General features: G+C 41.6%; 1 protein-coding gene, 2 long non-coding RNA genes and 1 other non-coding gene across 4 annotated transcripts in view; all 4 read right to left on the reverse strand.

Moving 5' to 3' along the window:
* Nucleotides 1-9,875: 9,875 nt before the first annotated feature.
* On the reverse strand, nt 9,876-15,950 carry LOC129644891 (uncharacterized). The gene is made up of 4 exons (XR_008711037.1): nt 15,931-15,950; nt 14,370-14,499; nt 10,166-10,386; nt 9,876-10,083 (listed from the first exon to the last, which is right to left on the reverse strand). It is a non-coding gene; the product is annotated as an uncharacterized LOC129644891 (long non-coding RNA).
* Nucleotides 12,411-12,482, reverse strand: TRNAC-GCA (transfer RNA cysteine (anticodon GCA)). Its single transcript has one exon. It is a non-coding gene; the product is annotated as a tRNA-Cys (tRNA).
* A 15,788-nt stretch (nt 15,951-31,738) lies between the features above and the next one.
* Nucleotides 31,739-38,699, reverse strand: LOC129644890 (uncharacterized). Its single transcript, XR_008711036.1, has 3 exons — nt 38,460-38,699; nt 37,687-37,841; nt 31,739-31,775 (listed from the first exon to the last, which is right to left on the reverse strand). It is a non-coding gene; the product is annotated as an uncharacterized LOC129644890 (long non-coding RNA).
* A 28,983-nt stretch (nt 38,700-67,682) lies between these two features.
* Nucleotides 67,683-72,089, reverse strand: part of RTP4 (receptor transporter protein 4) — a 5,600-nt gene continuing 1,193 nt past the window's right edge. The window contains exon 2 of the mRNA XM_055570312.1: nt 67,683-70,444. Within this exon, the coding sequence (XP_055426287.1) occupies nt 68,650-70,444 (1,795 nt within the window). The 3' untranslated portion in view covers nt 67,683-68,649. The remainder of the gene's footprint in view (nt 70,445-72,089) is intronic.

Here is a 72,089-nt window from a genome sequence, read left to right on the forward strand (position 1 = left end):
AGTAGGCATATTAAGAATTTAAAGGTATACCTAAAGCACAACAGTAGAAGGTATATTTCCAAAGCAGTAGAGGGTAAACATGAAATTCAATAAGTCAAATAAACAATGAATACTTCATAGGACTTCCCAGGTGGCATTTGTGGTAAAGAACTTACCTGCCAATGCAGGAGACGTAAGAGATGTGGGTTCGATCCCTGGGTTGGGAGGATCCCCTGGAGGAGGAAATGGCAACCCACTCCAGTATTCTTGCCTGGAGAATCCCATGGACAGAGGAGCCTGGTGGGCTACAGTTCATGGGGTCGCAAAGAGTCAGACATGACTGAAGCAATAAGCACACACACACACATTTTTATGTAATTAAATATTAACAACAACGTAGGAATGATACACACAAGCCTCAAGATGGTAGTTATTTATGAGGATGGTCATTTGAGGATCTAAAATTGAGCTGGATTTTAATGTTATATTGATAGAAAGAAAGGAAAACAATAATATGGACATAGATTAACATTTCTATGAATTAGATAGGAATATTATGGGGGGTCTCACAATTTGATATTCTATTAATATGTACTCTACTTTAAAGGGCTTCCCTGGTGTCTCAGCTGGTGAATCTGCCTGCAACACGGAAGATCTGGGTATGATCCCTGGGTTGAGAAGATCCCCTGGAGAAGGGAAAGGCTGCCCGCTCCAGTATTCTGGCCTGGAGAATTCCGTGGACTGTATAGTCCATGAGGTCGCAGAGTCAGACACGACTGAGTGACTTTCGCTGCCACTGTCACTGTATCTACTTTAAGACTTTGATACAACCTAACGAAAAGAAGCATATGGGACCAGAGTAGGAATTAGAAAGTCTGCATTCAGGTTCAGACTCTGACTCTTTAACCTTCTATCTGACTTTGGACATGGCTAATCTTCTTTGAGTCTCTTTGTCCTCTACTGAAGAATTAATGTGTCAGGGTAGATGATCTCTTAGTCCAACTTTACATTTCTGACTCTCCAGTCATCTCGCCACTTTGATTTGCTCTCTGAGCCATAGGACTGAAAGGACATGGGGATCATCTCATCGAAACCTCTTATTTTACAGCTGGGAAACTGAGGCCCAGAGAGGAGGCATGACTTTTCCAGAGACCTGGTAAACTAAGACCCAGTTCTGGCTGTTTCCATAAACTCTGAGGCTTTATCTGCCTCTCCATGGTGGTCTGAGGACAAAGGAGAGAATGACAGTGGGGAAGTCACCAAAATAGATAAGGACAACCTATTAGCATTAAACATTGACTAAATGAGGCCTGACATTACTCTATTAAGTTGAACCGGGAAGTTGGATGCAGGGGGCATTTTATATGTCAGCACCATAGCAATTATGAATGACTGATTAATAAGTAAACAAATACTAGGAAATCGGGCCTGCTTTAATGTTTCAAATTCACAGTAACACCCTGTTAATGCAAACTTCAAGTAAAAACACTAATAACCACACTAATCACGAAGATGAAAACTCTAAATTAATTCAAATGATGCTCAATAGACCACCACTGCGTCCTCATTGCCTGTTCCTTTCCTATCTGTTCAGATCTCCATGCAGTAATTAAATCCATTAAAATGTAAAACCAGCTTTTGTTCTCAAGGGGAAAAATGAAAAACGGAGCAGAATAACATCCTTGGTGCTAAAACTCAGAACTCAGAACTTCCCTCACATACAAACTCTTGGCCCTTTTTTCCTGAAACAGCAGCTCTCCCTGGCTGGGATTCAGCTGCCAGGCTGGGTCCACAGCATTTCTCATGGAGAAAGAAGACATGACTTAAGGAAGAGGGTAAGCATAGGCCTTAGAGACAGGAGACTTTTGCTGAGGTTGTAGCTCTCGCTGCTTCCTAGAGCTCTATGATTCTAGTTTTACAAGACAGATTTTTGTTCCCCCCACCCTGCTCTGGCTTTCATTTCACTCATTGGCAAAATAGGAATGATACCTCCTCTCATGGGGCTTCCCTGCTGGCTCAGTTGGTAAAGAATCTGCCTTCAATGCAGGAGACCTGAGTTCAATGTAGGGAAGATGCCCTGGAGGAGGAAATGGCAACTCACCCCAGTATTCTTGCCTGGGGAATCTGCATGGACAGAGGAGCCTGGCAGTCTATAGTCCACGGGGCCACAAGCGTCGGACACGACTTAGCAACTAGACCGTCATTACCACCACCTTCTCTCACAGGCTGCTTGCTGAAATCAAACGAGATGATGACAATGAAAGCAACATTAAAGAACTTTACAAAATTAGCCATTATTCTCCAAGATGTTCAGAAGTCACAGGAGCTTCAATTTATTCTTTAAGGGAGGTGTGGAAACATAGTAAAGTATAGGAAAATAGGTCTAAATATTGTTTACACAGAGACATATCAAAAGATACATTGTAAAAGAGGATATAATCCTGATTCTCATACAAATATAAAATGAATACATACCAAAGATTTTTTTTAACTCATTAATCAATGAGGGAACCAGATGTTGCAGTAAATTCAAAAATAAACTCACAGTGTCACATATTTTTAGTTACGTCAGAATACTGACATGGATTTACAAAAGGATGCAAAAGTGATCACTATCTAAAGGGCAATTAACAATTATATTCCATTAGACACAATTTCTAGGCTTCCTGGTGGCTCAGATGGTAAAGAATCTGCCTGTAGTGTGGGAGACCCAGGTTCAATCCCTGGGTCGGGAAGGTCCCCTGGAAAGAGAACTGGCAACCCACTTCAGTACTCTTGCCTGGAGAATCTCATGGACGAGGAAACTGGTGGTCTAGAAGCCATGGGGTCGCAAAGAGTCGAACATGACTGAGCAACTAACACACACACAGACACAATTTCTATGGACAAGAATTATTTGCACTACTATCAATTTTCTACAGCTTAATTTCTGTCTATACTGAGTTGTAAAATAGCCTAGTCAAAGACAAGGAGAGACAAAATAGCCCAGGGGGAAGAGCTAATTAGGACAACCACTAAATATCAAAGTCTTTCACAATTTTTCTCTTACAGACCCTGAACTAAAAGAATCTCAAACCTACACAAAGCAGCAGCTTCAATTTTAGCTTCATTACTTGTCAATTATACAGAATTTAGGTCAGAAGGGAAAACCCTGGGATGGGCTTTGGGCTAAGCTGTCCTAGCCCCCCAACAACTTTATCATGTGGGATGACCTTGGCCAAGCCTCCACTCACACTCCCAGGTCTTAGTTTCTTTATCTGAAAAATGAGGGCATTGGACCAGCTGATTGGTCCCGTGTGAGAAACTAATGAGAGAGTGTAGACTGAAAAATGCTGGACACAGTTGAGACAGTTTTATCCACCAACAGGGTATATTACTATTATTCAACCACTCTGAAAGAGAAACATCATGCGACTCTCCAGTTGTTTTACCTCCTAAAATACACTAGCCCAGGATGTCAACAGAATGGGAGTTATCAGAGAAAGAGAGCATTTATGCATATTATCTGTGGTGGTTTATTTTATGTCAGTTTGGAAGGAGTTTTTGGATGATTTTAATATTTAATCTGTGAACTTCAAGTAAGCAGATTACCCTCCACAATGTGGGTGGGCCTCAACCAATCAGTTGAAGGCCTGAATAGAACAAAACATCTGGTCTCCTGGAGCAAGAGAGAATTCTCTAGCAGACTTCCTTCAGACTTCTGAACCATCAACCTGCTCAGTCTCCAGGCTGCTAGTGGTGTTTTGAATTGCACCATCAGGTTTCCTAGGTCTTGAACCTGCTGCTGCTGCTGCTGCCAAATTGCTTCAGTCATGTCCGACTCTGTGTGACCCCATAGATGGCAGCCCACCAGGACCCCCCATCCCTGGGATTCTTCAGGCAAGAACACTGGAGTGGATTGCCATTTCCTCCTCCAATGCATGAAAGTGGAAAGTGAAAATGAAGTCGCTCAGTCATGTCCGACTCTTGGCGACCCCGTGGACTGCAGCCTACCAGGCTCCTCCGTCCATGGGATTTTCTAAGCAAGAGTACTGGAGTGGGTTGTCATTGCCTTCTCCCTTGAACCTGCTAGCCCACACTATTTTTCAGACTCAACAGCTTTCATGATTGTATAAGCCGATTCCTTACAATAAATGTTTCCCTATATATACACATATCCTATAAGTTCTGTTTCTCTGGAGAACTTTGAGTTCTCAGAGAACTCTGGGTAGTCAGAGAACTCTGACGAATATACTACATATTACCCAAGTGGGAATCTCCCCAAAAGTAGTAGTAAGTAGTTTCAGCTCCACTCATGGGCACTCCAGGCAGCCTTAGGATGTTACTTTCTAGTGAGACCCTGGGAACTCTGGTTTATGGCCCATGGAGGGCACCTGGCATTCCCCTCAAGGGGACTCAGTTCTGGTCCAGAACCTATTCCTCTTCTCCAGGGCAGAAATCATATCAACAGACATTCCTGTCAAGTGAGTTATGAAGAAATGTCAGGAAACTTGGAAACTGGAGAGCAAGGATAGAGGGAAGATTTTGCCCAAGTCATAAGAAATAGACTCCTGGGATGGGGTTTAGTACTTACCTTTACTGAGACTCGAATGATGACACAGTAGTATCACTTACTGTATGTGATACACACAAATGATGACACCGTACTATCACTTACTGAGTCCAGCCAATATGCCAGGCACTGTGCTAAATGCACTTTGCATAAATTCTCACAAGTGGTCATATCAACTATGCTGGAAGTAGAGGTATTATCCCAACTCAACGTTGAGGATACTGCAGCAAGGGCAAGTAACTCACCCTACATCACTGGAAAAGAAGAGATAGATCCCTAGGGAAAAAGTGAGGCTGAAACCAAGGACCAGTGAGGGAGAAACTGAGAACAGCCAGTGAGCACCCACCATAAGAGCTCAGGAGAAAAAGAGAACAGTGGGAGGTTAGGAAAGGGGGTGGGGCGGGCCGTCAGCTACCTGAGAATGACTTAAATGGGGGCCAGACTCTATCTACCTCTCCCAAAGGCTAGTTGCTGCTCATGTGCACATTCTGCTGGCATTCAGTGGTCACCAGCAGCACGTGATCTCCCCCTAATTAAACCATATCAGAGTCAGCCAAGGAAGGGGTATGGTTGGCAGGATGCAACTCTTGTGGACCCAGTCAGCTCCAGTACCACCCAACAGCAGAAGCCTTTTACCAATTATTGATAACTTCTATTTGCACGACTGAGCAACTGAACTGAACTGAACTGAACACCCCATTCCAAAGAAACTCAATTCAGTTCAGTTACTCAGTTGTGTCCAACTCTTTGTGACCCCATGGACTGCAGCACGCCAGGCTTCCCTGTTCATCACCAACTCCAAGAACTTACTCAAACTCATGTCCATCAAGTCAGTGATGCCATCCAACCATCTCATCCTCTGTTGTCACCTTCTCCTCTTGCCTTCACTCTTTCCCAGCATCAGGGTCTTTTCCAATGAGTCAGTTCTTCACATCTGGTGGCCAAAAGATTGGAGCTTCACCATCAGTCCTTCCAGTGAATGTTCAGGACTGATTTCCTTTAGGATGGACTGGTTTGATCTCCTTGCAGTCCAAGGACCTCTCAAGAGTCTTCTCCAGCACCACAGTTCAAAAGCATCAATTCTTAGGTGCTCAGCCTGCTTTATGGTATAACTCTCACATCCACATATGACTACTGGAAAAACCATAGCTTTGAATAGATGGACCTTTGTCGGCAAAGTAACGAGAGACTGGGGAGTCACTAATGCAAGGACACTTTTCTGTATGCCCAGATTTCTGGCGGGAGCTCCTTGGAGCTTTAAATGAGGCATGTGATAGAGAATCAATTACAAGGCAGAAGTTTCCTCCATGTTGGCTGGCTTAAAGAGTGGTACAGGTCTATGTGTGATCAGGAGAATGGGCTAGAGACTGCCAGCTCTGCCACCTCAAAACTGTGCAGTCTTGAAGAGGTGGCTTCATTTTTCTGATTTTATGAAAATGGAGATGTTGCATAGGCCTATTACAAGAACCACATGAATGTGCAAATGTGAAAGGGATTTTATACTTTAAAGAAAGAGTCAGCAAACTGGTTCTAACATTCAATGGACATGAGTTTGAGCAAACTCAGGGAGATAGTGAAGGACAGCAAAGCCTGGTGCACTGCAGTTCGTGGGGTCACAAAGAGTCGGACGTGACTTAGCAACTGAACAATAACAACAGCAAACTTTCTCTGTAAAGGGCCAGCTGGTAAATAATTCCAACTTTGTGGCTCATACGGTGTCTGTTGCAGCTACTCAATTGTGCCATTGGAGTGTGCAGGCAATTGTAGACAATACAGCACAATGGGAACAGTTGTGTCCTGATAAAACTTTATTTATGGACGTTCAACTTTAAACTTCATATAATTTTCATGTGTCATCAAATAATAATTCTTCTTTTGATTTTTTCCAACCATTTAAATTACCCAAATTGTTCTTATCTCTAGGTCAGACAAAGTAAGAAAACAAATCAGATTTGGCCACTGGGCCACTTATTGTCAATCTTTGCCCTAAAGAGCTGCATAAGTGTAGAGAACATAGTAGGGGAAGAAGTGTTGCAAAAAGGTAAAGACTGCATTTTTTTATCCATTGAAGTGAGGCTTTTAACAGGCAATTACTAAGCTTTGTGGTGCTAAGACAAAGAGATGAGCAGTCTGGGAGAGGCCATTGTAGACTGGGGCAACCAGAGCAGGGATTCCGGAAGGTGAGACATTTGATTTGAGCTGGAAGAAGGGTGGGATTTTAACAGGTGAGGCCAAGGGAAGGGTTGTTTTTTAAGGTACTTAAGGAAGGAAGGAAGAGTGAGGGCAGAGAAGAGACCAAAGGATATCTGATGGTGGACAGCCAGAGAGGGACAGGCAGAGCCGGGGCTCTAGCCTGAGGCTTCCAGCTCCACGAGTCCTTGTTTCACATTCCAGCTGCCTGGTACACTGTGTGGCAAATAGAAAAATCTAGAAGTGTGCCTTGCTCTAGGAGAACTTATCATTAGACTGGGAGACATTCTGGAGAAAGTTTTAAAAAAACAAACTAACAATTGATGTGACAGAAACAATAATGAAATAATAGTGATCTTCAATTGAGCACCAACTCAATGGAGCATGACATATACTGCAGACATTATCTTATTTGTGACTCATAACAACCCTCTGAAGAGAGTCTGATTATTCCCATTATCCACATTTTATAGACACAGAAAAGGTGAGGGAATGTCCCATGGGGCTCAGTGACCATACATAACAACAATAAATATTTGCTTATTGTTTTCCAAAGACTCTCAGTGGACATTGAGAGAAACATAGTGAGTAATAACCCAAAAGCTGTGGTCAGTTGGCCTCAAAGGTAGTTGGAAACGTGTCACAGTGCAGCCAGACTGTTTCAAGGGAGTAGCACAGAGGTGGTCCACGTACATGACTCAATACCAGCCTGACTGTTTGGAGTGGCTGCAGACTTCTTATATCTATTGCCAAGCCTGGAGCAGTTCCTAAGTATGTTTACAGATGGCTTGCTGGGGACGGCATGCTCTAGAAGGAGTCATCATAGCATCAGCATGGGGGTTAGGAATAATTAAATAACATTTTCAGCTCCCCAAGAGCCATTAGACTAAAACAAAGAAGCAGGTGAGAAGAGGAAGTTGAGAGTTATTTGCGCTTTGTTAATGGGCCTTTAATCAGCAGATCTCCACTCCGCCATCAACAGCAGCCGGTCCCCACAATCTGGGGAGACTGTACACTCACAAAGCTCCCATTCAAGTGCCATGGAGGCTGGCACAAAGCAGTAATCAGACAAGCCCCAGCATCTCCACGGCGCTCCACCTGCACCTGTTATCTCAGCAGGAGCTTCTTTATCAGCCCTCAGAAACTCACAGAATGGAGGAGGTTGCCTAGAATCAGTTATCTTCCAGCCTTTGGGGATAAAGATATATAAGCCAACAGCAAGGGCTCTTTCTCTGGAGAACCATGAACCCCAGGTGGGTCAGACACAGGTCTACTATATGGTATCAGGGACAGGCACAGGTCTACTATACAGTATCAACCTGACTGAGTATTTGGGACTGTTAACCAGCCCCAGCTGTAAGGGTGGGAGTCGGGTGGGATTGCTGCTGGCTGTAGCTGGAACAAGGCGGGTGGGAGCTGCATTAGCATCCAGCCCACCACTGTTAGAGAGAATGGATGAGCTGGCTTGTCAGGTGCGGAAGGAAGCTGAATGCTTTTTTGATTGCTATAATTGCGGCAAATTGGACGCTTGAGAGCGCCTCTTTAATGAGAAGAATCTCACGGATGAGACTTAGGGAAGAGGCCCCTCTTTGGATCCTTCTCCTTTGTCCCATGTGTATGAGTTAATTCCCCAGCCATTATGGAATGTGAATGGGCTGCTAATTTTAGTTGTGCAAGCCAAACAAAGACCCTGGTTAGTAGATCCGGAAGGTGATTCATCTGATATGATGTTTGTATGGTGGAAGCTAAAGGTCTTGATAAGCATCCATGATTATTTCAAACTTTTAAACCAAAGAGTTGGAGAATTTTTTAAGTGGCTGCCTCAGTACTAGAGACCAAATAAGGCCTCCGCAAAGAGTCGGACACGACTGAGCGACTGAACTGAACTGAACTGAACCTTCTTTTCTGCTCAAGGTCCTTCTGTCTTGGAGGTCCTGGGTGCTTTGAGTATGAGTGTCCTCCTCTAGGTCTTCTTAATTGGGAAGAATCAGGAAGGCAATAGCGAGGCCAAAGTCAGTGAAAAAGCTACAGTAAAATCCAGAGGCCAAACATAAAACCGAGTCCAACAGGACTTTGATACATTGTGGGGAAACAGATGAGAGTTTAAAAGATATCAGAATCCAAGTGGGAATAGAAGTTCAAGAACTTCTGAGGAGAGTTGAGGATGACTGGAGAGTCTTGTTTCCTTTTATTGGCTTGCTTATTGCTTATGAGAATTTCTTGCGCTTGTTGAGCTGAGAGTTACAGGGTCATAATAGCCAGGAAAAGACTGTATGATTCCAAAGCTGGCATTTCTATTTACCTGTTGTTTCCCTTGGGTAAATTCTGTTGGCCTTTGAGGTGACCAACTCACTCTAGTTTGCTGGAGATTTCCAGTTGTAGCACTACATCCTGGGAAGCCCCTCAGTTCCAGAAAAATTATATCTCTTGCTTCACCAGGGCAGAGTATGAAGGGATAAGAGAGTGGAGAGATAGGAGTTGGACTTGATGGATTCTTCATATTAAGCAAAAGGGCCTAAGGCCCTGATGTCATCTTGATGTCCCATTTTTCATCAAGCTCCACCCCAAAACACTACCATTGTTTTTCTCTTGAAGGATGTCTCTTCAGCCTTCTATTGTCCTTACTGATGCAGTTGTCTTCTCAGTGAGCAGTGTAAGAATAGGGACTCCTCCCTGCCTAGGAACAGAGTAGCAGGGAGCTAGCAGGACTTCAGTAATTGCCCCCTTGAACCTTCTGTCTATAGGTCCAAAGAATATTCAGATGGACACATTCTTAAGATATTTGCAGTAACCAGAGGCTTGAAGGATAGATGTAGGAAAGAATAGGTCCAGGCCCTTGTCAGTCTTCTGCAGATTTGCTGTGTGACTTTGATTAAGTTATATTCCTTCTCTGTCTTCAGTTTTCTGATGAGTGATAAGAGAAATTGATAATGTGATTTGCATTGTATCAGTTTAGCTAAGATGGAACTACAAATTCCAGAATTCCCTTCTCTATATGGTTCCAAATTAGGGTTAAAATGCAAAGTTACAGTTGTAATTCCCTTCTGTATGTGATTCCAAGTTGGAATTGACCAAAAGTTAGGGTCATGTGAGTTTGGGAAGGGGGACATAAAGGAGAGCATTTTTTTCTTTTTTTTTTTTTTGCATTCTAAAGGTCAATAAGGCAGGCACTGTTGTAGCTCATGCACATTGTTGCTGCTCTGCTCAGTTACTTCATTGATATGGGATATAGTCAGGTCTTCCATCCCCTCCAGCTTCTCCCATGTCCCTGACTTCAACTTCCTGAGTCCTGGGCCAAACAGGGGTTCTACTCTGTGGTGCAGGGTGCTAGTTCATCATGTAGATCAAGAGCATCAAGGAGGCTGAAAGAGATGAGAGATAGATTACACTAAGGCCCCTACATGTGAAATTTTAAGTTGTGGACTTTCAAAGATGCAAACATACATTGGCATATCTAACCACGTAAGTTAGTTTCCATGTCTGGCGTACATCGTCACATGCTTGCATCCGCTACAAGTGGTTGTTCTCTTCTGTACTTTATTATTCAGTCCTGTGTAGAGTACAGTAGTGCAGCATCTTTATTTCAAGCCCAGGATGTCCAGACACAAGCGTAAAAGCAGCAGTGATGCAGCTGATACTGGTAAGAAGTGCCAGGAGCTGGAGACCTAGAGAAAGGATGAAGAGAGGAGACAAGAGAGAGAAGCAGTAACTGAATAACTGAAGAGATTCAGGATGCAGGAAATGACAAGGGGGTTTTCTTTATTTGAGGAGACTGTTAGTTTTTAAGGCAAAGGACCTGAATGTAGAATGGTGCACAAAGGTTGCAGCAGCCATTCAGAATGCAATCCAGTGCTATCACGTCAACCATGATGAGAAAAAAAGCACTACTACCCAGACATCACTGGATCATTTTTTCAAGAGGGTGGATAGAATTGAATCCAACAAAGAACCAGAACCAGTGTCATCAACATCAGGCATGAGTGAAATTGTGGTTTGTCTCCATCTCCTATTGCTGACAATCCTTCAGCTCTACCATCTCTCACCTCCTCTGCTTCCTCCAGTCAGTAGCTCTTCTTGCCTGTTCACTGGATGCCAGCCCCTGTATGCCAGTTGTTGTACTATATTATTACTTTTCAAGGTACTGTACTGTAAGATTAAAAATGTTTTCTTTATTTTTTGTGTTTGTTTTTAATATATTATTTGTGACAAAAGTATTATAAACCTATTACAGTACAGTACTATATAACCAGTTGTGTTAGTTGAGTACCCAGGCTAACATTGTTGGACTTACAAATGTGCTCTTTGAACCCATTCATATGTGGGGGACTTACTGTAGTGTTCCAGCTAATTCTTACGAGTTCTAATCTGTTCTTGGCATCTCAACTTTAGGTCTACCTTCCTTCTACATTTCTAGCCCTGCTGACTTCAGGCCCAGCACCAAATGCAAAAACTACAGCCTTAAATAGCCAACATAATCAGCTCCCACAACTGTGTATGCCTAATCCTTGTAATGACTTCCCTGGTGGCTCAGACGGTAAAGCATCTGCCTACAATGTGGGAGACCCGGGTTCAGTCCCTGGGTTGGGAAGATCCTCTGGAGAAGGAAATGGCACCCCACTCCAGTACTCTTGCCTGGAAAATCCCATGGACGGAGGGGCCTGGTAGACTACAGTCCATGGGGTCACAAAGAGTTAGACACAACTGAGTGACTAAACTTTCTTTCCTTCTTTCTAATCCTTGTAATATATTTCTGAATCTATACCATGTGAAGTGGTTCTGTTTCTCTGAATAGTGAATGATAAAAATAATATCTAACAAATGCTTACTAGACACAGGGCACTTTCTCAATATTTTGCCAATATGAATTTATTTAAACATCCACAATCTCTTTGGAGAAGATGTGTCTCACAATCTCTTGTGATATAAATCTCCATTTTCCCTGGTGGTTCAGACGGTAAGGTGTCTGCCTACAATGCGGGAGACCTGGGTTTGATCCCTGGGTTGGGAAGATCCCCTAGAGGAGGAAATGGCAACCCACTCCAGTACTCTTGCCTGGAAAATTCCATGGACTGAGGATCCTGGTAGGCTACAGTCCATGGGGGTCGCAAAGAGTCGGACACGACTGAGCAACTTCACTTTCACTTTCCCTTTTCATAGTATAGATGAGAAAATTGCACAGAGAATTAAAGTAACTTGCTCCAAATCATACTGCCTGTAAGAGAGCAAGCCAGGAATTTAACCTGGCTGTAGGGTCGGTACATGATATGATGCTGCCTCGTTTGTAGAGTATGAGGTTGTTTAGATATCTTTGAAGTCACTTCCAGTTTTAACACTCTGTGACACAGGTTCTGTATTCAGGATAATGCATTTTTAAGTGCAGTCTAAGAATCAGCTACATAGGAATTACCTGGGAAACTGGATAAAACACAGATCCTCTGATGTTCATAGGTTTGTACAGTTACAGTAGAGGAAAGGATCTTGTTACTTAGTGTTTTCAGGTGATTTTGACATACACCAAGGCTTGAGAATGAATCACCCCCCTAGAAGATTAATAACAGTTGGAATAATGAATATATATGAAAGTGAAAGTGAAAGTCACTCAGTCGTGTCCAACTCTTCACGAACCCATGGCCTGAATTCTCCAGGCCAGAATACTGGAGTGGCTAGCCTTTCCCTTCTCCAGGGGATCTTCCCAACCCGGGGATTGAACCCAGGCCTACTGCATTGCAGGCAGTTGCTTTACCAGCTAAGCCACAAGGGAAACCCAATGAATATATATGGGGCTTTGGTTTTGGAGTCTTTTGAGAAAGGAAAAGTGGAAATGAATCCATTCAAAGTAGCTTCACCTCCAGGTCTACATTTAAGTGGAGGCTGTCCTGTAGCCTCAGGTCTATCTATAGTCAAGAAACTCATGTGATGGAGTTTGCTATCAGAAAGTTCTGGAAGGATCATCTCTGTTCCTTCCAGAAGCACCCCTGGAAACAGCTTCGGAGAGGCCTTCCATGAAATAGAAGGTCATTAGCTGCTGGCGATGGGGCCAGGAAGCGGTGAGAGCAGCAGTGGCCACAGGGTCAGCAGCGCCAAGTGCCATCTGCATCCTGTTTTGCTGCTCAGCCCAGGGTCACCCACCCCAAGTTGTTAATCAGAAGTCTCTCCCCCCTGGTAAGGGGATTATCAGCATTTATCTTCTGTTAGGAAATCGTGGGTGGAGGTTCACTCTGGTGTCCATGACTATGAACGGCTTCTGGAGCCTGGGCTCCGGGAAGCAGAGAAGCTATAGGCTGTACAAATTGGAGTCAGAAGAGGGCTGGATGGTGGAAAACCTCTTCACAGCTGCTCATTAGCAGGCAGGCAGGTCTGATAACAAGGACCTCCTCCATGCAGTGATGCCTGGGGACAAGCACATTCCTGTGCTAAAGCAGGGACCAGGCCCCTCGGCCTAATCTGGCCCCGCAGGTGTGGAGGGCAAGGGGCTTGTCTATACACTACCTCATCTGAGCTTCCCACCAATACTGGGATGAATAATTTAAGGGAACTTCAAACCTGACTGAGGAAACCAGTAATAATAATTTCCTTTATTTTTTTGCCAAACTTCTCTCACAAGATATGAGAAAAAATTGATCTTTTTTAAAAAGTACTTTACTTTTCCTAGATGTTGATGGTATGAGGCAATTGTTAAGTTCCAGGTGCTGTGTTTGGCAAGTTGTTTATGTGGTATCGTCGCAGTCTTACAGTGCCCTCTCGAAAGTATCACCATCTTACAAAAGGGAAGACTGACACTGAGAAAGGTTACACAGCAGAATGTTAAATTATCTCACAAAGAATGTCATGAGACTTGGGGAAGGGACTGGTACAATTACATGATGAGGATGGAGGCATAAACTAAAGAAATAAGCTGATTACTGCAAGTACACCTTCTGCCATCCTCCTGGTGGTGAATTTCTTAAGATCATTTCTCTTTGAGTCAGTTATATCACCATGCATAGAGCAAAAAGAAAAGACTCATGCATACTTTTCTTTGCAATCATTTTAAACCTAAAGGGTGACTTTTTCTTTGTTTATTTTGGCTATCACAGAGCTTTGATTTCCTCAGCATTCCCTAGAAGACTTGACTTGTGGTTTCTGTATCCCCCACTGTTTTAGCTCCAGAAGAAGGAAGAAAAATATCTTCCTACTTCCCTTTATAATTCCTTTCAAGATCAATCCCAGTAAAAGTCTCAGGTCAGATGCACATACCTATAAACATGAATTTTAGATTCTTCTGTTTTGGTAGAGTTTTATGTCAGATTCCTACTAGGTACAAAAATTGCCTCTAGGTTCAGGCAGGTCACCGTGTAATCAAGCATCCTCTCCCTTTGCTGGATTTTTTAATTCTGTGGTATCCCATCACCCTAAAACACTGTAACACTGGATGATTAGTTTAGAAAAGTCACTGTAAATTATTTGAGGACAGGAATTATATCTGTTTTGTTCACCCTAGTTTTCAGAGCTTTATAACCCACCCACCACCTAGCATATGGGTGGGTTTTCTCTACATACTGAGTGAATAAATAAACAAGTAACTGAATGAGTAAATGGGTGAATGGATTCTTCACATTTCCTGGACAACCTGCCCACCACCTGTAAGAATTAATGCCGTGTCTCCCACCTGGTCTGTCTGCCTCTGGGCCTCTTCTCTGAGCCATGCTGAGCCATGAGGTCAAGGTCAATGTTTCCGCACAACACTTTTCTTCAAGTGACAATTCTGCTAAAATATTCACTGGCTCCTTCTTGTTGGACTTTGGATGAAAGAAAGGTTAAAAATTAACTGTCATGGCTATAGGATCTTGCATCTTTGAATTCTGTTGCAAAACATTCTAGGGACTTGTAAGGAAAGTATATGCCAGGTACTGTGTGGAGACATTTTCCCCAGTTCTGGTGGTAGGTAAGCATATCAAAAGAGCTAGTCTCCTTTATCTCCCCAGCCCCAAATCTAAATCTCCAGTTAACCACCACAATGGTGAGGAAAGGCCAGCCAGAACTTGCCTAACATCAAGAAAGAATTTTCCCCAAACAGGCCTATCTACATCTCTGGAAATATGGCCCATGTTTTGACCTTGACCTATACATGGTAATAAGCTTCCATAATTTGTCATTCCAGCCTTTCCATGGTCCAACTATATCAAAGACTGGAGTCAAACAAACGCAGAATTCCAAGTCTCCCTCCACACATCCCTAAAATGAGTGCTCCCACATCTGGCCAGAATGGTCCTCTCAGTACCTTTCTGAGCACCAGCACATTCTTGTTTCTGCTTCTTAGTTCATGAGTCCCTCCCTGTCAGTGTCCCTTCCTTTGCAGTGGCCCCTTTGCCGCTGTTTTTCCATGACTAGCTCAGTGCATCCCTCCTCCTTGAGGGGAGGCTTCTTCTCAAGCTCCAGCTTCTCCTCCCCACATGTAGACAGTGAGGAACAGTGGGAGTCCCTTGCACTGTTTCTACTCCATATCCCCCAGTGCCCAGGAGAGGTATACACTGAGTCCAGTGAGAAGGACCTGGGGTCTACCCTTCTTTCTTGTAACAATTTGGCACACTTACTTACCTCCCCAAATTCCAATTTCTTCCTCTAGAAAATGGGAGTAATTTTTACTTTGCAGAGTTTAATCAGTTAAGTGATTCCCTTACTTTACCTGACAGGCATTTACCAAAGGTTTTCTGGGTTCCAGATGCACAGTGACTGATATATAGTAGGTGATTAATGCTGCTGCTAAGTCGCTTCAGTCGTGTCCGACTCTGTGCAACCCCATAGACGGCAGCCCACCAGGCTCCGCCATCCCTGGGATTCTCCAGGCAAGAACACTGGAGTGAGTTGCCATTTCATTCTCCAATGCATGAAAGTGAAAAATGAAAGTGAAGTCGCTCAGTCATGTCTGACTCTTAGCGACCCCATGGACTGCAGCCTACCAGGCTCCTCCATCCTTGGGATTTTCCAGGCAAGAGTACTGGAGTGGGGTGCCATTGCCTTCTCCAGGTGATTAATAGATATTACTAAATATTTTTAAATACTTATCAAATGAATTTGTAGGACTTTTCTAGTTAGAGAAAAGAATTATCAGATTAAATATAGAATCTTTTCTACGGTCTTCTTTCCTTCTTATCTTTTTTTGAGTAGGTGCTGGACACAAAAAAAGAGAAATATAAACAGAATTTGATTTGACATTTTATGTTCAATACCTCATCTACTATCCATATCCATGTCTAACCTTTAGGATTTCTGCTCAGTGCACAACAAATATCTAGAATAAAAACAAAAGGCATGAGTTTTTCAAATAAATACATTTTCTTATAGCTTTTGCATCACTAACGTGACATTTGCCAGATAAAATTTTATTAAGCCAGTCTCAATATTTAAGTGGAGATGGAAATGGCAACCCACTCCAGTATTCTTGCCTGGAGAATCCTGTGGACAGAGGAGCCTGGTAGGCTGCTGTCCATAGGGTTTCACAGAGTCGGACACGACCAAAGTGACTTAGCATGCACGCATGCATTGGAGAAGGAAATGGCAACCCACTCCAATATTCTTGCCTGGAGAATCCCAGGGACAGAGGAGCCTGGTGGGCTGCCGTCTATGGGGTTGCATAGAGTTGGACAAGACTGAAGTGACTTAGCAGCAGCAGCAATATTTAAGATGAGACTTGTGAAGGACATGGTAATCTTGAAATATGCAAAAGTCTCTCATAAAAAATTAATGTCTGTGTGTCCTCAGGGGGATAGGAGATGGATTTCTTCCAGGATAGAGTAAGAGGAGTCAGCACATTCCTTCAGAAGTATGTTTGTGTGTGCACATGTGGTTGCTGGTAGGGACCACTGAAGTAAAAGTCTGGGGCACAAACTATTGTGATTCTGGCAGAAACCAAGACTGAGTAGCAGAAAACTCATACACTTCTCATTCAGTAATGAGGTTTCGTTGGCTGCATTTTTGCTGTTATTGTTTTGGTTTTTTTGTTGTTGTTGTTGATGTTTTTGGTTTACCAATGTGGTAGAATTTTTTTTCAGTATGTTTAATGGTGTTTTATATATATATATATATATATATATATATATATATATATGCTGCTGCTAAGTCGCTTCAGTCGTGTCCGACTCTGTGTGACCACATAGACGGCAGCCCACCAGCCTCCCCCGTCCCTGGGATTCTCCAGGCAAGAACACTGGAGTGGGTTGCCAATATCTTTCTCCAGTGCATGAAAGTGAAAAGTGAAAGTGAAGTCGCTCAGTTGTGTCCGACTCTTAGCGACCCCATGGACTGCAGCCCACCAGGCTCCTCTGTCCATGGGATTTTCCAGGCAAGAGTACTGGAGTGGGGTGCCATTGCCTTCTCCATATATATATATATATATATATATATATATATATACTTAAATTGCAATAAAGCTGATTTATAGTGTTGTGCTAGTTTCTGGTGTATAGCAGTGATTATACATACATATACATACATACAGTTATACATACATTATATACATATGGGCTTCCTAGGTGGCTCAATGATAAAGAGTCTGCCTGCAGTACAGGAGACATGGGTTTGATCCCTGGGTCAGGAAGATCCCCTGAAGAAGGAAATGGCAACCCACTCCACTATTCTTGCCTAGGAAATCCCATGGACAAAGGAGCCTGGCAGGCTACAGTCCGTGGGGTTGCAAAAGAGTTAGACATGACTGAGCAACTAATCAACAACATATATATGTGTGTATGTGTGTGTGTGTGTGTGTGTATAAATATACACACACATATATCCTACTCCAGGGGATCTTCCCAATCTAGGGATTGAACTCACATATCTTGTGTTGGCAAGTGGATTCTTTACTACTAACACCAGCAGGGAAATTCCATGTACAGAGGAACCTGGTGAGCCACAGTCCATGGGGTTTCAAAAGAGACACAACTGAGCAACTAAAGAACAATATATATAAAGTATACATATACAGATATATATATATATAACTAAATATATATAAAACTGAATATATACATATATTCTTTTCCATTATGTTTTATTACAGAATATTGAGTATAGTTCCCTGTGCTATATATGACTCCATTTTTAATTGAGAAAAACCTACTCTCCTTGAACCATCTCCAGTCTTCCCACAAACATATTCACACGTGCTTGCACACACATACACACACCACACAACTGATATTTATTCTTGGGATCAGATCTTGTTTTAATAGATCACTTGTAAGAGGAACTGCCAGCCTCAGCCTTCACAAGGGGATGTAAAAAGAGAAACTCCAAAAGGCTAACACACCTAACTCCCCCCAGGGATCCAACACCTATCATGTGCCTGGCTGTCTATGAAATTTGGCTGATGACCAATATTAGCAAGGGTTTGAGGTGCTATGACCACAGGCTTAAAACTTTAGTCATTTTATATCAAGAAAGGGCAAAGAATCTGGGGTTGGGGACTCCCTTCCTTCAATAAGAGATAAGATTTCCTAAAAGGAAGTGGAGTGAAAGTGGAAATTTTTGGATATTGACCCTTGAACCATGAGGCATTTGACACGAGGGAAGAGGAAACTCTTGAACCTGAAGATAAAGGATCCAGAATGAAAGTCTGAAAAAGTGGCCTCAGAGGATCTCTTCACGAGTTTTTAGAATCCTTTGTTTTTGAGATTTAAGGCAATATTCGTTTGCTGCAATTATACTTTCTTCCTTCTATATAATAATTATCTTCCCAAATCATTGAAACATTTTATTTAAAAAATTGTGTATAATCATAGACCCAGAGATACTGGTCTTGAAAAGATGAAGGAACAAGGCGGCAAGAGAGACAAGGAAAGCCATTGTGCTCCACGTCTCCTTTCTCCCTTCTGTACATGTGCCTCCTGTGTATTCCAGCAGAAAGTAGGCTGATAGATTGAAGAACATGCCACAGCCTACAGAGAGATGGAGTCTGCTTGGCGACCTTGAATCTGGGATACCTTTGTGATTTGCTTTGACCGATAACAATGTGGTAGAAATGATGTGCTGTTTTCAAGATTAGGCCTTTCACCCTCTTGGAAGACTGTCGGGAGACCACCACTTAAGAACCCCAGCTTATCCTAGTGAAGAAAGAGTGGCCACATGGAAGAGAACTGAGGAGCCCCAGGCCACTGACAGCACTGACTGCCAGACACAAGAGCGATGCCAGTATGCCTCTTCCAGCCCAGTCAAGGGACCCCAGGAGGGATCAGCAGAGCAACTCCCCAACCAATACTCAGAATCATAACAAGCAATGATTCTATCTTGTTTCAAGCCACTAAGCTTTGGGGATACTTATTAAACATCAGCCCATTTACTGGAGCATGAACTCCAGGTGATGTCCAGGGGGGCTTAGGGCAACCATAGAGAAGCCAGAAGAAACCAGAGAGCTCCCCAGTTCCAGGGAGCCCTCTAGAGAGGGCAGAGCCATGAACAAAGAGAGAGAGAGACCTTTGCTTTCCCATACAGAGAATGCTGCTCTCTGAAAGGAGAGGACAGTGACTCAACAGATGCCTGATATAAGAAGCAACCTTCTATCAAAGCTGTCTAAGAATGGAATGGACTACTTTAAGAGGTGCTGAGTTCTACAACATTAAGAGTATTCAAGAATGGGCAAGAGATCGAAAGGCAGAACTTTAGCACTATGTAGTTGGCTCTCTGAGGTCACTTACACCACCAAGCATCTTATTAGTTTCTTTAAATCCTATTTGAGAAGACACAGTATGTGCATAATTATGTCAATACATCTCATAATTTTAAAGAGGCTCTGGTTTATCAAAAGCAGCAGTAAAATGTATATGAGCTAGACAGTTTTTCTGTGTGCAGAGTTTATTGACATGAATCTAACCACGTTGGTAAAAGTACCCAGACATATCCACAACAGGCACCAGAGGACTGTGAGAATGGATTACTGGAAAAACATTCAGCTCAGAAATGAGGCCGCTGGGCAGAGATTGCATCTTTTTTGAATCTCTTTTTGGGGCCAGCCCCTGTTGTTACCATTAAGTGAATTTGCAACATGATCATAACAATGGCAACAGCCAATACTAATAATGGAGATAAGCACCACTCCAACTCTCTGCTGGCCTCTTAACTGCTTGCAACAAATCTGTTGCTGAAATGAGCTGTCTCCTCTCCCTTCAGAAAGGGTTCTTGAAATGCCTAGGGATATGTTTGGCTACAGAGCAAAGAGTTGCTTGCTTTCAGGGGCAGTAGACCCTCTTGAAATTTCCTTGTAAGAAAGGTTGCAGGCTTGATGTATGCTCATTACACCGACTTTCTCTGACATTCTGAGGGGAAATTAAACCTTGGGACATGCTTATCAAAGGCTGTGCTGAGTTTCCTTTTTAAAGAAATATAGTGGGACAACTCAGACTAAGTTTACTCCTGAATTTCCTATCACCACCCCCACTGGGGTGAAGAGGGCTTTGAAGTAGCAAACACTTGGAAAAGAACAATCAAAAATTGAATCAGCAAATTCTTGAGGTTTTAACTGCATATGTGAGAACCACATTTCAAGCAAATATAAAGGAATGCAGTGAACATATTGCCAAGGGAAAACAATAAGTGGCTGGTAAGAAGCATGCCTGGTGGCTTAGATAGTAAAGAATCTGCCTGCAATGCAGGAGACCTGGGTTTGATCCCTGGGTCAGGAAGATGCCCCGGAGAAGGAAATAGCAACCCACTCCAGTATTCTTGCCTGGAAAATCCCATGGACAGAGAAGCCTGAATGGCTGCAGTCCATGGGGTGGCAAAGAGATACGACTGAGTGACAAACGCACAAACGCCAGAAGCATGCAATGAGACCTCTTCAAAGGAGAAACCTCAGAACATAAATGCAAGGCCTTTCCTTGAGAAATAGAGCCTGTTCACCCAGAGGGCAGTTAGCTGTCTCCTCTTTCAATCTGAACCTCATCTAAGAGAAAATCTCTCAACCAGAATCATCACATGCTTACCTTGGAATTGACATGAGAAAGGAGAGACACTCCAGGAGCGATGGAAAGTCATTGTCTTAGTCCAGCTGCCAGGTCTCTGGGTGACCATCTGCAAACCACTTCTCTTTCAGAATCTTGGACTGTGTGTCTAAAGTGAAATGTTTCCTCCCAGATTTATGAATTGGTGAAATCTGTGCATCACATCCTCTCAACTTCATTCTGTCTTACAGAGCATTCTGGGAGACGCATGCTGAGTGAATCCAATTCCGTGTTTGGTGATGGGCCATTTAGAGGATGAGACTAGACAATGCTTGCTGCCCCCTCCCCACAGAAAACATGTGAGGGGCTAACTGTTATCTGCTGCTACTACCTTTACTGTCACTCTGAAAGGGATTTTTCTATTTCGCGCTGGAAGCTGGGACTTGGAGGAGCCAATGAGAGGATGGCCAAGCTTTAACAGGGAGAACTGTTGGGTTACCATGGTCCAAGCTTGGGATATGACGTATAATTTGAGGTATGTCAGGATCATATGAACCACTCAAGCCGGGCAGCTGAGCTATGATTAAGAAAGCATGGTTTCATATTTGTGTTTCTTATCTGGGAAGGGCTAAAGGGATCATTCAGGCTCCCCAGAGTCCTGAATTGTAACACAGAATTGGGAAGGCAGGAAACTGGGAGTTGGAATTTGGCAAGAAATGGGGATTATTGTTGTGTTGTGGCTATTTTAGTTAGAAAACAGACCCCGAAAGTCAGCCCGGGAGGAGAGGCATATCAGAGATCAACCCGAGGGAGGTGTACCAGTCAGTGTGATGGCAATGCTGGTGATCTGGGTACCCTGAAGATCAGGACTTAGTTCTGGTTCTGTTGCGCAAATCCACATCTCTCAGCTTACTTTCTACATTTATAAATTTAGAACAATAATCCTAATCCTGTTTCTGTCTTGGGATCATGTTGTAAAGTTTACATGGAGACATGAGTGGCAAAGTACTTTGTCAACTAAAAAATGTTATGAGATAATTATAAGACATAACTGTTGCTCCAATTTTCTCTGATTTGAAGTATTTCTGCTGAGAAACCAGTGGTAATTCTTACAATTGTTCCTTTGTTTGTTTGTAACATCCCCACCTCAACTCCAACCAGCTCCTTTTAAGATTTTTTCTTTATTGCTTGCTTAACACAACATTAGTTTATAATGATTTGATTACAGTACACTCTGACTGTGGTGTGGGGTGTGTGTTTATCCTGCTTGAAGTACCCTGAGCTTTTTATGTCTCTGGGTTTATATTTTTTATGTTACTTAAATTAAAAGTAGATCCCTTGATATTAGATCATAAGACAGTTGTCCCTGAGATTGTTTTTTTTTCTAAGCATTTTATCTCTATGTGCTTCCATTTATATAATCTCTGTTGTTCTGTCTTCAAGTTTACTGGACTTTTTTCTTTTTTTTTTTGCTGCATCACACAGTTGCTCCCCAAATGGAGATTGAACCCATACCTTGGCAATGAAAGCAGAGTCCTAACCACTGGACAACCAGGGAATTTCCTATTAGCCATTCTTATGCACTAATTGATGTTAACCTTATAATTTTTAAATTTCAGATTATGTAACTTTTAATTCTAGAACTTTTGTATTCCAGTCCCCTATAATGAAAAGGACATCTTTTGGGGGTGTTAGTTCTAAAAGGTCTTGTAGGTCTTCATAGAACCGTTCAACTTCAGCTTCTTCAGCATTACTGGTTGGGGCATAGACTTGTCTCAAGCATCTATTTCTTAAGATTTCCTATTTTTTGCTTATTATGTTAATATATTTTCCTTTACATACTTGAATATAATTATAATAGCTGTTTTAAAGTTCTTGTTTGCAAATTTCATCATCTTTCTCATTTCTTGGTTGTCTTCTATTTTTCTGATTTTTATTTTGATTGCATATCAGGTATTTATGCTCATTTACACTGGAGATCAGTGGAGAAATAACTCCAGAAAGAATGAAGGGGTGGAGCCAAAGCAAAAAGAATACCCAGCTGTGGATGTGACTGGTGATAGAAGCAAGGTCCGATGCTGTAAAGAGCAATATTGCATAGGAACCTGGAATGTCAGGTCCATGAATCAAGGCAAATTGGAAGTGGTCAAACAAGAGATGGCAAGAGTGAATGTCGACATTCTAGGAATCAGCGAACTGAAATGGACTGGAATGGGTGAATTTAACTCAGCTGACCATTATATCTACTACTGTGGGCAGGAATCCCTCAGAAGAAATGGAGTGGCCATCATGGTCAACAAAAGAGTCTGAAATGCAGTACTTGGATGCAATCTCAAAAACGACAGAATGATCTCTGTTCGTTTCCAAGGCAAACCATTCAATACCACAGTAATCCAAGTCTATGCCCCAACCAGTAATGCTGAAGAAGCTGAAGTTGTATGGTTCTATGAAGACCTATGAGACCTTTTAGAACTAACACCCAAAAAAGCCGTCCTTTTCATTATAGGGGACTGGAATGCAAAAGTAGGAAGTCAAGAAATACCTGGAGTAACAGGCAAATTTGGCCTTGGAATACGGAATGAAGCAGGGCAAAGGCTAATAGAGTTTTGCCAAGAAAATGCACTGGTCATAACAAATACCCTCTTCCAACAACACAAGAGAAGACTCTACATATGGATATCACCAGATGGTCAACACTGAAATCAGATTGATTATATTCTTTGCAGCCAAAGATGGAGAAGCTCTATACAGTCAGCAAAAACAAGACTGGGAGCTGACTGTGGCTCAGACCATGAACTCCTTATTGCCAAATTCAGACTTAAATTGAAGAAAGTAGGGAAAACCACTAGACCATTCAGGTATGACCTAAATCAAATCCATTATGATTATACAGTGGAAGTGAGAAATAGATTTAAGGGCCTAGATCTGATAGAGTGCCTGATGAACTATGGACAGAGGTTCGTGACATTGTACAGGAGACAGGGATCAAGACCATCCCCCTGGAAAAGAAATGCAAAAAAGCAAAATGGCTGTCTGGGGAGGCCTTACAAATAGCTGTGAAAAGAAGAGAAGTGAAAAGCAAAGGAGAAAAGGAAAGATATAAGCATCTGAATGCAGAGTTCCAAAGAATAGCAAGAAGAGATAAGAAAGCCTTCTTCAGCGATCAATGCAAAGAAATAGAGGAAAACAACAGAATGGGAAAGACTAGAGATCTCTTCAAGAAAATTAGAGATAACAAGGGAACACTTTATGCAAAGATGGGCTTGATAAAGGACAGAAATGGTATGGACCTAACAGAAGCAGAAGATATTAAGAAGAGATGGCAAGAATACACAGAAGAACTGTACAAAAAAGATCTTCAAGACCCAGATAATCACGATGATATGATCACTCACCTAGAGCCAGACATCCTGGAATGTGAAGTCAAGTGGGCCTTAGAAAGATTCACTATGAAAGCTAGTGGAGTGATGGAATTCCAGTTGAGCTATCTCAAATCCTGAAAGATGATGCTGTGAAAGTTCTGCACTCAATATGCCAGGAAATTTGGAAAACTCAGCAGTGGCCAGAAGACTGGAAAAGGTCCGTTTTCATTCCAATCCCAAAGAAAGGCAATGCCAAAGAATGCTCAAACTACCGCACAATTGCACTCATCTCACACGCTAGTAAAGTAATGCTCAAAATTCTCTAAGCCAGGCTTTAGCAATATGTGAACCATGAACTTCCAGATGTTCAAGCTGGTTTTAGAAAAGGCAGAGGAACCAGAGATCAAATTGCCAACATCCTCTGGATCATGGAAAAAGCAAGAGAGTTCCAGAAAAACATCTATTTCTGCTTTATTGACTATGTCAAAGCCTCTTGAGAAATTTGTATGCAGGTCAGGAAGCAACAGTTAGAACTGGACATGAAACAACAGACTGGTTCCAAATAGGAAAAGGAGTACATCAAGGCTGTATATTGTCACCCTGTTTATTCAACTTATATGCAGAGTACATCATGAGAAATGCTGGACTGGAAGAAGCACAAGCTGGAATCAAGATTGCCGGGAGAAATATCAATAACCTCAGATATGCAGATGACACCACCCTTATGGCAGAAAGTGAAGAGGAACTAAAAAGCCTCTTGATGAAAGTGAAAGAGGCGAGTGAAAAAGTTGGCTTAAAGCTCAACATTCAGAAAACGAACATCATGGTATCTGGTCCCATCACTTCATGGGAAATAGATGGGGAAACAGTGGAAACAGTGTCAGACTTTATTTTTTCGGACTCCAAAATCACTGCAGATGGTGATTACAGTCGTGAAATTAAAAGACGCTTACTCCTTGGAAGGAAAGTTATGACCAACCTAGATAGCATATTCAAAAGCAGAGACGTTACTTTGCCAACAAAGGTTCATCTAGTCAAGGCTATGGTTTTTCCAGTGGTCATGTATGGATGTGAGAGTTGGACTGTGAAGAAGGCTGAGCGCCGAAGAATTGATGCTTTTGAACTATGGTGTTGGAGAAGTCTCTCTCGAGTCCCTTGGACTGCAAGGAGATCCAACCAGTCCATTCTGAAGGAGATCAGCCCTGGGATTTCTTTGGAAGGAATGATGCTAAAGCTGAAACTCCAGTACTTTGGCCATCTCAATGGAAGAGTTGACTCATTGGAAAAGACTCTGATGCTGGGAGGGATTGGGGGCAGGAGGAGAAGGGGACAACAGAGGATGAGATGGCTCGATGGCATCACTGACTCGATGGACATGAGTTTGGGTAGGCTCTGGGAGTTGGTGATGGACAGGGAGGCCTGGAGTGCTGCGATTCATGGGGTCACAAAGAGTTGGACACGTCTGAGCCACTGAACTGAACTGAAAACTATTCTATGGCTGACATTATAGATACTATATTTTTGAAGGAATTTGTCTTTATTCATAATAGAGTTTAGTGCTTTTTTACAGCAGGCATTAAATTTGCTCATGGACCAACATAGTCCTTTCAAGATTTCTTTAGAAACTTCTAAAGCGTTGGTCTAGAGAGACTATTACTCTATGGTGGGCTAGTTCTATTCCTATTCCTATTCCTATTCCTAAGGTGTTGCCTTTATATGGGTTTTGTTGAATTTCTGAGATTTTCAGCCAAGTCTCTTCTTCTGTGCCTTATGAGAATGCAAACACCTTTAAGCCTTATGAAAACTCTATATGTATGTGCTTTGTCACTCAGTCATGTCCAACTCTTTGCGACCCCATAGACTGTAGCCCACCCGGTTCCTCTGTCCATGGAGTTTCTCCAGGCAAGTATACTAGAGTGGATTGCTATGGCCTCCTCCAGGGGTTCTTCCCAACCCAGGGATCGAACCTAGGTCTCCTGCATGGCCGGCAGATTCTTTACCATCAGAGCCACAGGGAAGCCCTAATATTGTTTAACGCAAGTTCACAGCAGTTTTTTTTCCTCTGAGAGATATTTTCACTCTAGCTTTATGCAGTTTTTCTCTGCACATACACAGGTTAATATTCAGCTAAAATTCAAGGGCATTCTTAAGCACACTTTTGGAGCTCCTTCTGTACATAGATTCCTTCTCCCTCTTACCCTGTCCCAGAAATTCTACCTGCCTCAGTAACCCCAAATTCTAATCTCCATCATTTTAGCTCTGCTAAGCAGCTGTGCTCTGTTTTGCCTTCCCTTATCTGTACTACAGTCTGGAAAGTGCCTTAAAACAAAAGCCATTCCAGGATCTGAGATTATCTAGTTCGTTTCCTATCTCTCAGAGATCACAGTCCTGCACTGCCTTTGGTTCTACATCAGAAAACAGTTATTTTCTATAATTCAGTACAGCTCAGTTCAGTCACTCAGTCATGTCCAACTCTTTGCGACCTCATGAATCGCAGCATGCCAGGCCTCCCTGTCCATCACTAACTCCCGGAGTTTGCTCAAACTCATGTCCATTGAGTCGGTGATGCCATCCAGCCATCTCATCCTCTGTCATCCCTTTCTCTTCCTGCCCCCAATCCCTCCCAGCATCAGGGTCTTTTCCAATGAGTCAACTCTTTGCATGAGGTGGCCAAAGTATTGGAGTTTCAGCTTTAGCATCAGTCCTTCCAATGAACACTCAGGACTGATCTCCTTTAGGATGGACTGGTTGGACCTCCTTGCAGTCCAAGGGACTCTCAAGAGTCTTCTCCAACACCACAGTTCAAAAGCATCAATTCTTCTGCACTCAGCTTTCTTCACAGTCCAACTCTCACATCCATACACGACCACTGGAATAACCATAGCCTTGACTAGATGGACCTTTGTTGGCAAAGTAATGTCTCTGTTTTTAACATGCTATCTAGGTTGGTCATAATTTTCCTTCCAAGGAGTAAGCATCTTTTAATTTCAGGGCTGCAATCACCATCTACAGTGATTTTGGAGCCCAGAAAAATAAAGTCGGACACTGTTTCCCTATCCATTTCCCATGAAGTGATGGGACCAGATGCCATGATCTTAGTTTTCTGAATGTTGAGCTTTAAGCCAACTTTTTCACTCTCCTCTTTCACTTTCATCAAGAGGCTCTTTAGTTCTTCTTCACTTTCTGCCATAAGGGTGGTGTCATCTGCATATCTGATATTTCTCCCGGCATTCTTGATTCCAGCTTGTGCTTCCTCCAGCCCAATGTTTCTCATGATGTACTCTGCATATAAGTTAAACAAGCAGGGTGACAATATACAGCCTTGACATACTCCTTTCCCTATTTGGAACCAGTCTATTGTTCCATGTCCAGTTCTAACTGTTGCTTCCTGACCTGCATACAGGTTTCTCAAGAGGCAGATCAGGTGGTCTGGTATTCCCAGCTCTTTCAGAATTTCCCACAGTTTATTGTGATCCACACAGTCAAAGGCTTTGGCATAGTCCATAAAGAAGAAATAGATGTTTTTCTGAAACTCTCTTGCTTTTTCTATGATCCAGCAGATGTTGGCAATTTGATCTCTGGTTCCTCTGCCTTTTCTAAAACCAGCTTGAACATCTGGAAGTTCATGGTTCATGTATTGCTGAAGCCTGGCTTGCAGAATTTTGAGCATTACTTTACTAGCGTGTGAGATAATTAGTCTAGGTTTATACTATTTACTAAAAGAGAACTGGCATGGTGTCTCTTCCTCCATCAGTACAGGAAGCTGAAATTGCAACATACAGATGATGTGACTACTTGGAACAAAGTGTTATGTTAGTCTTTGAGACTTCACAGATAAACACATATCCTAGCCACTCACTGTCTTATGGAAAAGATAGACAAATAAATTGAATGACACTAGGGAGTTTCAGTAGAGAAATGTACTGTCATAGAAATTCAGTGGAGGGGACATTTAACTGAAGAAGTCAGGAAAGACTTTCCAGAGAAGATAGCATTTAAGCAAGGAATTTCTGTTTTTCTGGTTAGAGAGTAGAAAGATACATTAAGCAAATGAACAAAGAAAAAATAGTGTGTGTTTAATTAGAAAATACCAGATTGCTGTTATATAAGTTGTATGGATGTGAAGGAAAACTGTTATTATGTGGAACTAGAAAAATAATATCCAGTTCTTAAAAGTCTATGAACATTTCATTGAGTAGATCAGCCTATTCTATACAGGAACCCATAGCATCATAATGACGTAAAGCAAGGTCTTCGTGGGACTTGTCCATTGTTTACTGAGAATTTTGGGTAAGTTTATTGTAAACTTCAGAGGTTTTTTTTCATTTAATTTAAAAAATATGATAATGTCAGAACCTGCCTTATTATATCAATGATGATTAATTTAGTTAATGTTTGCAAAGCACTCAGCCCAGTGACTGGCATTTAAGTGTTCAAAATGACAGCTACATGTGTTTTTGTTGTTATTTTGTAGGCAAATTGAAAAAGAGTAGTTTGTGGTGGGTTACTTTGTGAACAGGTATGTATTTTTAGAAAAAATAAATGCTGTTGGCTGAATGAGGAATAAACCACACATAGGAGAATGGAAGGCAACCCACTCCAGTATTCTTGCCTAGAAAATTCCATGGACAGAGCAGCCTGGAGGGCTACAGCCTATGGGGTCCTAAAGAGTGGGACTGGAGGAGGAAATGGCAACCCACTCCAGTATTCTTGCCTGGAGAATCCCATGGAGGGGGTCCTGGCAGGCTACAGTCACTGGGGTCGCAAGAGTCGGACATGACTGAATGACTAAGCACAGCACAGGAGAATGATTGGGTAAGGAAGAGAATGAACAGAATACGGAGCGGGCTGGAAGGTATGCTCAGTAGAGGCCAAGGAGGTTCCTCCTCCATGGGTGAAAACATGGCATAGTCAGGGTCTGAAGCTGTGGGCAACTGCTTAGATCCTGTTCGAGTGTGTTTTACCTGCATCTGTTCTGGAGCAGAGGCGCCCAATGATAGTAAGAAATCCTGAAACTCTGAGGCATCATTGCCAGAGGTGATAGGCTCATGTGTGCATTTAAAATCATTGCTGAAATTGTGAGCATTCTGCTATTTGTGAAGGGTCACATTTTTCCAAATGACTACAACAATATATATGATCCACACATTCTTCCTACAATGTTAACGTTGTCCCCATTAAGTCTGGGTGGGCTTATTACTAGAATGGAAATGAGTTTGGGACTTTTGAGCTGAGGCCTTAAAAGGCAATATGGGTGACACCTGGTCGTCTTGGGACATGTTCATTTGTAAGTCAATCACCACGCCATGAGGAAGCAAACAGACCACAGCGGGAGGACACGTATAGGCTCTGCGGAGGACAGCTGCAGCTGCCACGCCATAGTCACCACTGACCTCTGGTCATGCAAGTGCCTCGGGCCTGCAGGGATTCTGATCCCCAGTCCATGAGCTGACTCAGCTCCCTATGAGGGGCAGATGTGAGCTGTCCCTTCCAGTCCCTGCCCAAACGCTGACTTAGGAGCCAAACAAATCAATGTTGTTTTAAACCACTAGATTTGAGGTGGTTTGTTAATGTTAGCATATATTGTCCCTTTAACAGTATTATTATTGCATACTTTGGAATACTATTGTGTCTTTTCTCCCTTTAACAGTTACTAATAGTACAACTTTTAGCATTTCAAGATTCTCAATTTAAAAAAAAAAATTATTTAACAGGATCCTCATCTTCACAAAAAAAATGTGAAGATGCACAGAACTAGAAATGTTAACTGATAAGGAGAAAGTCAAGCAGAAGCTATTGTACCAATGACTTTGGTTAGTTTGTTCTAATAAAACTATTCCCCACCTGTAAAAAAGTGAAATGATTTCCTGAAATCAGATTCTAGCTCCCACAGCAATTATTTTGACAATATATTTTCCTTTTACCTGTGATAACACATTTACTATCTACTGAGGTATAATTTGTATTTTAAAAACTAGAAAATTATGCCTCTCTTGATGTTGACAAAACCAGGTAAGCTTAAGTAATTGGGAAAACAGGCATCTTTTAAAATCATTTCTGCCGATTTGTCTTCTCTGCTTTCCGCTTCTCCACACTTCTCTACACAGCTCCTTGCACACATTCTCAAATGTGGTCACAAGGGTTGTCAGTAACAACTAAAGATTAAGCTTTGCAGGGAGACAAACATTCAGAAAATTGAAGCTCAAAGACCCTCCAGAAGTTGGTTGCATCCTCCCTGCAGCTGACTCATCTTGGAGAGCGCACACTGTGCAGGGTTTGCGTGCGTGCCTGCAGGCTCAGTCCTGTCGGACTTTTTGCGAGTCTGTGGACTGTAACCTACCAGGCTCCCCTGTCCGTGGGATTGTCCAGGCAAGAATACTGGAGAGGGGTGCCATTTTCTACTACAAGGGATCTTCCCAACCCAGGAATTGAACTGTGCCTCTGATGTGTCCTGCATGGGCAGGTGCCTTCTTTACAACTAGAGCCACTTGGGAATCCTACTCATGGTTTGAGATGACAGTACATCTCCCAACAGCCTGGGCAGCTCTTGCTAAGACCTTACAAATGGGGAAGGGCCATGGGAATTATTGAGAAATCACAGATAGATACAATAAACCCTCTTTTTCCAGGACACATTAATCCAATGAATGGTCTGATGGTGAGGCTTAGACTGAGGCCTGTCTCCTAGGGCTGTTCTCTTTGACTACATCCACCTATTATAAGAAGTCCCCAGAGCCATAGATAACAAGTTGTCTTGGTTTGGGTTTCCCAAGAAGCTGACCCTCAGACAAAGAATATGATAGCAAAGTACTTTGATGGGGTGAGGTAAGAAATACCCAGGAGAGGAAGAAGGAAATAAGCCCCAAAAAGGCAGTTAATGTAGGATGCATTATCAAGTCAGTTATTATTGTGGGTGATGGGAGCTTTATCCTGTTGGGAAAATGCTGGGATTCAACATAGGACACACATTTTAGACTTACTGCACAAAAAGAACCAGATAGCTGGGTTCTTTATACACCAACTCCACCCAGTTATTGTCTGAGGGCTGTTTAGGGGATGGGGAGATGCATTTATTCTAGCACTTCCAGCTGCCTTCATTGGGCAAAGCAGGCTTCAGTGGCCAAAGAAGTTTCTTAATCAAAGAAATCCAAGTGCTGATAGTTGCAAGACTCTCAGTTGATACAGAGTCAGCAAGGAGATCAAACCAGTTGATCCTAAAAGAAATCAACCCTGAATTTTCATTGGAAAGACCGATGTTGAAGCTCAAGCTCCAATACTTTGGCCACCTGATGCAAAGAGCCAATCTTTGGAAAAGACTCTGATGCTGGGAAAGACTGAGGGCAAGAGGAGAAGGGGGCAACAGAGGATGAGATATTTGGATGGCATCACTAACTCATGAGTTTGAGCAAACACCAGAAGATAGTGAAGGAGAGGGAAGGTTGGTGTGCTGCAGTTCATGGGGTTGCAAAGAATCAGACATGACTTAGCGACTAAACAACAGCAGATACAGAAGACAAGAGAATATTTTCAGGCTGCTGACAATGTCTGCTACATGTGTGTATCATGTCCATAATCAGATCTGTGAGCTAGTACATGGCTTATTTGTTTGGGGGTTGGGGGGTCTTGGCTCCTCACTTCAATATATTTAAGTTTTTAGTTTCTAGAACTGAATACCATTTTGAGACTTGGGGAAGTGTTTCTGGAGACAGCAACCACAAAATGAAAGGTTTGTGAAGCAGACCAAGTTGGATGATGGCTCTGGGTTTATTTAGTTTGTTTACCCTGCAAAAGAGAAGGTTGAAACAGATCTTAATTTTAATCCTCTGAATCAAATCATTTTCCAAATTCTGTTAATTCTACATCCAACTTTCTTTTTCCCACAGGGCTTTGCCTAGCCTCTCAATATTTATCACCTAAACCAGCCATTTTCAACATTATTAGATCTAATGCTTTCTTTTCTGAAAAATAAATAAAATAAAAATATTTGTGTATAGACTTTTCAGTATATGGAAATGAAAATTATAGATAATATAATCCATCAAAATATATCATTCCACAAACATGAAAATAATACTCTGAATTTAAAACACAGAGAAAAAAAAGAAAGGTAGTTTATAGCAAAATAATGTCATATTTCAGTAAACTAGTGTATGTTATCAAGCAGTCAAATGCTTGTGTCTCTTCATAATTTGAGTGTCATAGTTATAAATGCAGACCAGTTCCCAGATGGTACTAGTGGTAAAGAACACAGCTGTCAATTCAGGATACATAAGAGACACAGGTTTGATCCCTGGAATTGGAAGATCCTGTGGAGAAGGAAATGGCAACCCACTCCAGTATTCTTGCCTGGATAATCCCATGGACACAGGAGCCTGGTGGACTACAGTCCATAGGATCCCAAAGAGTTGGACACGACTGAATCGACTTACCAAGCACACAGGCACAGGTGTGTTGTATTAGGACTCAACATCATTAGTAGTGTATATGTAGATAAAACAGAGTTAAATGTCAGATCCAGACTATTATATAAAGGAGTATTCAGTTTTTATGTGGAATTCAGAATAATTTTTAGTTGTTTGGCATAAAATGCCTAGATGTATATCATTCTTGTCCTGTTCACTTAAACGTTAGTAGCAAATCATAAGATCCCACACAATTTCAAAACATGCCTCAGAAGTCCAATTAAGAACCACTGACTCATTAAAGAGAAATCTCGGTTGTTCCCCTACCTCTAATCCTTATTCTCTCCCATCTGCCCTCCATACAGCCACCAGAGTCAACTTCCTAGAATGTAGGGCAGATCCTTATCCCAAACCTTTGATGGTCCCTTCAGTCCAAATTTCTTTCATCTGGTAGGAGGTCTATAAGCTAGCCTGACTGGCAAAGTTTTCAGACAGCTGGAGCCAGGGCTGTCATACACAGACACGCTCAATTCCAGAGGTATCTTTTTCACAGAGGGAACATGTGATGGGTGTGCAAAGAAGAGTGTGCAGCCTAGAGTCTCTATATAACAGCTTTGTCTATGAAGCAGGGCTGATGCTCCATGAGCTGTTCTGAGAAGCCGTCAGGCTTCAATAAGCTCCCGGTTACATAGGCGTATGGGAAGGCTTATCCCATATCCATTCTCTCCTGGTGACTTAGTCTATGAAGCTAGTGCTGGCATCAGTAATAACCAGAAAGTCCCTTGCCTACATGTTTGTGGATGTTCTGACCCTCTCTGTGATCCCTCGGTCTGAGTTCTAGGGTATACAGTGGACTGTGGGCTGCTTGTGGGCCTGGTGTGAACTGAAGTGGTGGTAGATAGGATCATGTGAAGGATGCTAAATGAAAGTGTTAAACCACAAGATTGACAACTTCTTCCTGGAAGGGCCCTAAGAAAAAACAGTCCTCCGGGTTCCTCAGGGATAGTTGGTGCCCAGAAGTCAAAGAGCTTCTGACACTGGGAATCACCTCCTTATTCTCAGCACCTGTCAGCACAGGCCTTCTCTCAGCCTGTCAGACTTATTCATCCAAATGTCCCTAATGGCTGAAGAGAATGAATATGGACACCCCACATGGAAATGGGAATAGGTGTGGAGTGGGGGACAGGAACTGAAGGAAATATAGACATTTAGATTGATCCCTGGGTCGGGAAGATCCCCTGGAGAAGGAAATGGCAACCCACTCCAGTATTCTTGCCTGCAGAATCCCATGGACGGAGGAGCCTGGCAGGCTACAGTCCACGGGGTCGCAAAGAGTTGGACACGACTGAGTGGCTTCACTTCACTTTCATCAACATGCTGCAAACATAAAATTTCTTTGAAATCTCATACTTTACATTTTAATATATATTACCTTTATACACCACAGCACACCATAGTGTTTGTTTTTTATACATATTAAGAAAAAAGATCTTCACGATGCAGATAATCACGATGGTATGATCACTGACCTAAAGCCAGACATCCTGGAATGTGAAGTCAAGTGGGCCTTAGAAAGCATCACTACAAACAAAGCTAGTGGAGGTGATGGAATTCCAGTTGAACTATTCCAAATTCTGAAAGATGATGCTGTGAAAGTGCTGCACTCAATGTGCCAGCAAATTGGGAAAACTCAGCAGTGGCCACAGGACTGGAAAAGGTCAGTTTTCATTCCAATCCCAAAGAAAGGCAATGCCAAAGAATGCTCAAACTACCACACAATTGCACTCATCTCACACGCTAGTAAAGTAATGCTCAAAATTCTCCAAGCCAGGCTTCAGCAATATGTGAACCGTGAACTTCCTGATGTTCAAGCTGGTTTTAGAAAAGGGAGAGGAACCAGAGATCAAATTGCCAACATCCGCTGGATCATGGAAAAAGCAAGAGAGTTCCAGAAAAACATGTATTTCTGCTTTATTGACTATGCCAAAGCCTTTGACTGTGTGGATCACAAGAAACTATGGAAAATTCTGAAAGAGATGGGAATACCAGACCACCTGACCTGCCTCTTGAGAAATTTGTATGCAGGTCAGGAAGGAAGAGTTAGAAATGGACATGGAACAACAGACTGGTTCCAAATAGGAAAAGGAGTACATCAAGGCTGTATATTGTCACCCTGCTTATTTAACTTATATGCAGAGTACATCATGAGAAACGCTGGACTGGAAGAAACACAAGCTGGAATCAAGATTGCCAGGAGAAATATCAATAATCTCAGATATGCAGATGACACCACCCTTATGGCAGAAAGTGAAGAGGAACTCAGAGGCCTCTTGATGAAAGTGAAAGTGGAGAGTGAAAAAGTTGGCTTAAAGCTCAACATTCAGAAAACGAAGATCATGGCATCCGGTCCCACCACTTCATGGGAAATAGATGGGGAAACAGTGGAAACAGTGTCAGACTTTATTTTTCTGGGCTCCAAAATCACTGCAGATGGTGACTGCAGCCATGAAATTAAAAGACGCTTACTCCTTGGAAGGAAAGTTATGACTAACCTAGATAGCATATTCAAAAGCAGAGACATTACTTTGCCAACAAAGGTTCGTCTAGTCAAGGCTATGGTTTTTCCTGTGGTCATGTATGGATGTGAGAGTTGGACTGTGAAGAAGGCTGAGCGCCAAAGAATTGATGCTTTTGAACTATGGTGTTGGAGAAGACTCTTGAGAGTCCCTTGGACTGCAAGGAGATCCAACCAGTCCATTTTGAAGGAGATCAGCCCTGGGATTTCTTCGGAAGGAATGATGCTAAAGCTGAAAGTCCAGTACTTTGGCCACCTCATGCGAAGAGTTGACTCATTGGAAAAGACCTTGATGCTGGGAGGGATTGGGGGCAGGAGGAGTAGGGGACAACAGAGGATGAGATGGCTGGATGGCATCACTGACTCGATGGACGTGAGTCTCAGTGAACTCCGGGAGTTGGTGATGGACAGGGAGGCCTGGCATGCTGCGATTCATGGGGTCGCAAAGAGTTGGACACGACTGAGCGACTGATCTGATCTGATACATACCCCTAGGGGTATGTGTGGTACAAGTTTAGGCCTGGGAATGTGAACTCAGGCATCAAGACACCTCTGCCCCTGATTAGAGTATTTAATGTGGGTCACAGAAGACAATCAGGGTGGTGACACGCTGAAGTGGCAGTCTGCAGTTACAGGCTGCTGCAGCCAGGATATACTCCTCTGAATAGAGTTCTTTATGACCTACTCCCCACTCTGCACTTCTGGATGGAAGCAGCTGCCTGCAACCTGTTCAGCTTCCAAAACTTCACTGAAACTGCATCCTCAAATGTTACCATAAGCCCCATACACCCAAATGTTAGTCTTCATTTTACCTAGCTGAATTTAACACCGCACCGCTTCTCAGCTCATTGTCTTGACCCCTTTGACACCATACCATCCTGTTTTTCCTCCTACCTCTCTGGTTTCTTCCTTCTCATCTTTTTCTACTTGCCCATTCTCTTCTAGGTGACCTTTAAAACCATGCCCAAGGTAAAATACTAAGCATCTCTTCTTTCCCCTCTATACATTTTTCCTTAACTGCATCCACATACCTGTATTGTATTAACACCTATTCACGAATGACTACATTTTCCCCCTATATTTCTTCAGAGAACTCCTATATTTATACAGTTTCTTGCTTTACATACTGTGTTTGTCTTGATGATTCAAAGGCAGTGGCTCCTTCTGGGTCATGAGAACCTATTGTTACATTTTGAAGATTTTTTAAGCTGGTTATTAACCCCAGGGATGGGGGAGCCTGGTGGGCTGCTGTCTCTGGGGTCGCACAGAGTCGGGCACAACTGAAGTGACTTAGCAGCAGCAGCAGCTTGAAATCAGGTGTGGTGGAAGTATCTACACTATGAAAATCAGAAAATGCTACAAGTCAGGGCTCCCCATCTATTCTTTCTCCCCTGAGATATGTCTTACGGAGCACTACTCCCATAGGCATCTTTAACTCAACATTTTAGTACTGTTATATTAACATCCCTTCCCTCAAACCTGGTTCTGTTCCAGCATTTCCACAATACTGAGGGGAATCACCATCCATCAAGTTGCCCTGATTGAAACATTAGAGACAACCTTGATAACATGCTCCCTAACTTCTTCATTTCTACTTATTTCTCTAATTAATTCTTTCAATTCTATTCTGTTAAGATATAATTTTCATGTGATAAAATTTGTTTTTCACATGTTTTCATCATTTAGTTTGATGAGTTTTTGATAGTGATATATACATTTGAAACACTAAACCCTACCCTTTTAAGAAGTAGAGTATTTCACCACCAAAAAAAGTAAGTTTTTTCATCCACTTTCACAACTGGCCTCAGGTAACCATTGATCGGCTTTCTACAATTATAGATTAGTTTTACATATTCTAAATTTTTATAAAAATAGAATATGCAAATACACTGTTTTGTATATGGCTCCTTTTGATATGTGTAATTCTTTTAGATTAATCCATGCTGTTGCATCTATCTGCAATTTATTTATTTTTAATTTTATATATTTATTTATTTACTTTTAGCTGTGCTGGGTCTTTGTTGCTGCATAGGCTTTTCTCTAGTTTCAGTGATCAGGGGCTACTCTCTAACTGTGGTACATGGGCTTCTCACTGAGGTGGCTTCTCTTGTTGCGGAGCACAGGCTCTGGAGCACGTGGGCTCCAGCAGTTGCAGTGTGTGGACTCAGTAGCTGTGGTCCCCAGGCTCTAGAGCACAGGCTCAATATTTGTGGCCCATGGGCTTATTTGCTCTGTGGCATGTGGGATCTTCCCAGACCAGGGATTGAACCTGTGTCTCCTGAATTGGCAGGTAAATTCTTACTACTGATCCACCAGGAAAGCCTTATTTTTTTTAATTTCTAAATATTTTCCCACCATGTGTATGTACTGCAATTTGTTTATTCCCTTTTCTTGCTAATGTTTATCTAGATTGTTACCAGCTTTTATTTAATGTAAGTAACTATTCTTTAAAGATTTGTATACATTTTACAGAATATGTTTGAGCGTGTCATGTGTATATGTTTTCATTGTTCTTGGAATTCCAGATACCATAAGGCTCTGTTAGGCAGAAAGGATTTAAATGATGCTGCCAGTGTTTTCTTTTAATGTCTTTGTCTAGCGGCAGAGCAATGTATTATTGCCTTCTCTATTCTCTGAAATATATAGAATTGTTATTTTTTCTCCCTTAGATGTTTGAAAGAATTCACCAGAGAAGTCTCATAGATTGACACTTAACCTCCAGGAAGAGAGTCACTTGCTTTGTGATGGTGATTAGGCACCCCGGACTTTGGATTGATTGGGAAATTCTTTACACTTGATCCATTTGGCTCTCCCAAAATCTTCTCAGATTCCTAGAATCAGCTTCCTGAGCTTGACCAGCCTCTTTCAGTGCTGAGGTGGAGAAAGGAGACTCATTTCAGGCATTCAGTAGCCCTATTAGAATTTTATTATGTTTGTTTATCTCTTCAGCAACATTTGGCTTTCTTGGCCAGAGTTTCTGAACTGCACTCTGGACTAGGGTCTCCTAGAAATAAGATGTTAGCAATCCCATGGACCCGGCGTTTTTGTAACTGTCCCTGTCAGAGGCTACCAAGAGACAGAGGGTAGAAATGGCATCACTTCTTTCCTTCAACCCTCAGTTTAACCAAGATGAAGAAGGTCCTTGTCTAGAAGTCTTAAAATCTGGTTCTTGCCATCCACTTGCTGGGTGACTTCACCAGGTCCTATTCCCTCCTTACATCCCATTCTCCCATCTATACAAGGCTATTTTAGTTCTCAGGTTCTGTGACCTGCTTGAGTTCTTTTGAAATGAATTTCAGGAATTCCTATACAGAAGAAATTGGAGAAATTCTTTATTTCTAAACTACTTTTTTTCTTTTACAATAAAAGTTGAGAGTTGATTAGCTGAAGTTTTTGCCTTAAGTGGAGGCTTAGTCTATTATCTGGGAAAGAGCCTCATGCCCTTAGCATTAAAGGAAGGAAATGGATCTCAATACCAGAGGGACTCACCTTTGCATCCACCCTCAACCGTCCAAGTAAATGTGTCAGTTCCTGCCTTGAAGGTTCCATTTCTCAAATACTGTTGTGGGGGATAATGATTCTTGGCCACCTACTCACATCAGAATGTTGTCACTGCACATTACTTAAAAGGCACTCTAGCACAGTGCTTCTCCTAGGATAACTAAAGTGGAAAATGGCAGTCATCACAGGTGCACGTACCTCTGTGGGCTGCATTAGCCATGGTCCCTTGGAGGCAGCTGGGGGCTGCTTAACTGATAGAGAAATTGTAGGCATGTGGGCTCAGGTTCTGTGAGCAGCAATTACAGCCCAGAATACAGAGCAATTGTGGGATGGAGTTGACAGCTGTAATTGAAGAGCATTATATGATGTCAATGGAGTGAAAAGGAAAGAAAAAAGTGAAATCCACAACAGCAGGATAGCAATGAAAGCCTTGTGTTTGATCATTCTGATGTCCCGTATCTCTGTCTCAAAAGAGGGACTCCATAGAAAGCAGATCACGATTTGTGTCCTGGTCTTACTGTTTACTAATGGTACCATCTTGAATGACTCACTTACTCTCTCTTAGGCTTAGTTCTTTCCTCTCTGGAAACTAAGGTGGTAATGTTTTGCAAAACTATTCCAAGGGGTAAATTAATTGCCTAAGTAAAAGACGCTGGAGATAACAAACACTCCAGGACAGCAAACATATTTTCTGAGTTCTCATTGTGTACCAGGCACTGTACTAGCCATAGAGCAGATACAGATAGAGAAGAGACAATTCCTGATCTTTAGGGGAATAGAGGCTACTGGATGAGACGGACATATACACAACTTAAGATCAGAAAGACTCCTGCAATGCATGAGTTGAAGGAGATGCAGGTTCAATCCCTGGGTCAGAAAGATCCCCTGAAGGAGGAAACGGCAACCCTACCCCAGTATTCCAGGAAAATCCCATGGACAGAGAATCCCGGTGGGCTACAGTCCACGGGTCACAAAGAGTCAGACATGACTGAGCATAGCTCAGCTCTGTGACTGAAACTAGCAATACATATGAAGGCATACTTTTTGGCAATTAAAAGGAACAAACTACTTACTGATGAACGCTAAGTAAAAAGAAGCCAGATGCCACCCGCCACATAACACATGCTTGAATTTATATGACATTTTTAGAAAAGGCAAACTTCTAGGCAGAAGCTGATCACTGGTTGCTGGGGGCTAGCTGTTGGAGTGGGGTCTGACCACAGTCTGGTACGAGGGACCCTTTTGGGAAATGTTCATTTGGAACATTTAGAACATTTGGAAATGTTCTGAAATGGATTGTAATGGTGGTTGTTCAACTGTGTGAATTTACTAGGAATCACTTAACTGTGCACTTATAATGGGTGAATTTTATGGTATGTGCTGTTTACTTCAATAAAGCTGTTTAAAGAGAAAGCAAAATGTCTTGGGAGAGAATAAAAACATATCATGGATGAAAAAGAAATGCTGTCAGGCAAATTGCCCAGGAACCAATGTTTGGCACAACATTAGTTGCTCTGTGTTGTGGAAGCTGGGTACTGAAAATACCTCCACTCAGGCTGGGAGAATGACTTTCTCAGGGGCCTCCTGCTTGACAAATTGTCTCCTGGCTTTGCCAGGTTTCATCATGTAGAATGTCAGTGCAATAGGCATGTCAGGCACATGGGCTTTACAGTCCGTTAGACCCAAGTCTGAACTGTGGCTCTGCCATTTATCAGCCATATTACATGGGCATGTAATTTGGCGTCTTCAAACTTTGGTTCTCTACACATAAACTGGGATTAATAATTCTTATCTTACCGGGCAGTGATGAGGATGATATGAGACTGTTCTAATTATCTATGGCTGTATAACAAACTACCCCAAACTTAATGGATGAAAACAACTAAATTTTATTACATCTAATGCTTCTGTGGAAAAGAAGAAAAGTGAAAAGCAAAGGAGAAAAGGAAGGATATACCCATCTGAATGCAGAGTTCCAAAGAATAGCAAGGAGAGATAAGAAAGCCTTCCTCAGTAATCAGTGCAAAGAAGTAGAGGAAAACAATAGAATGGGAAAGACTAGAGGTCTCTTCAAGAAAATTAGAGATACCAAGGGAACATTTCATGTCAAAATGGACTCAATAAAGGACAGAAATGGTATGGACCTAACAGAAGCAGAAGATATTAAGAAAAGGTGACAAGAATACACAGAAGAACTGTACAAAAAAGATCTTCATGACCCAGATAATCATGATGGTGTGATCACTCACCTAGAGCCAGAAATTCTGGAATGTGAAGTCAAGTGGGCCTTAGGAAACATCACTATGCACAAAGTTAGTGGAGGTGATGGAATTCCAGTTGAGCTATTTAAATCCTAAAAGATGATGCTGTGAAAGTGCTACACTTAATATGCCAGCAAATTTGGAAAAATCAGCAGTGGCCACGGGACTGGTAAAAGTCAGTTTTCATTCCAATCCCAAAGAAAGGCAATGCCAAAGAATGCTCAAACTACCGCACAATTGCACTCATCTCACACGCTAGTAAAGTAATGCTCAAAATTATCCAAGCCAGGCTTCAACACTACATGAACCATGAACTTCCAGATGTTCAAGCTGGTTTTAGAAAAGGAAGAGGAGCCAGAGATCAAATTGCCAACACCCATTGGCTCATAGAAAAAGCAAGAGAGTTCCAGAAAAACATCTATTTCTGCTTTATTGACTGTGCCAAAGCCTTTGACTGTGTGGATCACCACAAACTATGGAAAATTCTGAAAGAGATGGGAATACCAGACCACCTGACCTGCCTCTTGAGAAATCTGTATGCAGGTCAGGAAGCAACAGTTAGAACTGGACATGGAACAACAGACTGGTTCCAAATAGGGAAAGGAGTATGTCAAGGCTGTATATTGTCACCCTGCTTATTTAACTTATATGCAGAGTACATCATGAGAAATACTGGGCTGGATGAAGCACAAGCTGGAATCAAGATTGCCAGGAGAAATATCAGTAAACTCAGATATGCAGATGGCACCACCCTTATGGCTGAAAGCAAAGGAGAACTAAAAGCCTCTTGATGAAAGTGTAAGAGGAGAATGAAAAGTTGGTTTAAAAGCTTGACATTCAGAAAACTAACATCATGGCATCTTGTCCCATCACTTCATGGCAAAAAGATGGGAAAACAGTGGAAACAGTGTCAGACTTTATTTTCTGGGGCTCCAAAATCACTGCAGATGGTGACTGTAGCCATGAAATTAAAAGACGCTTACTTCTTGGAAGGAAAGTTATGTCCAACCTAGACAGCATATTCAAAAGCAGAGACATTACTTTGCCAAGAAAGGTTCATCTAGTCAAGGCTATGGTTTTTCCTGTGGTCATGTATGGATGTGAGAGTTGGACTGTGAAGAAGGCTGAGCGCTGAAGAATTGATGCTTTTGAACTGTGGTGTTGGAGAAGACTCTTGAGAGTCCCTTGGACTGCAAGGAGATCCAACCAGTGCATCCTAAAGGGAATCAGTCCTGAATTGGACTGCCAGGAGATCCAACCAGTCCATTCTGAAGGAGATCAGCCCTGGGATTTCTTTGGAAGGAGTGATGTTAAAGCTGAAACTCCAGTACTTTGGCCACCTCATGCGAAGAGTTGACTCATTGGAAAAGACTCTATGCTGGGAGGGACTGGGGACAGGAGGAGAAGGGAATAACAGAGGATGAGATGGCTGGATGGCATCACTGAGTCGATGGACGTGAGTCTCAGTGAACTCTGGGAGTTGGTGATGGACAGGGAGGCCTGGCGTGCTTCAATTCATGGGGTTGCAAAGAGTTGGACACGACTGAGCGACTGATCTGATCTGATCTGATTCATTTGAAGGACTGATGTTGAAGCTGAAACCTCAATACTTTGTCCACCTGATGCAAAGAACTGATTCATATGAAAAGACCCTGATACTGGGAAAAATTCAAGGTGGGAAGAGAAGGGATGACAGAGGATGAGATGGTTGGATGGCATCACTGACTCAATGGACATGAGTTTGGTTAAACTCCAGGAGTTGGTGATGGACAGGGAGGCCTAGTGTGCTACAGTCCATGGGGTTACAAAGTATCGGATACCACTGAGCAACTGAACTGAACTGATTGATTCTGTGGGTCAGAAATTCTGGAAGGGCTTGTTCAGGTGGTCTGCGTCAAATCCACATGGTGTCAGCACAGCAACTAGAGCTGGAAGATATACTGTGAAGGCGGTTTTATTACTCTCATGCCTATCACCTCCAGAGCTTGTTGTCTCTCTCCATATGGCATCTCATGTATGAGGGCTTCTCTATGAGATGTGAGCTTCTCACAACATAGCAGTTTTAGATAGTTGCCCTTCTTACATGGTTACTATCTGGAACAGCACCACATCAATTCCACTCTGTGTTATTGGTCAAAGCAGCCACTTGGCCCACTCACCTAGATACAAGTAGACCCCATCTCTTGGTGGAGGTAAGGTAAGAAGACCACATTTTTACCAGAGCATGTGGGTTGGGAGATGCCCACATATTTGTGGACCTATTAATATTTGGAATATATAGTGTACCACAGAGCCAATGACAACATTGTACAGAAGTCAGCAAACTTTTACTCTAAGGGCCAGATAGCAAATATTTTATTTTATTTCAAGTGGAGGATAACTGCTTTACAATGTTATGTTGGTTTCTGCAATACAACAACTCGAATCAGTCATATATATATATACACACATATATCTCCCCTTGCTCTTGGACATAGACTTTGCAAACCATGTGGTCTCTGTCATGATTACTCAACTCTGCTGTACAACCATGTGTATAAAGGTAGTCATAGACAGCACTTAAGTGAATAGTTGTAGCTGTTTTTCAATAAAATTTTATTTATAAACCAGGAGGCAGGTCTGATTGGTCTCTGTGTTATCATTTGTGACCTCCAATATAATGCATGATATTCAATAAAGTGCTTGGTAATAAGAGAAACTACTATTGTCATTGTTATTAAGAAGCTTTGGAAATCACCCAATTTTCTCCTCACCTCTCCTATTTATAAATATAAACTGACTTACCCAACATTCGCTGTTTGCTGCTGCTGGCTATCTGACTATTTGAGACCCCATACACCATAACCCACCCAGCTCCTCTGTCCATGAAATTTTCCAGGCAAGAATATTGGAGCAGGTTGCCATTTCCTATTCTAAGGGATCTGCTAGACCCAGGGATCAAATTCGCATTTCTAGTGTCTCCTGCACTGGCAGACAGATTCTTTGCTACTGTATCACTGCCTACCTAGATGCTCCCTCTTCTCACTTTCCTCCTTGACTTGCACCTATGCCTCAGTAAGAAACATCCATCGGCCTCTCCCACTCTCACTGCCAGAGGACCACAGGTTTGGTAGGGCTTGAAGTCCATAAAATACGCTCAGGCCCTCTTTAAGAAAAAGATTACAAAATTAGGAGCAAAAGTAAATATTTCTTTAGAATGAAAAAAGAAATCACAACAAATTGTAAAATATAAACAGATACCACAAAATTCAGAAAAATGACATAGCCTCATGTCTCTAGAATACTTTTCCCTAAAATTGGATCAGGTTTTTATTTGATTTTGTGACATCATTTATTATAGAGAGAATAAAAAGATAATATAGTTTTCTCCTAACATGGTTAATCAATTTCTTGAAAAATTATGATAGTTTAGGAAAGTTCCTTTCTGCTTTACAATTCTTGATTAATAATGCCATGCAAAATTTTAGACTTGTTGGCAAATAAGGGAAAACTTTTATCAAGTTCCTTTCATATGCGAGCAGGAAGTTTTCAGGGCATTTCAGGTTTCTCTATACAGTGACTCATCTTTAATGTTCTGAGTCAAGTCACTCATTAATGAGTTTGTTGTTGCTGTCCTTGCTGTGGTGTATATTACCAGTTTTATATTATCTTTCACTGATATTATCATTCCAGGTCAAGTCTACAGAATATTTTAAAATTTTCCAGTGTGTTTATACCATTCACTTCACTTTGTTAATTGCATTAGCAAACAATGCTAGAACCTATTCACTAATGTGATGGGAAGTTTCTCTCTTCTTAATGAATTACTTTCTTTGGTAATTTTTGTTTTTGTTAGAATTTGCCTCTCAATATCAGAAAATTTCTATCAATTTCTTTGTCTTATCACTATTGTCCTGTGTTCCCTTAATTTTTTTTAAAGTCTTTGAAGTTTTATTATGAAAATTCTCAATCAAAAACAGTTGAAAAGATGGTACAGTAAATATTCACCAAATTTTAACTGAATTTTCCTTCAGTTCTTCAATAAATAATTTTCAAAGGAAAACAAAGTACCCTTTGTGTATGTCCAAATCAATAGTCAGTAAACTCTCACTTGATTTACTGAAATGTTTCAATGTTTTTCAGATTGTAACTAATATATTTAAATGTTACCAACTCTCTACATAAAATTGTGCATTTTATCCATGTTCAGAGATGTGAAATACATCAGTGTGGTCCATTCAACCCAGGCTAAATGTATCTCCAATTCAACTCCCTCATAGCTGGACCTCCAAAAAGCCTACAGCCTATCTGATGCCATCTGACATTAGTAAAATTGAGATGAAGCCAGATTTAGAGCGGAAAAAGATTGTGATCTTAATGTAATTAAAAAGCTTTTAATTTGGAAAATTAAGAACAAATGAATACATTGCAAATTTCTATACCAATGCCCAGGTTTTTTTCTTTGTTTCTTCTTTCTTTTTTAAGAGAGAACAGGAAAGACAGGTAATGTAATACAGCAAAAATCATGGCCTGGGTATCAGTGATCTCTCCTACCAACTGGACTATGACACTCTAAATTTCTTCCTCTCTGAGTCTGGCTCTGCGTCTCCAACTCAGTAAGAATTTACCTTAGCCCAATTCTGAGTGTAAAAATATAAGAATTGAAGAGGAATACAAATACCCAAGCCAAAATTATGAGAAACATTTGGTTGAAGTGGTTCCCTTGGGTTTTCATTCTTTGGTATTATTTTTCTCCAAACTTCATCTTTCTTCAAAGCCAAAGACCAGAAGATCTTTATAAAGTCTCCATTTTCTGGATCATAAATATAATCAAAATATATCCTTTAGCTAGAAATATACTATTCCAGAAGTTTAAAAAAAAATTCACATAATTTACTACACCACCCAGAGAACTATTTGCAGAAGACAATTGATTTTCACCAGCACATTCATTAATTTTTATGACACCTTCCCTAAGTTTTGGCAACAAATGAATTTATTAATATTTGAAGACACAGGGCAGTATTTTCTAGGCCACTTCATTAAAAAGGCTCCACTGTCAATCAAAGAAGGAAGTGGGGGTTTAGACACAAATTCTGGCATTAGGGCTGGGCTGATAAAAATCCAGGGCTCTGCCACTCTAAAGGGAAAATGGGGTGTGGAAACACTGGAGGCATCAAACTGATTTTCAAAATTGGTGTTTCTCAATCCCATGTGAACAGAAAAGAATATGCACAGGAGTAGGGCCTGGGTGAGGTGAGGCTGGTTTCCACCTTTCTAAAGTAAAAACAATCTCTACCTCCAGAAAACAACTGTAAGAAAGACCAAGCTACAGAATTTTTTAAACTATAGAGCTATATAGCAATGTGAGTAATTATTGCTTCTAAAATAGCCATTTCTTTAGATACCTTTCTTAGTTACTATCAAATGGCCCAGCTATTTAGTGAGAAGGAGACCTAAAAATTAAACAAGAAGTTGTCTCTAAGAAAATGATGGACCGCTCAGGCTTCCCCATCTGTTGCATGCTGATTGTTTAAAGATCATTTTAATAGTAGAACCTTATGCAGGTTCCTTCTACTTTCTGCCTCAGTTTTCCCTGCTTTAAAAAAAAAAAAAAGTGCATCCATGACCCTAAAGCTTCAGTTCAGCTCATGTATTCCACAGTTCCAAGTATTAAACAAAGTCAAAGTGGTCCCTTCACCTCTCCCACTATTACTGGGAACTTCTCTGAGAGACAGGGCTGTGGTATTTCTCAGCACAGCCTGAAAATGGAAGAGAGGTCCATCCCCTGAACTCAGCTGTGGGTGGGAATAGGGGTGGATTTACTCTTTTGTAATTTCTGGGAATAACTCTGGAGTCAGCTCTGTGGGAGAAGAAACAAAGACATATTAGTTCCTTTGGCCTTAAGGGATAAGACTCCAGCCAAGGATGCATAGTGGTTCTTATGAGAGACTTTCTGTAAAGAAGAGAAAACACAAGAACGTCTCAGCAGGGGACCAGTAAACAAGACCCAATGCAAACGGAAAGACCCCCCATGGGAGGTAAGCTTTGAGCCAGGGCTTGAGGATGGGTGGCATTTGGACTGAGACAAGAAAATTCTAGGAGTCAAGATAAACCAATAACCAATAGATCAGTTGCCTTGCACACAGCCCCAGAAATAATGCCCCAGATTCTCAGGAATATCCTTAAGTTTTGCCTCAGACTCTTGATTCCCAGCATCCTCCTTTGTACTGATATCTTTGTTCCTTCTCCTGTTGCTTCATAGTATATTTTGCTACCCTACCCAGCTCTCTCAGAGAATGTTTCCATTGGATTATCTGCCTAATTCATAATTCAATTTTCATCCCTGGACTTTGTGTGGTTTAAACAAATGCATAATCTATTGGCTTCTATAACAAAGTCCAGCAGTAAGGCAAACCTCAGGGTGCATGGAAGCCTGTAGCCCTGGCTCTCTCTTCCTCTCAGGTTTCATCCTCAGCCACAGCTGTGGACATTCCAGACTTCAAATGTGGGTATGGGTTGTTCAGAGAATATATGCAGGTCACTTTTTGGAAATTCTATTTGAAAAGTAAGGAAGGATTTCCCAGAGACTCTCTGCAAACTTCTCCTTTCATCCTTTTTACTGATGTTCATTTATAAATCAAGCACTGTCCAGGGTATGTGATTTTCCTCTGGTTAAATCAGAACTTTCCTTGGGGTTGTGGGTGAAGCATGTGAGCTTTGCAAGAGAAAGGTAAATACCTCAAAAAAAAAAAAAAATCATGCTTTTTAAGGAGAACATGAAAGATGAGTGCTGGACAGGCCACCCAATGTCCAGGAAATCAGATATTTAGATCTCTCTTGGCTCTGAACTGAATGGTTCCTTTCACTTGCCTGTCTTCGATTTTCTGATCCCAACTTGGATCCAATGAAGATGACTCCTACTCGTGTAGAAGTGAAAGTTGTCACCAGAGAGGGAAGCAGAATAAGAGAGGCATGATTTTGAGAAGATGAATTAATCATGAGAGATTACAAAGCAGAGTACTGAAGAGCAGAGTCCAGGAGCCAGACTTTCTGATCTGTTGTTATCAGCTGTGGGATAATGGGTATATGATCTCAGTATCCAAAGAGCCTCAACTTCCCCAACTTATTCAATGAGAATAACAGCACTGGACTTGGTGTTGTTGTGAAGATTAACTGAGATATTAGTTTGGCATTTCTAAGTTTGGCATTTCTAATGGACGTTCAAAAAAATGGCCTTTTTATTAATATTTCTGAGGAGAAGTGAGAAGACAGTCCACAGGGAAAATGCTGGGGAGCATGGTTGGTTGGAGAGGCTGGCAGGACATCCAGGCTTAAAGGCAAAATTTTGGGAGTGAAGAAGGAAAGTTTTACACTGAGAAGAGGGTAAATGGGCTGAAATTACCCCTTCTTGTCTCCATTCTGTTTTGTAGCTCAAGCCTAAGAGAAATAAGTCTCTCCAGTGGGATAATTTAGTAGACAGGGTACTAGCTCCTATATCTTAGAATTTGGTTCATTCTACCTCATCCCCTATAAATCACAAAACATGCACCTCAACATAGCTGTGTGAACTTGGGTAAATTGTGTTCCTTCTCTGGGTCTTCATCTCTCAACCTATAAAACAATGATTTCTCATATTCCCAAGGCCGTAACATGCTGCAAGTCAAACAACAAAAGTAGAATTTTGGCACAGCACTTTCGAAAGGCTTCTATCTCCATTTCAGACTTGTGGTGTCAACAATATATTATGATGCTGGAAGAAATGAAGAACCCCAGGGTTAGTAGAAGGAAAGAAATCTTAAAAATTAGGGCAGAAATAAATGCAAAAGAAACAAAAGAGACCATAGCAAAAATCAACAAAGCCAAAAGCTGGTTCTTTGAAAGGATAAATAAAATTGACAAACCGTTAGCCAGACTCATCAAGAAACAAAGGGAGAAAAATCAAATCAATACAATTAGAAATGAAAATGGAGAGATCACAACAGACAACACAGAAATACAAAGGATCATAAGAGACTACTATCAACAATTATATGCCAATAAAATGGACAACGTGGGAGAAATGGACAAATTCTTAGAAAAGTACAACTTTCCAAAACTGGACCAGGAAGAAATAGAAAATCTTAACAGACCCATCACAAGCACAGAAATTGAAACTGTAATCAGAAGTCTTCCAGCAAACAAAAGACCAGGTCCAGACGGCTTCACAGCTGAATTCTACCAAAAATTTAGAGAAGAGCTAACACCTATCCTACTCAAATTTTCCAGAAAATTGCAGAGGAAGGTAAACTTCCAAACTCATTCTATGAGGCCACCATCACCCTAATACCAAAACCTGACAAAGATCCCACAAAAAAAGAAAACTACAGACCAATATCACTGATGAACATAGATGCAAAAATCCTTAACAAAATTCTAGCAATCAGAATCCAACAACACATTAAAAAGATCATACACCATGACCAAGTGGGCTTTATCCCAGGGATGCAAGGATTCTTCAATAACCGCAAATCAATCAATGTAATACACCACATTAACAAATTGAAAAATAAAAACCATATGATTATCTCAATAGATGCAGAGAAAGCCTTTGACAAAATTCAACATCCATTTATGATCAAAACTCTGCAGAAAGCAGGAATAGAAGGAACATACCTCAATATAATAAAAGCTATATATGACAAACCCACAGCAAACATTATCCTCAATGGTGAAAAATTGAAAGCATTTCCTCTAAAGTCAGGAACAAGACAAGGGTGCCCACTTTCACCATTACTATTCAACATAGTTTTGGAAGTTTTGGCCACAGCAATCAGAGCAGAAAAAGAAATAAAAGGAATCCAAATTGGAAAAGAAGAAGTAAAACTCTCACTGTTTGCAGATGACATGATCCTCTACATAGAAAACCCTAAAGACTACCAGAAAATTACTAGAACTAATCAATGACTATAGTAAAGTTGCAGGATATAAAATCAACACACAGAAATCCCTTGCATTCCTATACACTAATAATGAGAAAACAGAAAGAGAAATTAAGGAAACAATTCCATTCACCATTGCAACGGAAAGAATAAAATACTTAAGAATATACCTACCTAAAGAAACTAAAGACCTATATATAGAAAACTATAAAACACTGGTGAAAGAAATCAAAGAGGACACTAACAGATGGAGAAATATACCATGTTCATGGATTGGAAGAATCAATATAGTGAAAATGAGTATACTACCCAAAGCAATTTATAGATTCAATGCAATCCCTATCAAGCTACCAATGATATTCTTCACAGAGCTAGAACAAATAATTTCACAATTTGCATGGAAATACAAAAAATCTCAAATAGCCAAAGCTATCTTGAGAAAGAAGAATGAAACTGGAGGAATCAACCTACCTGACCTCAGGCTCTACTACAAAGCCACAGTCATCAAGACAGTATGGTACTGGCACAAAGACAGAAATATAGATCAATGGAACAAAATAGAAAGCTCAGAGATAAATCCACGCACATATGGACACCTTATCTTTGACAAAGGAGGCAAGAATATACAATGGATTAAAGACAATTCTTTAACAAGTGGTGCTGGGAAAACTGGTCAACCACTTGTAAAAGAATGAAACTAGAACACTTTCTAACAGCATACACAAAAATAAACTCAAAATGGATTAAAGATCTAAACGTAAGACCAGAAACTATAAAACTCCTAGAGGAGAACATAGGCAAAACACTCTCCAACATACATCACAGCAGGATCCTCTATGACCCATCTCCCAGAATATTGGAAATAAAAGCAAAAATAAACAAATGGGACCTAGTTAAACTTAAAAGCTTCTGCACAACAAAGGAAACTATAAGCAAGGTGAAAAGACAGCCTTCAGAATGGGAGAAAATAATAGCAAATGAAGCAACTGACAAACAACTGATCTCAAAAATATACAAGCAACTCCTACAGCTCAACTCCAGAAAAATAAATGACCCAATCAAAAAATGGGCCAAAGAACTAAATAGACATTTCTCCAAAGAAGACATACAGATGGCTAACAAACACATGAAAAGATGCTCAACATCACTCATTATCAGAGAAATGCAAATCAAAACCACTATGAGGTACCACTTCACGCCAGTCAGAATGGCTGCGACCCAAAAGTCTATAAGCAATAAATGCTGGAGAGGGCGTGGAGAAAAGGGAACCCTCTTACACTGTTGGTGGGAATGCAAACTAGTACAGCCACTATGGAGAACAGTGTGGAGATTCCTTAAAAAACTGGAAATAGACCTGCCTTATGATCCAGCAATCCCACTGCTGGGCATACACACTGAGGAAACCAGAAGGGAAAGAGACACATGTACCCCAATGTTCATCGAAGCACTGTTTATAATAGCCAGGACATGGAAGCAACCTAGATGTCCATCAGCAGATGAATGGATAAGAAAGCAGTGGTACATATACACAATGGAGTATTACTCAGCCATTAAAAAGAATACATTTGAATCAGTTCTAATGAGATGGATGAAACTGGAGCCTATTATACAGAGTGAAGTAAGCCAGAAAGAAAAACACCAATACAGTATACTAACGCATATATATGGAATTTAAAAAGATGATAACAATAACCCTGTATATGAGACAGCAAAGGAGACACTGATGTATAGAGCAGTCTTTTGGACTCTGTGGGAGAGGGAGAGGGTGGGATGATTTGGGAGAATGGCATTGAAATACGTATAATATCGTGTATGGAACGAGTCGCCAGTCCAGGTTCAATGCACGATACTGGATGCTTGGGGCTAGTGCACTGGGACGACCCAGAGGGATGGTATGGGGAGGGAGGAGGGAGGAGGGTTCAGGATGGGGAACACATGTATACCTGTGGCGGATTCATTTCAATGTTTGGCAAAACCAATACAATATTGTAAAGTTTAAAAATAAAAAATAAAAAAAAGAAATAAATATTTGAAATTATAAAAAAAAATTAAAAAAATAAAATTGAACTCAGTAAATTTTAAAGATCTTATTACGTTATTCAGTGATTTGTGAATTGAACAGAACCCATCTAGCAGACAGAAAGAAACTCTGAAGACCTGTACAAAATCAAAGATTTAAAGACAGAGGGAGCAAGACATGGAAGTTATACCAGCAAAGAATGGATTAGTTGTGGAAAGATCACCTTCCTTTAGGGGCCAGCAGGGGTCTATCAAACAGATTACTTCACTGGTACTGACCAGGTGATTCCAGATTGACTGGTTTTGAGGTTCTTTTCCTGGGAATGGCTGAAGCTGTACTCAAACTAGGTATTTGGTTTAGGTTTCTTAATCTGGAGCTCAGCACAAGTGACTCCATACTGGGTTTGTGGTCTCTCTTTTTACAAAAAACAAAAACAAAAAACTCTAACCATAAGAAATTCATCCTTCTTAGAAATTTTCTCTTCTTTTTATATAGAAGATAAAAAGAATGCAAAAGCAAGCCTCAAAATCAGGGCCTGCGGGTAGATGATTCATTTCCATCATGTTATCCTTTGAATGGTTAATAGCTGCTGCTGCTGCTGCTAAGTCGCTTCAGTCGTATCAGACTCTTAGTGACCCCATGGACTGCAGCCCACCAGGCTTCTCCATCCATGGGATTTTCCAGGCAAAAGTACTGGAGTGGGGTGCCATTGTCTCCTTATCTACCTGAATTCCATTTTAGAGAAACAAAGTAATTTTGAAAAAGACAATCTTAAAGAGACACTGAGAAGTCTGATGAACTCTGGTAATGAAATTATTCCAAGCCCTGCCACCCACAAAGATCTTGCAGGAACAAAAGGATGGATATTTACGCAGATGCCTTGTCATTGTTGGTAAGCAGCTTGGTGTTACTTGTCTCAGGCTCCTAAATCTTTTGGTAAATAGCAACTCACTTATCCCCAGAGCCTTCCCAAAATGAAGGACATGAGCATTCAATCTAATGAAGAGACAAGAAATTAGAGTTTTCTTAAAGCCAAAAAATCAGTGCAAGATTTGCAAATCCGCCTGAGGCCTTCTGGTTCAATACGAAAGTTCTCATTCCCATTTTGGGAAATAAACTATTACAGAATACTTGAATTTAAGAAGCGGAAGGACATTAACGGACACCTATGGCAAGCGAGTACCTTCAGTCTTAAATCTCTTTGGTTGATATCTCCACTAAGATGTCACTGAGCCTCACTGAAACACATAATGAAGGCTCCAATAAAGAATATGCAGAAAAGGAGCCTAGACATAGTCAAGGACTGTCTTGACTGTCCTTGAGGACTGGGTGTGTGTGGTGGTTGAGGCACGGTGATTAAGGACTCCTGTAGGGCTCTGGAGGGAAAGAGAGGATTGAGATCACACCTTGAGTTTGGGAAATACAGGGACAAGGAATCAGTCTGGGCTTCTTCATAGGTCAGTGGTAAGTCAATTCAGTCGTGTCCGACTCCCCGTGACCCCATGGACTGTAGCCCACCGGGCTCCTCTTTCCACGGGGTTCTCCAGGCAAGAATACTGGAGTGAGTTGTGATTTCCTTCTCCGGTGATCTTTCAGACCCAGGGATCTAACCCAAGTCTCTTACATCTCCTGCATTGGCAGACAGATTCTTTACCACTAGCACCATCTGGGAAGTCCTCATAGGTCAGTGTTTCATAAACAGCACCCTAAGTGAGTGGATGGGCCAGGCAGACCAGAGTAGGGAATATACCATTTTACATCACGGAAAACGCTGGGCTGGAAGAAGCATAAGCTGGAATCAAGATTGCCGGGAGAAATATCAATAACCTCAGATATGCAGATGACACCACCCTTACAGCAGAAAGTGAAGAGGAACTCAAGAGCCTCTTGATGAAGATGAAAGAGCAGAGTGAAAAAGTTGGCTTAAAGCTCAGCATTCAGAAAATGAAGATCATGGCATCTGGTCCCATCACTTCATGGGAAATAGATGGGGAAACAGTGGAAACAGTGTCAGACCTTATTTTTTGGGGCTCCAAAATCACTGAAGATGGTGACTGCAGCCATGAAATTAAAAGACGCTTACTCCTTGGAAGGAAAGTTATGACCAATCTAGATAACATATTGAAAAGCAGAGACATTACTTTGCCAACAAAGGTCTGTCTTGTCAAGGCTATGGTTTTTCCAGTAGTCATGTATGGATGTGAGAGTTGGACTGTGAAGAAAGCTGAGCACCAAAGAATTGATGCTTTTGAACTGTGGTGTTGGAGAAGACTCTTGAGAGTCCCTTGGACTGCAAGGAGATCCAACCAGTCCATTCTGAAGGAGATCAGCCCTGGGATTTCTTTGGAAGGAATGATGCTAAAGCTGAAAGTCCAGTACTTTGGCCACCTCATGCGAAGAGTTGACTCATTGGAAAAGACACTGATGCTGAGAGGGATTGGGGGAAGGAGGAGAAGGGGATGACAGAGGATGAGATGGCTGGATGGCATCACTGACTCGATGGACGTGAGTCTGAGTGAACTCCGGGAGTTGGTGATGGACAGGGAGGCGTGGCGTGCTGCGATTCATGGGGTCGCAAAGAGTCGGACACGACTGAGCGACTGAACTGAACTGAACTGAAGCAGTCCTTTCTTCCTTTCACAATTTGGCTCTTGTGCATTTGGGTCTTTCTGGATTGGATGTGCTTAGTCGTTCAGTCATGGCCAACTCTTTGGGACCCCATGGACTATAGTCCACCTGTGGCAAGGACAAAATATTGGGTTGAGCATAATGAGACTTCAAATATTATCTGACATCAGATATTATCTTACAACATACTAGTGTTATCTTGGACAAGTTTTTAAAATTCTCTGAAACTTGGAAATAGGTAAAAGAAATTGTTGGGTATTCTTTCAGCGCAGACTTAACTTTCAATTTACTGGATGACTTTATATCACTATAAGGCAAAATCTCATTTGGAAAATTTTGTTCAGTAAAGATGCAAATAATTTCTTCCCAGTGGAACTAATAGCCTGAATGTTTACAGTTTATGATCCTGTTAAACATAAGCCAGTTTTTGGATAGCTTGTAACTCAGCAAGCCATTAGATTGCATATACACACCTAGCTTCTCAGATGTTTTTGAGGCCAGTTTTAAATCTTACTGCCTCCCTCATTAATTAATCAGTTCAGTTCAGTTCAGCCACTCAGTCATGTCCGACTCTTTGTGACCCCATGAATTGCAGCACCCCAGGCCTCCCTGTCCATCACCAACTCCCGGAGTTCACTCAGACTCATGTCCATTGAGTCGGTGATGCCATCCAGCCATCTCATCCTCTGTCGTCCCCTTCTCCTCCTGCCCCCAATCCCTCCCAGCATCGGAGTCTTTTTCCAATGAGTCAACTCTTCGCATGAGGTGGCCAAAGTACTGGAGTTTCAGCTTTAGCATCATTCCTTCCAAAGAACACCCAGGACCGATCTTGAGCTCAATAAAATCTTTGAAACCTGTTCTTTTAACATCTGTATGTTAGCCTCCAATTAAAATAAATAAATTTATATTTTAAAAAATCTGTATGTATGTGTGAGAAACATGATTTTAGCTTTTTTAAAATTATACTTTAACAGGTAAACTTCTGCCTCTAAAGCTTAGGTTTTCATATCTGTTAAAAAATACATTAGGACTAGAAGTTCTCTAAGAGCCCACTGTAAGGTTTCTGAACCACTAAGCCACCTGGGATCCCTGCCCCCTCTTTCCCAGCTTTCCAGGTTCTCTGGAGAAAGGGCCACACTAACTCTAGAACTGAGAATCAGCACCTGCCAGCACTGTTCCCAGTCATCCAGTCCCCAGACAGGTGGTCAGATCACACAGAACACTTGCCTGCAGCGACTCTAAGATTATTTCGAAGTTCCCAGGAGCCAGACTGTATTGTTTCACCCAACTTACTTTCATTCCCCTGCCTTTATCTCCTCCAACCATTCCCTATTTCCCACTGTAAACCTCAGGACTTCCTAATTCCATACCCCAGGCTTTTAGTTTAATCCTGAGGATAAGGCATCACCCCAGAGTGTTTACCTCTTTGACATCCCTAAGTGGAAATGGATAACATTTGGCCTCTGTTGAGACACCAGGGGTCAAACAGCTATACTCTTCCCTCCCAGGGCAGCAAACAGATGGGTCAGGATTTCTCTCTAAACCTGCTTCTGGCTCTGACATCTGATGAGTCTGTCCTTACAAATCTCCAGAGACTTCTCTTCCTCTGACTTCTTGGCCTGAAGATGTTTAGACATTATACAAATGCTGAAATTGCCTTGAATTAACCTGGGGCAGAGAATTAAAAGATAGATGAGAGCATAGAACAAAAAAGGCAGGTCAAGAAAGGTCAATGGATGCATTTATCATTCCTTGAAATCCATAGCTTTTGGCCCTGGACTACCATTAATGACCAATACATAGAAAAACTTTCCCTTTTGAAAGAATGACTGATTTTGTTAACAGGAGGTTTTTTTTGTTTTGTTTTTGTTTTGTTTTTCCCTTTTGCTGAGCCTTCTCAAATCCAATCTCTGTTTGTCTGAGAATTACCTCAGTGCTTACAGTGTTCATATAATACTTTGCTGTTTCTGTTCCCTGCTTGGCTGCCAGGCCTGACTGATCAATACTTCCTCATGGCTTGGTTAGGTGCTGCTCAATTTCTCTCCATTTCTTCATCCCTCCAATAACATCTCAACCCGTTATTTCGTAATTCAAGTTAATTACCCAGTATGGAGATGGACTAATGCTTTCTGGGCTATATGTGAGTGAAAAGATTTCCCCTTCTTTCCTCCTAGTTTCTTTGGTTGGCCTAATAATTAAACTGATATAAGACAGATTAGCAGGAGGATGTCAAATAAATGTATAACCCATGTGTATCTCCATGTATACATGAGAAAGACCCAGGGAAACTGAGTAACTCCCTAAGATGGTCAGAATCATCATGTTAAATATTATCTTCAGCTAAAGACTAAAGATGTTGCGAGCGGGGAGTCAGCTATAGCAGGTGACTGGGAAAAGCACAGTAACAAGAGTAAGGTTGTTCAGCAGATTTATATTCTTTCCTTCTTCATTGCAAAGTATTTCCGGAGATTTAGAATCATTGTCTCTTCCTGGTACAGAGAGGGAAACACTCTCACACATGGAGATATTTTCCTTAAAAATATAAATATCCCTTACAAAAATGGATACTTCTACTCAGTTCTCAGAGCTTTACCTCTGTCTGCTGTTTTTTTAAAAAAATAATCAGCCTAAAATAATGAAGGCTGAACCATGAAGAATAGATGCTTTTGAATTGTGGTGTTGGTGAAGACTCTTGAGAGTTCCTTGGACACCAAAGAGATCAAACCAGTCAATCCTAAAGGAAATCAACCCTGAATATTCATTGGAAGGACTGATGTGAAAGCTGAAGCTCCAACACTTTGGCCACCTGGTGCGAAGAACTGACGCATTGGAAAAGACCCTGATGCTGGAAAAGATTGAAGGCAAAAGGCGAAGAGGGCAGCAGAGGAGGAGATGGTTAAATAGAATCACAGACTCAATGAATGTGAATTTGAGCAAACTCTAGGAGATAGTGGAGGACAGAGGAGCCTGGGTTACAAAGAATTGGACATCACGTAGTGACTGAACAACAATAAGCTTAAACTAATCTTTATGTTAAAGAGGCATGTTTTAGGATGACAAATTCTGCTCTGCTTCAGTCCAGCCTTTTAAACTTCAAGTAAGAAATTTCACAAGCCAGAAGCCAAACTGATACATTGCTCCGTATCTCATTAAACCAATCTCAGTCTTGAGAATAGTTCAATTCAGTTAAACGGTTGTGTCGTACTTCAGGAGGCTGTCTTGTATTTGGGATCTCCAAATTAGGCCTTTATTGTGTGAGAAATCAGGTATTTAATACAGCATTTCTATAAAAACAGAGGAAAAACAAAGTTTAAAGATGGCAGCAGACTGAAAACCCAGTCTGAGTTCTGAGAGCAGTCAGTCCAGAAGGTTCCTAGAGAATGCTTCCAGATGTTGGGGTCAAAGCATCTTTTGTAGCTTGAATGTCTCACAATGATGTCATCACATGTTTAGGTCAACTTTCTGAGCAGCCAGCACAGCAACAGACACAAAGATCTCTTACACACAAACTGTTGTGGTGATCTCTCTAAAGTTTGTACAAAGTCATTCACATTCAGTTTGCAGGGTTTCCGGGAATGGGGCAGCGTCTGATTTTAGTGATTCCAAGTCAAGATGGTAAGAGATTGGAAACATTAGCTTGGAGATTTATAGCCAGATATTAGAGGAAACTAGAAGAATTCAGGATTCAGTCCAGTTTACAGGCAAATAAGAAACCTCAAAGGCAATTAACAGCACTAGAATCTAAAATCCACAAAGGTGTGTTACTGAAATAAAATGTTTCTCTCAAAAATCACCCCCATTTCTACAAAAGATAGCCAAATTAAGTCCAAGCTGTAAAATACATCTAGTTCCAAAAAATTGACCTCATTATTTACATAAGTATAGCAAGAATAGTGTTTGATCATAGACACTCTTTTCTTAGAGGAACTTTTCTTAAATCTCAGACTGAACTTTTAAAATCCTCTTGAGGCTGGAAAGCCAAACCAAGAACTTGCCATCAGACATTTCCTGCAACACTTACAGATTTGGGTGAGTTCTTCTCTTCTCAGGGTACCTAGAGTACCCTTAGGAAGGACCCTTCCTAAGCACACCTCTCAGGAAGTGACCTTCCTTAGTCACCTGATTCGGTTGCTGGGAATGTTGTAAGCAAGGGTAGGCCAATATTTCCAAGGGGTTTTATTGGCTTCATAACATCAACCTTAGTCCCTTTAAGCTGTCTGGTTATATCTGATTCTATGCACATTCTCAAATCCTGGTCAAAGCCTTGATAATATAACCAGGGTTTCCAATTTTGTCCTGTTAGAAGAACAAATTCTTATTGAATTTATGCAAATGAATATATTGGCATAAAAATAAAAAATTATAATTTCTGAATTTGGGAAGTATCAAGAAGGGAGAAAAAGATAAATATGTCATCTTTGCTGATAGCTTAAGAGAAAATAAGGAGGGTTTTCCTCAAATCTGGAAAAGTACAAGTTTTAAAAATCAAAAATGTTTCAAATAAAAAGTCATAAAAATTATAATCATCCCCATCAGTTCATTCAGTCCCACATTATTAATTCTTGTTCTGCTTAAATCTAGCTTTTCTATTAATTCTGGAAACTCCTACTCAGTTCAGTTTTATGGTATCAAAGTTATTGGAAACCTGTATTCTAGAGTACTTATTTGTGTCCTTTCCATGAATGGCTCTGAAGATGAAACATATTTGCAAAAGCATGAAAGTAAAAAAATAACTATCTGTAAATGGCAAAGACTTTAAAATGGCCATGTTTGAAGATCTCATGAGAGTTCATTATAATGCAATTGATAAGGAAATTTGCTTATTTCTGTGACACACAACACTTCAAAATAATAATTAGAAATAAAAATGATAACATACCAAGATGTATCATATTTTATATAATTTCTGGAACAAACATAAATAATGTGTGGTCACATGTATATAATCTAAGAAGATTTAGTATCATTTAATTGCCAATGCTTCTCATATAATCCAACATATCAAACAAACATAATTTAATTAATTCAGCATCTCTCTGTAAAGAGAGAGAACAAATATCATATGATAGCACTTGTATGTGGAATCTGAAAAATAATATAAATGAACTTGTATACAAAACAGAAACAGACTCACAGATGTAGAAAGAAAATTTATGGTTACTAAAAGGGAGATGGGGTAGGGGAGGGATAAATTAGAAAATTGGGATTAGCAGATACAAAGTACTGTATCCAAAATAAAGAATAAAGTCCTACTATTTAGCACAGTGAACTATATTCAATGGCTTATAACAAACTATAAAGGAAAAGAATATGAAAAAGTATATATAACTAAATCACCTTGATATACACCAGAAAATAACATAACATTGTAAAACAATAATACTTCAATTTAAAAAAATAAAATAAAATAATACTTCAATTTAACAAAAAAAATAGGAGAGAAAACAAATCTTTTGAGGTGTTCCAGAGGCCCTGTGAGAAGTCCTAAAATTAATTCAAGGTCAAAAAGACTTGATTTAGAATTTAATTTGGGAAGTTTGTCAAAAATATCCAAAGGTTCAGACACTTGACTAAATAAGATCACAAATTGTTCATAAACAATACTTAATTTTCTATTTGATAGAGTGACAATAAAGTATTTCAAAGGCTAATACAGGTGGTTAAAGAGTTGTTAACAAAACTTCACTCTTTTAATATTGATAAGATTCAGTTTTCTTATCAAACTTAAGAAAGCTGAATCTTCTCAATATTAAAAGAGTGAAGTTTTGTTGAAGAGATAAGAAGGCCTTCAGCGATCAATGCAAAGAAATAGAGGAAAACAACAGAATGGGAAAGACTAGAGATTTCTTCAAGAAAATCAGAGATACCAAAGGAACATTTCATGCAAAGATGGGCTTGATAAAGGACAGAAACAGTACGGACTTAACAGAAGCAGAAGATATTAAGAAGAGATGGCAAGAATACACAGAAGAACTGTACAAAAAAGATCTTCACAACCCAGATAATCAGTGTGAATAACCCAGATAATGGTGTGATCACTCACCTACAGCCAGATATCTTGGAATGTGAAGTCAAGTGGGCCTTAGAAAGCATCACTATGAACAAAGCTAGTGGAGGTGATGGAATTCCAGTTGAGCTATTTCAAATCCTGAAAGATGATGCTGTGAAAGTGCTGCACTCAATATGCCAGCAAATTGGGAAAACTCAGCAGTGGCCACAGGACTGGAAAAGGTCAGTTTTCATTCCAATCCCAAAGAAAGGCAATGCCAAAGAATGCTCAAACTACCACACAATTGCACTCATCTCACACGCTAGTAAAGTAATGCTCAAAATTCTCCAAGCCAGACTTCAGCAATATGTGAACCGTGAACTTCCTGATGTTCAAGCTGGTTTGAGAAAAGGCAGAGGAACCAGAGATCAAATAACCAACTTCCGCTAGATCATGGAAAAAGCAAGAGAGTTCCAGAAAAACATCTATTTCTGCTTTATTGACTATGCCAAAGCCTTTGACTGTGTGGATCACAAGAAACTGTGGGAAATTCTGAAAGAGATGGGAATACCAGACCACCTGATCTGCCTCTTGAGAAATTTGTATGCAGGTCAGGAAGCAACAGTTAGAAGTGGACATGGAACAACAGACTGGTTCCAAATAGGAAAAGGAGTACATCAAGGCTGTATATTGTCACCCTGCTTATTTAACTTATATGCAGAGTACATCATGAGAAACGCTGGACTGGAAGAAGCACAAGCTGGAATCAAGATCGCCAGGAGAAATATCAATAACCTCAGATATGCAGATGATACCACCCTTATGGCAGAAAGTGAAGAGGAACTCAAAAGCCTCTTGATGAAAGTGAAAGTGGAGAGTGAAAAAGTTGGCTTAAAGCTCAACATTCAGAAAATGAAGATCATGGCATCTGGTCCCATCACTTCGTGGGAAATAGATGGGGAAACAGTGGAAACAGTGTCAGACTTTATTTTTCTGGGCTCCAAAATCACTGCAGATGGCGACTGCAGCCATGATATTAAAAGACGCTTACTCCTTGGAAGGAAAGTTATGACCAACCTAGATATCATATTCAAAACCAGAGACATTACTTTGCCAACAAAGGTCCATCTAGTCAAGGCTATGGTTTTTCCTGTGGTCATGTATGGATGTGAGAGCTGGACTGTGAAGAAGGCTGAGTGCCAAAGAATTGATGCTTTTGAACTGTGTCGTTGGAGAAGACTCTTGAGAGTCCCTTGGACTGCAAGGAGATCCAACCAGTCCATTCTGAAGGAGATCAGCCCTGGGATTTCTTTGGAAGGAATGATGCTAAAGCTGAAACTCCAGTACTTTGGTCACCTCACGCACAGAGTTGACTCATTGGAAAAGACTCTGGTGCTGGGAGGAATTGGGGGCAGGAGGAGAAGGGGACGAAAGAGGATGAGATGGCTGGATGGCATCACTGACTCGATGGACGTGAGTTTGAGTGAACTCCAGGAGTTGGTGTTGGACAGGAAGGCCTGGCATGCTGCGATTCATGGGGTCACAAAGAGTTGGACATGACTGAGCGACTGATCTGATCTGATCTGAAGTTATCAAAGTCTTGATTAAGATGACAAAGCACAGGAAATTATTTTGACAAAGCATAGAACTTCCATTTTATAGGCAGATTATTTAATAGATAAAGAAAAATCTTTCACAACCTCTTCAGAGATAAGTGAAACAGACCAGTAGAACTTTGTCCTTTAAGTAGATGAAAAAAAAAAATCAAGTGTTAGTTTTATATAAATATACTATTAATATTAAGACTTATTTTTAAAAACCATTTAATTTTACTTTGATGAAAGACGGGGTAAAATTTCCTGTGCTCATGCCCAGTCTCCCTCTCTCTCTGTAGATACAGATATGGCCATAATTTGTCCTCCATTTCTGTTTTCCTTTCTTTCCATCCTGAAATAATCAGTTTTACTTTAGGAAAAATTTACTTTCTTTTCCATTAACAAAAATGTATATCCGTATCTCATACCTTGTGTTGTTTTGTTGTTTAGTCAACAAGTCTTATCCAACTCTTTTGTGATCCCCATGGACTGTAGCCTACCAGGCTCCTCTGTCTATGGGATTTCCCAGGCCAGAATACTGGAATGGGTTGCCATTTCCTCCTCCAGGGGATCTTCCTGACCCAAAGATGGAACTCACATCTCCTGTGACTCCTGAATTGGCAGGCGGATTCTTTACCACTGAGCCAACAGGGAAACCCTCTCTGTGTTTCAGTCAATCAGTGAGTTCAGTCACTCAGTCATGTCCTACTCTTTGCGACCCCATGAACTGCAGCACGCCAGGCCTCCCTATGACCAACTCCTGAAGTTCACTCAAACTCATCAATCAAGTCGGTGATGCCATCCAGCCATCTCATCCTCTGTCATCTCCTTCTCCTCCTGCCCCCAATTCCTCCCAGCATCAGGGTCTTTTCCAATGAGTCAACTCTTTGCATGAGGTGACCAAAGTATTGGAGTTTCAGCTTTAGCATCAGTCCTTCCAATGACACCCAGAACTGATCTCTTTTAGGTTGGACGGGTTGGATCTCCTTGCAGCCCAAGGGACTCTCAAGAGTCTTCTCCAACACCACAGTTCAAAAGCATCAATTCTTTGGCACACAGCTTTCCTCACAGTCCAACTCTTACATCCATACATAACCACTGGAAAAACCATAGCCCTGACTAGACAGATCTTTGTTGGCAAAGTAAAATCTCTGCTTTTGAATATGATATCTAGGTTGGTCATAACTTTCCTTCCAAGGAGTAAGCGTCTTTTAATTTCATGGCTGCAATCACCATCTGCAGTGATTTTGGAGCCCCAAAAAATAAAGTCTGACACTGTTTCCACTCTTTATCCATCTATTTCCCATGAAGTGATGGGACCAGATGCCATGATCTTTGTTTTATGAATGTTGAGCTTTAAGCCAAATTTTTCACTCTCCACTTTCATTTTCATCAAGAGGCTCTTTAGTTCTTCTTCACTTTCTGCCACAAGAGTGGTGTCATCTGCATATCTGAGGTTATTGGCATTTCTCCCAGCAATCTTGATTCCAGCTTGTGCTTCTTCCAGCCCAGCGTTTCTCATGATGTATTCTTCATAGAAGTTAAATAAGCAGGGTGACAATATACAGCCTTGACGTACTCCTTTCCCTATTTGGAACCAGTCTGTTGTTCCATGTCCACTTCTAATTGTTGCTTCCTGACTTACATACAGGTTTCTCAAGAGGCAGGTCAGGTAGTCTGGTATTCCCATCTCTTTCAGAATTTTCCACAGTTTATTGTGATCCACACAGTCAAAGGCTTTGGCATAGTCAATAAAGCAGAAATAGATGTTTTTCTGGAACTCTCTTGCTTTTTCCATGATCCAGCAGATGTTGGAAATTTGATCTATGGTTCCTCTGCCTTTTCTAAAACCAGCTTGAACATCTGGAAGTTCACGGTTCACGTGCTCCTGAAGCCTGGCTTAGAGAATTTTGAGCATTACTAGAGTGTGAGATGAGTGCAATTGTGCGGTAGTTTGAGCGTTCTTTGACATTGCCTTTCTTTGGGATTGGAATGAAAACTGACCTTTTCCAGTCCTGTGGCCACTGCTGAGTTTTCCCAATTTGCTGGCATATTGAATGCAGCACTTTCACAACATCATCTTTCAGGATTTGAAATAGCTCAACTGGAATTCCATCACCTCCACTAGCTTTGTTCAGAGTGATGCTTCCTAAGGCCCACTTGACTTCACATTCCAGGATGTCTGGCTCTAGATGAGTGATCATACCATCGTGATTATCTGGGTCATGAAGATCTTTTTTGTACAGTTCTCCTGTGTATTCTTGCCACATCTTCTTAATATCTTCTGTTTCTAGGTCCATACCATTTCTGTCCTTTTTTGAGCCCATCTTTGCATGAAATGTTCCTTTGGTATCTCTGATTTTCTTGAAAAGATCTCTAGTCTTTCCCATTCTGTTGTTTTCCTCTATTCCTCTGCATTGGTCGCTGAGGAAGGCTTTCTTATCTCTTCTTGCTATTCTTTGGAACTCTGTATTCAGATGCTTATATCTTTCCTTTTCTCCTTTGCTTTTCACTTCTCTTCTTTTCACAGCTATTTGTAAGGCCTCCCCAGACAGCCATTTTGCTTTTTTGCATTTCTTTTCCATGGGAATGGTCTTGATCCCTGTCTCCTGTACAATGTCACAAACCTCCATCCATAGTTCATCAGGCACTCAGTCTATCAGATCTAGTCCCTTAAATTTATTCTCACTTCCACTGTATAATCATAATGGATTTGATTTAGGTCATACCTGAATGGTCTAGTGGTTTTCCCTACTTTCTTCAATTTAAGTCTGAATTTGGCAATAAGGAGTTCATGATCTTAGCCACAGTAAGCTCCCAGTCTTGTTTTTGCTGACTGTATAGAGCTTCTCCATCTTTGGCTGCAAAGAATATAATCAGTCTGATTTCGGTGTTGACCATCTGGTGATGTCCATGTGTAGAGTCTTCTCTTGTGTTGTTGGAATAGGGTTTTGCTATAACCAGTGTGTTCTCTTGGAAAAACTCTATTAGCCTTTGCCCTGCTTCATTCCATATTCCAAGGCCAAATTTGCCTGTTACTGCAGGTGTTTCTTGACTTCCTACTTTTGCATTCCAGTCCCCTATAATGAAAAGGACATCTTTTTGGGGTGTTAGTACTAGAAGGTCTTGTAGATCTTCATGGAACCATTCAACTTCAGCTTCTTCAGCATTACTGGTTGGGGCATAGGCTTGGATTACCATGATATTGAATGGTTTGCCTTGGAAATGAACAGAGATCATTCTGTCATTTTTGGATTGCATCAAAGTACTGCATATCAGACTTTTGTTGACCATGATGGCTACTCCATTTCTTCTAAGGGATTCCTGCCCAAAGTAGTAGGTATAATGGTCATCTGAGTTAAATTCATCCATTCCAGTACATTTTAGTTTGCTGATTCCTAGAATGTTGATGTTCACTCTTGCCATCTCCTGTTTGACCACTTCCAATTTGCCTTGATTCATGGATCTGACATTCCAGGTTCCTATGCAGTATTGCTCTTTACAGCATCGGACCTTGCTTCTATCACCAGTTACATCCACAACTGGGTATTGTTTTTGCTTTGGCTCCATCCCTTCATTCTTTCTGGAGTTATTTCTCCACTGATCTGCAGTAGCATATTGGGCACCTACCGACCCGGGGAGTTCCTCTTTCAGTATCCTATCATTTTGCCTTTTCATACTCTTCATGGGGTTCTCAAGGCAAGAATACTGAAGTGATTTGCCATTCCCTTCTCCAGTGGACCACATTCTGTCAGACCTCTCCACCATGACCCACCCGTCCTGGGTTGCTGCTAAGTCACTTCAGTCGTGTCCGACTCTGTGTGACCCCATAGACGGCAGCCCACCAGGCTACGCCATCCCTAGGATTCTCCAGGCAAGAACACTGGAGTGGGTTGCCATTTCCTTCTCCAATGCATGAAAGTTAAAAGTGAAAGTGAAGTCGCTTAGTTGTGTCTGACCCTCAGCGACCCCATGGACTGCAGCCTACCAGGCTCCTCCATCCATGGGATTTTCCAGGCAAGAGTACTGGAGTGGGGTGCCATTGCCTTCTCCGCATCCTGGGTTACCACTCTCTTATTTCAAGCCAGACTCCTCACTGTTTCTATCCTATACTCCATTGTTTTCCAGAAAGATACAATATTTTAAAAATGTTATTCTACTCAAATTGCCCATATTCTCATATGTTTGCAATGACTCCCCACTGCCTATGAGGTAAAATCCAAATCCCCTCAGTAACTCAATAATCCAAGTCCCTGACCTGGTCGAGGGGAGGGGTTGATAGGGAAACATAGTGGAAGAGATGGGAGCCACTTGACAAAAGAAGGGATAATAAGCATTGGTGACAGGGAGGAGAAGCTAAAGATGATTCTCAGGTGATAAGCTTGAGTGACTGAGGCAAATTAGAACAAGAAAAAGAGAGATGCTGATGAGCTTGATTTTGAAAGTGGGAATGTAGAGATGGCAGTGTGAGAGCCATGTAAAAATGCCTAACACACAGATGGAAATAGAGAAAGAAAGATGTAGCTATGCATCACAAGATCTCAGGATTGGCAAGTTCTTACATGCTTCCAATCCAAGGCAAGAAGTATAGGTAGCCTCCTTGAGGGTCACCAGACTACTTAAGCCCACCCAAATATCTCCATTCTAAACAATACCTTTTGATTTGATGATCCTTGAGAAAGTCTCTATGGAATGGGGTGGGAATATTTGAGTTAGTTTAAATAGGAGAAAAAAAGAACAAGAGGAGGAGATAGGTATGTCAATATTTCTAATCTATGATCTTTGATGTTGTTGTTAAAGCTGCTGCTACTGCTGCTGCTGTTACGTCGCTTCAGTCATGTCCGACTCTGTGCAACCCCATAGACGGTAACCTACCAGGCTCCCCTGTCCCTGGGATTCTCCAGGCAAGAGCACTGGAGTGGCTTGCCATTGCCTTCTCCTGTTGTTAAAGCTAAAGCATATCTAAAACATAATTGCCTGATCCCTGCAATGATGTCAACTTCCTGTTACTGCTATAACAAATTGCCATGAATTTAGTGTCTCAAAAACAGCATAAATTTACTATCTTATGGTTTTGGAGGTTAAAAGTCTAAAATGAGTCTCACTTAACTAAAGTCACATGTCACCTGAGCTGGCTCCTTCTGGATGCTCCAAAGGAAAATGTATTTCTTTGCCTTTATGAGCTTTTAAAGGCTGCATGCATTTCTTGGCTTGTGACGTCTTTCTCCACCTTCAGAACACATCCTTTCAACCTCTAGTTCTACAGTTACATTTCCTTTTTCTGACTTTGACCGACTTGTGCATGCGTACTACCTGCTAAGTCACTTCAGTTGTGTCCAACCCTTTGCGACACTATGGACCACATCCCACCAGGTTCCTCTGTCCATGGGATTCTCCAGGCAAGAACACTGGAGGGGGTTGCCATGCCCTCCTTCAGGGGATCTTCCTGACAAGAGGAATTGAACCTGCATGTCTTATGTCTCCTGCATTGGCAGATGGGTTCTTTACCACTAACGCCATTTGGGAAGCCCCTTGACCCTCCTGCCTCCCTTCTATTAGGACCCATGTGATTACATTTGGCCCATCTAGGTAATATAGAATAATCTCCTCATCTCAAGATCCTTAAAATTAATCGCATGTGAAAAGTCCCTTTAGCCATGTAAAGTAACATATTACAGGTTCTGGAGATTAGGACATCAACATTTGGGGGAACCATTATTCAATGTATTACAATAATTTTCTGATGAAACTCAGGACCCTCAGTTCTAGTCAAGATATGGTCTATATATATTGATATCAATGAATGAGTGAATGCACCAGCAAAAATCTTTTAATGATTTAACACATATTATTGGTTCCATTATCTGCAAGGTCATTTTTTTTTATTTGGAGGATAATTATAATAGTGTGATAGTTTCTGCCATACATAAACATGAATCAGCCATAAGTATACATATGTCCCCTCCTTCTTAAAACTCTCTCCCACCTCCCTCCACATCCCACCCCTCTAGGTTGTCACAGAGCACCTGGTTTGGGTTCCCAGCCTCATCCAGCAAATTCCCACTGCCTATCTGTTTTGCATATGGTAATGTATGTGTTTCAGCACTACTCTCCTAAGTCATCCCACCCTCTCCCTCCCCAACTGTGACCCTAAGTCTGTCCTTTATGTCTGTGTCTCTTTTGCTGCCCTGCACATAGGATCACCAGTACCATCTTTCTAGATTCCATATATAGTGTATATATGTATTAATATACAGTATTCGTCTTTCTGACTTACTTCACTCTGTATAATAGGCTCTATATTCATCCACCTCATTAGAACTGATTCAAATGCATTCCTTTCTGTAGCTAATAGTCCATTGTGTATATGTACCACAATTTCTTTATCCATTCATCTGTCAATGGACATCTAGGTTGCTTCCATGTCCCAGCTATTGTAAATAATGCTGCAAGGAACATTGGTATACAAGTGTTTTTCAGTTATGGTTTCCTAAGGGTATATGCCCAGTAGTGGGATTACTGGGTCATATGATAGCTTTATTCTTAGTTTTCTAAAAGGAATCTCCATAGTGTTCTTTATAGTAGCTGAATCAATTTGCATTCCCTGCATCATGTTTTAAACTACCTGCAGAGGAGGTCCAGGAACCATTGGTTATTCTCTAAACTTGACCCTGCATTGGTCCCAGAGCAAATTTTGTCATATTAAAATGGCAGCCAGTTCATTGACTACCATGGAATTAAGACAAGAGAAGACAGCTCTTTTTTCCCCCCCCCCATCATTCTACTCATAAGTATTTAGACACCAGAAAGGTAAACAGAGCAAAAATACAGACATAGCCCCACCTGAACAGCTGCTCCTGGTTGTGGAAATCATTTGAGGGAGGTAATCTGAAAAAGCTGTCTGAAGCAGACCCTCTAGGTGAGCACCTCTCCTCCCTGCCCCAGGCAGCTTGACTTCCACACGAAGGTCCTACATGTGGCCGTGTGGGCTGTGCGCTTGGCCCCACTGGGGGAGCTGCCCTCCTTGTAGCCTCAGTGTCTGACCCTGATGTGGCCTTTGCGATTGCCTTCCATGTAGGCTGTGAGCTTGAACCCTGGGGTGGGGGACCTGCCTTCCCTGTAGCCTCAGTGTCTGACCCTGATGTGGCCTTTGGGATTGCCTGCCGTGTAGGCTGTGAGCTTGACCCCTGTGGTGGGGGGCCTGCCTTCCCTGTAGCCTCAGTGTCTGACCCTGATGTGGCCTTTGGGATTGCCTGCCGTGTAGGCTGTGAGCTTGAACCCTGTGGTGGGTGACCTGCCCTCCTTGTAGCCTCAGTGTCTGACCCTGATGTGGCCTTTGCGATTGCCTTCCATGTAGGCTGTGAGCTTGAACCCTGTGGTGGGGGACCTGCCTTCCCTGTAGCCTCAGTGTCTGACCCTGATGTGGCCTTTGGGATTGCCTTCCATGTAGGCTGTGAGCTTGACCCCTGTGGTGGGGTACCTGCCTTCCCTGTAGCCTCAGTGTCTGACCCTGATGTGGCCTTTGGGATTGCCTCCTGTGTAGGCTGTGAGCTTGACCCCTGTGGTGGGGGACCTGCCTTCCCTGTAGCCTCAGTGTCTGACCCTGATGTGGCCTTTGCGATTGCCTTCCGTGTAGGCTGTGAGCTTGACCCCTGTGCTGGGGGTCCTGCCCTCCCTTTAGCCTGATTGTCTGACCTTGATGTGGCCCTTGGGATTGTCCCTCCAGTGGGCTGTGGTTCTGTCATCTTTGTGGCCTGAAGCTGTGCCCCTTGTGTGGCTTGTGCCTCCTGTGTGGACTGCTGGCCTGACATCCTTATAGCCTGAGAGTATGTCATCCGGGGGGCCTGTGGTCCTCTCCCCAGTGTAGACTGTGAATATGCACACCCTGCAGGTAGTGGGCCTACTGTGTGAATGGGTCGTGGATCGGTCCACCCTGGGGGAAGTGATCTTGCTACTTGGATGGGCTGGGGGCCTGTTGCCCATGCAGCCTGTCGATCTGCTCCTGCTGTGAACAGCTGGGCCATCTCCCGTTTAGGCTGAGGGCCTGTCCCAGGCACTTGGATCCCAGCAGTGACCTGGCTGGGCCCTGAGCCTATATGGGCACCAGAATACCCATTCCCGGCTGCTGAGTGGTTCCTAGATCGGTTTTGGCCACCATCGTCACCGTTGTGAGGAGAGGAACTCCCAGTCTTCATGTAGGAGAGAGAGGATTTTTCTGGCCGTGTCACACCGTTTTCTAAGTTCGGTCCACAATAGCCCAGAACACATGCTTCACAATTGGCCTTGTCATGGGACCCATCCAAATGTACTTCCGGGATCACGGGTAGCTCTGAAACCTTCCTGATACCATTTCTGTAGAATTTCTCCAGAATACGCTGCACCAGGTTTTTCAGAATCCTCTTGCTGCTTTCTGGGGAGAAATCAGGCTTCTCAAACTGAGACCGGGAGCACTTCTTGCACCTCTGTCCAAAGATCCGCATGAGCACCTTGCCCGGGGATTTCTGGTTCTCCAGGTACATGTGACATAGTATCTGCACTTGGGCGGAAGCCCAGATTCGACGGCATGAGGAACATTGGAACCTGCAGACAGACAGAAGATCATTGTACCCTCAGCTGTTGCTAACCTGAGGGAAATGGGCCTGGCTTGGTCTCTGAGAACCCTTTCAACTTGAAAAAGTGCATGTGATATTGACAATTTGACAAGAATGAGAGGGACTGTGTTTCTAATGAAGCTTCTTCCTGTGGCCCACTGAACTCCCACCCAGATGTGGTCCCAAGTCTGCCTCTTTGCCAGCAAAACATCTCTGAATGTCTCAGAGGGAAAAACATTTCTGCCAATTGCCAGTGAAATTTGGTCTTCACAAGGTCACAGAGAACTCATAGAGTACCTATTCTGAAGCAATGTTTACAGTATTATCCCATTTCATCTTTAAAGCATCCCTCTTAGGTAGGCATTATTGATCCCAATATCCAGATAAGGAAACTGAATCATAAAAATGATATACAACTTGCCTAAGGAACTCGCAAAGTTAAATGGTAGAGCCATGTTTCCAATCCCAAGCCATTATCTATCTACTATACCACATCGCCTCTATTGAGCAATGGGGTTTGTTTTATACCTCACTTAGGACCTTGAACCACAATACTTGAGTTGGAGACTCAAGTCAGTAATTTACATTGTTGTTATTTAGTTGCTAAGCTGTGTCTTACTTTTGCAAGCCCATGGACTGTAACCCACCAGGCTCCTCTATCCATGGGATTTCCCAGGCAAGAATACTGGAGTGGGTTGCCATTTCCTTCTCCAGGGGAATCTTTACAACCCAAGGATCAAATCTACACCTCCTACTTGGCAGGAGCTTCTTTACCACTGAGCCATCTGGGAAGCCCATAGTTTATATTAGGGGAACTTTTTTAAAAAGCACTTCTCTAAGCCTCATTTTTTTACATTCATAAAGGGAAAAATATTCAAGAGTTAGATTGTCATGAGATTAAATGAGAATATGTGAAAGCATTTTGTAAACTACAAAGTATTTTTCAAAAACTGGTTAATATTTTTCTAAAACTATGTTGGTAGGTTGCTTTTTCCATCTTGGAATGAGCATCAGGTCAATTCATCTGAATAAGAGAAGCACCTGTTCATTTGGGAGAGTGCCAAACTGATTAAAGACATCATGAGTCCCTCAAAGAGCTCTGGCTAGTGCAAAGAGAGACTCTTACCTGGTACACTGGGTTCCAAGCAAAGCAGAATAACTGCCACATGGGCTCTAGCCAATGGCTTGAAAACTGTGTTCAGTAGAGCCCCAGGAGGCTTTACATAACAATAGACTCTGCAGCTAAAAATAATTTATATATAAGTATATATGTGTTCTGTAATATGTAATATATGAATAAGTTATTTATAAATATGTTACCAACATATATATATATAGACTCAAGTCAATAGTTTATATTGTGTGTGTGTGTATATATATATATATATATATATATATATATATATATATATATGTGAAAAGTGAAGTCACTCAGTCGTGCCTGACTCTCTGCGACCCCATGGATAGTAGGCTGCACCAAGCTCCTCCGTCCATGGGATTTTCAAAGCAAGAGCACTGGAGTGGGTTGCCATTTCCTTCTCCAGGGAATCTTCCCAACCCAGGGATCGAACCCAGGTCTCTCACATTGTAGACAGACGCTTTACCATCTGAGCCACCAGGGAAGTCTCTCACAT

Source organism: Bubalus kerabau, chromosome 2 (genome assembly GCF_029407905.1).
Source record: "Bubalus kerabau isolate K-KA32 ecotype Philippines breed swamp buffalo chromosome 2, PCC_UOA_SB_1v2, whole genome shotgun sequence".
Taxonomy (NCBI): Eukaryota; Metazoa; Chordata; class Mammalia; order Artiodactyla; family Bovidae; genus Bubalus; species Bubalus kerabau.